At 30.5% G+C, this 72,089-nt stretch overlaps 2 protein-coding genes and 2 long non-coding RNA genes across 5 annotated transcripts in view; all 4 read left to right on the top strand.

Moving 5' to 3' along the window:
- Positions 1–1,193: 1,193 nt before the first annotated feature.
- LOC126847610 (uncharacterized) lies at positions 1,194–52,656 on the top strand. Its single transcript, XM_050587916.1, has 10 exons — positions 1,194–1,337; positions 9,688–9,754; positions 9,832–9,864; positions 45,951–46,007; positions 46,333–46,401; positions 47,126–47,155; positions 47,369–47,398; positions 47,481–47,519; positions 52,540–52,596; positions 52,643–52,656. The coding sequence occupies exons 2-10, from the start codon at positions 9,694–9,696 to the stop codon at positions 52,654–52,656; spliced, it is 390 nt and encodes a 129-aa protein (XP_050443873.1). The 5' UTR covers positions 1,194–1,337; positions 9,688–9,693.
- LOC126847626 (uncharacterized) lies at positions 10,369–13,598 on the top strand. Of its 2 annotated transcripts, XM_050587931.1 has the most exons (9): positions 10,369–10,414; positions 11,158–11,187; positions 11,401–11,430; positions 11,518–11,535; positions 11,756–11,794; positions 11,952–12,008; positions 12,305–12,334; positions 12,681–12,767; positions 13,091–13,598. In XM_050587931.1, the coding sequence occupies exons 1-9, from the start codon at positions 10,372–10,374 to the stop codon at positions 13,390–13,392; spliced, it is 636 nt and encodes a 211-aa protein (XP_050443888.1). In that variant the 5' UTR covers positions 10,369–10,371; the 3' UTR covers positions 13,393–13,598. The 2 variants fall into 2 exon arrangements, with proteins under 2 accessions (XP_050443888.1, XP_050443890.1); XM_050587933.1 differs by lacking the exon at positions 11,518–11,535.
- Positions 52,657–52,893: 237 nt separating the features above from the next.
- LOC126847632 (uncharacterized) lies at positions 52,894–54,180 on the top strand. The gene is made up of 3 exons (XR_007687114.1): positions 52,894–52,923; positions 53,270–53,356; positions 53,681–54,180. It is a non-coding gene; the product is annotated as an uncharacterized LOC126847632 (long non-coding RNA).
- Positions 54,181–59,128: 4,948 nt separating this feature from the next.
- LOC126847628 (uncharacterized) overlaps positions 59,129–72,089 on the top strand; it is a 25,669-nt gene continuing 12,708 nt past the window's right edge. Inside the window, exon 1 of the long non-coding RNA XR_007687109.1 lies at positions 59,129–59,241. This is a non-coding gene — a long non-coding RNA (uncharacterized LOC126847628). The remainder of the gene's footprint in view (positions 59,242–72,089) is intronic.

Below are 72,089 nucleotides of genomic sequence, written 5' to 3' on the forward strand. Positions count from 1 at the left end.
CCAATTGCATTGACTTAATTTTTTATTCGGGGGAGGGGTTGATCTCTATTTTTAAGATTGAAGAAGTGAAATTTTTTATATTTTACAGCCGCACCCCCATGCGTTAACTAGATGCAATTATTAGTGATTGATAAACTGGTTGATCAAGTAATTGCTGAAAATGTAAATAAATCAAAACCCTTCTCAACTCAGAGTAACCATCGTCGGAAAAAAAACTATTTATGAGAAATTATTATTTCAGAACTGAGTATCACTGGGTTCACTGATGTTATAACTGATTTGATATTATAGTAAAGTGTTTTTCACAATAACTGAATTTCTAGAATTTGGTCACACAAGTTGAGGAGGATTTCAGTTATTAGTAAATGAAGAAGTGCACCGTCTGGTGTTATATAATCTATGATTTAACAGGCGGAGCCTTAAACATAAGTGGTCAAGATCAAGGTTTTTGGGCATGCCTTTCTTACCGCAACGACTTCCTACTTTGTGCTACTCGCATAAGCAGGCAGACGTTTTGAATCTAATAGGCGAAAAACATTGGTGGGCAAAAGATGTGGCTTTGAAAATATATTTTGGAATATTTAATGACCCTTCGAATATACTTATTAATACCAGTATTCGAGTTATAGTAATAATTGAATTTTTGGGATTTATTTACAATTACGTTATTTTTAAATACTAAGAGTAGTTTAAACGCTCAATCAGGTTATCGTTTTATTGAAAATATACCAAATTTTCGTTAATTTGCAAAATATCAATTTTATTAGCTATAATTTGCAGCAAAAAAAATTATATTTTGTCTAAAATAGTTACATGTTTATATTGACGAAACATTAAACACACCCAATTTACGAATCTGAGTGGATACAATGTAATTAATCACATTCAAATTACAATGGCTTCTTTATAAAAAAAAAACTGTAATCTCCGTACAAATTTGATTCTATATTTTTCTTCTGGGTTAAAAAACATTTGAATCTGATATTTGTATTATTACGTGTTTTTTGTATGTTATCGTTTGCACAAATTGTTTTGTAAGTTTAAAATTGTGTACACAGACCTCCGCTGAGACCCCACCTTTACTATATCGTTACTCATACTACGATAGTATTAAGTAAATTTAATATTATTCTCTACTTGGTATTAAGCTTCAGAGTAATATTAATATGTTATTCATAACGAAAAATGACAAATGTTGCTTATGCTAACCAATTTGAATAAACAGTTTTGCAAAATACATCTAGATATTATTGTTTCGGTCGGCAATACATAAGCCATTTGATCAATCGTAAAAAAACCATTGAAGCAGCCAGTACAACTATCATTGCAATTATTTAGTAAGTAATATACGAAATTGTTTTTTTATATTTTCTAAATGTAGAATGTATTAAATGTTTCAAAATAATAATTTTAAATACAATTACTTAAAAAAAACACTTATAGACTATTTAAATGATATTTTTTAAAATTGTTTTAATATATTTTTTAACAAAGAACTTTGAATAATTTGTTATCTAGATAATTGTTTAGTATATTTTATTAGAATGATGCAAAACTCTTGTTATAACTACGCATTGCATAGTAAGCATAGTACGTATCAAAGCGTTTATGTGAAAGTGATTTTGTCCTAGTAAGCTTGTACAGTGGGGTCGAGGCATAATGTGACCAAAGCAATAGGTACGGAGAGGTTACAGGTCTACAGGAATTATTTTTTAACAAAAGTGACAGAACCACTTTCAAATAAACACTTTAAGCACTTTGATTTTAATTTTTAACAGTTATTATTAAAAAAAAAATGTTCGTATATTCTTGATGTTTGTTTATGTTAAATGTTTTTAATTTTAGTTGAAATAGCTTAAAAATTGCATTTAATTTATATTGAAATAATTAATTTACTGATTTTAAAATTGTGTACGACCGATACCTTGAAAATGTTGTGAAGAATTCGAATGTTTTTTTAAAAACTTAAATCGATGTATTCTTAAGGACACTACGTTTGAAGTAAAAAAATATGTTTTTGTACAAAAATAAATCTTATATGCGTTATAAAAGTTGAAAAAAAAATATCAAAATCGATACTTCTTTCCTATGGTAGTATTTATTTAAACTTTTTAGTCAAATTTACCTATAAAATGTGCCTTGATAAATTCTAGTTTAGAGGCCCCTTAAGTACTTTAAAAAACGTTATCAAAAACTTGTTATCGACCATTCAACATTTTTAGTACACCAGTCTCAATTTAAAAGTTATTGAAGTGCATGAGTAGTGTTATAAATGCCGGTTCTGGGCATCAAAGGGATGCCGCCAACAATTAAAAACCCATTTAAACTACAATGTATTTATATATGCATGCCGGTTCTGGGCATCACAGGGATGCCGCCGTCAATTAAAACCCATTATCACAACAATGTAGTCACATATGCATGGCGGTTCTAGGCATCAAAGGAAGCCGCGGGCAATTAAAAACCCATTAAAATTGCAATGTTATCACAGGTACTTGCCGCGGGCACTTAAAATTCCAATGTTATCACAGGTGCATGCCGCGGGCAATTAAAAACCTATTAAAATTCCAATGTTATCAATGGAAAGTGCTGACGTGTATAATTTTTTTGCAAAAATTGACATCACACGAGTGTACTTATGCTGCCGTCATATTGACTGCCGTCGTATCCTCGCGGTGACGTCAAATCGGAATATTATCATACTCTTATCCCACACAGATTTATGACCTAACCTAACGGGAAAAAAATGTTTTATGAGTAACCAAAAGGCAAACGTGTGACATGTTTATCATTGCTGCGCGCGTGTAATCTCTTCTATATGGTACACTCACATTCGTGTATGATAAGATTGTGTTATCTTTTTAATGGTTATAATATATTGGGTTTTTCATAAATTAAATTTTAGTTTAGTGTGAGTAGTGATTCAAGATGGACTTGTCAAAAAAAATCGATAAACAACTTGAAAGCCAACAGAAACAGCAGCAACAACAACACTCAGATTACTTAATCGACACTTCAGTGTATGATATCGATTCTCTACCTACATGCACATTGGACTGGACTCTAGAGATTTATTTTGGCCGAAAATTGTAATTGTCGGTGGAATCGATCAGATTGCTGTAAATATACAATTTTTACAACGATTATATGCAATTTATCCATACTTCTCATCACTATCCGGGAGCTTGGACGGTATAGTTATATTGCAAGATGAGCAAACTACCATGCGAGTAATAGAAGCATACACAAGGAAATCTTACATGGTGATTGAGACACAATCATTTATGAACCATACAACGGCTACAATGTGTCCAATCTGGAAAATAGGCATTTCGCTGACTCTCGAAATGGCAAAGCGGATGTATAAATTAAAGAATATAATATTTGATAACATATACCGAAAGTTGATACTTACAAGACCACGGATCGTACGAGAAATAAAAATGATAATGAAAAATGTTGTCAACAACATTGATAATGACAAACTGACAATGATACTGACAAACTGACAATGCCAAAAAATAAAATTAACGAGTGTATGATATGTTTTCATAAAATCATAAACACCGAGTATATGGAGAAATGTTTGGATTTCGCTTCAAGAATCATCTTTGTAAAAAACAGTCCTAGAATAAAGGTATTAATTTTTTGTAAACGATGAAAAATCTTACTTCTTATAATTTGCTAAATCTTATAATTTGTTTGCAGGGTAAATATTTCAACATATTTGCCGATTTGGATCTGATAAGATATTATTATTTAAACAAAGTATATATACAATTATAATTTCCTAACTTCTCCACTAAATGCATTGTACTCCATCTGACAGTCGTGTATAATAACACAGTACAATGAAGTGTTTTGTGGAAAAGCTTTGGCGCATTCAAAGTCTATACGTAAGTCAACCGTAGACGATTTAACAGTGTCATTCTGTTTCGAACAGTCAATGACTATGATTGGTCCAAGATTCTTGTAGTGGACACGGTCCAGTAAAGGTTGAGGATTGGTACGTCCATAGTATATTGTTTGAAAACGAGTGTACGCATTGTACATTGAAGTGTGTTTGTCAGCTTCAAAATCAGCATTGTAGTTTTCGTACGGGTACTCGTCAGAGTTCAAGTAAGCCTTGACATTGCGCAGTGTACAGTGATGAAAGTCCGATTGAGATAGTTTGGAATGTTCTTTGCCCAGTTCTATTAGCAAATACCGTGGTTTCTCAACGTTTGAAAACGTTCGTACCGACCATGTGTGATGAGTGGTTTGAGGTACCAAAGGATACACCGCAATGACCCAGTGTTGATATTCCAAAGGCAACCACCGCTTTCCGTCCAGAATACGCATTAGACCCAATTCTGTTTTCACATTGGGTTCAAAGTATTTCACGATTTATTTGATTTTAGTAATGTTCACTGTGGTCTGTTTGAGTAGGTCAACGTTTGCCGGGGTATTTACTTCAGTCTTCATGCTCTCATCCGGTTGTATCAACTCTATGGCTCCAATGTCCCGGCTCGATCGTATGAGCACAAGTGATTGTGTACAGTTGATCAGGACACGACGGAACCGTTCGAAAAAGCCCATGCAAGCCGATAGTGGATACTGTGCAAAAAACTCTGTCGTGTCCATCAGGTCTCGACTGGTCTGGTTGTCATTGATGTGTTTCCATCCGGCCGGTTGCATCCGTGTGATATCACTGGAAGTAAAAGAACAAAATCCTTTGATTGTAGTCACTACTCCGACGTTTTTAACCTTGTCAATCTCTTTGCCGTTAACTTCGTACCGGATCTCATCAAACAAATGCATGCACAAATGTACGGTCAATTGTTCGTTCTGTAGGTTGATCTTGTGTCCGTCTTGATCACGCAACTGGATGTTCAATGTGCTCAACTGCGATGTGTTTAGAGGATAGTATACCACATGTTTGGGACACTCTATGATACGGTAACCCGGAGCAACGTTAGGAAAGAATTCGTGCAACGTGTGTGACTGACGACCGCTGTGGAATAATCCTTCAATCACGTTGCAATCCACTCTTATACACGTCACACTGATAATCTTCATCAATGAGCTTCCAACACCCTCGGGTGGAATCCAAGCAATTCACCAATCGAGTCCCGAGGAGTGAAATCAACTGGATAATCACTGGTTATTTCACACCGCATGGTATTGTGATTACCAATTATTTGAAACGAATTCATTTCCTTTGGCCAATCGGTTGTGATAATCTTTTTGATGTCTTCAAATTCATACGATCCCGTGGGTATTGAAACCACATAAAGAGGTGAACTGCTTCCGGTGAAGATACAATCATTTTGGTACTGTTGTTGTTTCGACCATCGACAACAACATTCGGTTGAGGAGCAGCTTCCTGTTGCTACTGCAGATCATCGCCATCGGGGACCAGTGTACCAACGATAAACTTGTTGTTTCGCTCATCAACACTTGGTATAGTGTTCCACGTGTGCAAACTCAACAAACCAATTTCACAGTGGTCACTCACTTCCAGCGTAGGGTTGAATATACATTGCAATTCGGACCCCTCACCGCTTAACGTCACTGTTGTAACAATTATCGAGCGTGTTCAGCAGAAATCGCACGCACCAATGTCCACAATTAATCGTGTTGAACTTTTGATAACGACTGTAGTTGTAGTCAATCGTGCAGTCTATAAAATACTTTTGTACCTCCAGTGGTGGTGGTAAGTTTCCAAAACTATCGAAATAACTAACGTGTTGTCCTTGTTTCCGGTAAGCTACCCAATGTGAACCTAGATTGCGTTGCAAGTCAATATTAATGACACCCACTTCCGAGGTGTATGGAGTAAGCGGGAGCGTGTCTCTGCAATACACACAATATTCAATTTTATCACTTTTATTTATAATAATTCCTGTAGACCTGTGAACTCTCCGTTTCCTCATTGCTTGGATTACATTATGCCTATACTTTACTGTACTAGTCCTCTCGGATAAAATCACTTTCAAATAAACGCTTTGATGCTCATTTGTAAATACAGAACCTTAATTTAAAACTTTCTAACTTTGCTGGTTTATACTGTGCTTGGTTTGGACTGTACTGGCTTGAAAATACTAACTACCGATTTGCATCGAAGCGTTTTTTCGAAAGCGATTTTATCACTTTCAGATTTAAAAATTCCTGTAAACCTGTGACCTCCCCGTACCCACTATGCCCCGACCCAACTATGCTCCGTCCCCACTATGCACTGACCCCACTGTACTGGTTTTTTTACTTTATTATCAAGACGCTACTTTTGTGATCTATTATGAAAACGATTTATAAAATTGAATTTTTTCACTACATCTAAGTGTACAATTTGGAAAAAATATTTCAATATTTTAGCTTTGATGCAAAGCGAGAAGGTATTGGTTTTACTCTGATGTGGGCTTTTTTTTTCGCTGTATACACTGTAACTTTTTTAATACTTGACCAATTCCTTTGAATAGCAACTCTATAAATCGCAAATTTAATCTAGTTGGTACTTTGGGGGGGTAAAAGTTGAAAAAGTTTAATTCTTCACAGACGAAAGTTGAAAAAACAAAAAAAAACCGTACGAGTTTTTAAGTTAGAAATTATAACGGCTATAATTTCGAGAAAAAGAGTTGGATCGAGTTGAAATGTATAAGAAATAATTATTTGGTATGCCCGCACACGTTAGTTGTGTCAAACTTAAACTATACCCATTTCCCACCCCCCTAGGGGGGGTACAAGTTTTTTTGTTTTTCGGGGTTTTTAGCGGAAATTCTAAAACTTTTGGGTTGAAAATTTGCCAGTAGTTGGAACTCATATGTACCCATAACATATTAAACGGGAAAAAAATTCGGCACTACTGTTTTTTTTTTAATTGCCGGGAAACTGTGTTTTCGCAGATTTCGTATATTTTAACAAAAACTCCTAAAATCTTTAAAACAAATTGATCAAATCATTAAAACAATTTTATGTATATCTATGCAGAATGATACTATTAGGTTTTGTGCTCAAGTACCACTCTTGACTTAAAGTTTACACAAATTCAATTTTTTTTTTTAACTAAAAACCCGGTGTACCAGATGTGAGAAACGAACAGACACTAAAAACTATCAGTTGGTAACGTCTATCCGTGTTAGATTAGGTTAGGGCCCAATGATCGGTATCATAATATTGTGTTTATTACATGATATCATAGGCGACTAAATCGTGTAACTGATTATAGTAGACACTCGATTTATTGGGAAAAAAACCTATCCGTGTACTTATTTAAGATATTTAATGATTCTGATACGACAAAACCACTGTCGTTATCTCGTTATTTTATAGCCTGCGTTATATAACCTTACCGAAGGTCAACTATGAGTATATAAGGTCCAACTACCTGCAAATTATGAAGAGGACTGTTGTTTTTTGGATTCAGATTAAGTGTTGGTTTTTATGCAGTATACCGCCTCAAAATGTATTTTTTATTACACAATTTTTTTAAAGGAAAACTAATGTTTTGTATATTGTTATACTGTTATTCATTTAAAGAGATTCACGCTTGATTGTTTAAATTGTCTAATATTAGATAATCTGCTTTGTGCTAATTTTAAATTTTTAGTTTATCAACTTGTAGCTCTAATTTTGTATAAAATATTTCATTATTTTATTACTATGTACAGATGAAGATAAATTTTAATAATAATTAAGTCATAAATGATAATACTTTATTTTATGACTAGAACAAATCTCGTGAACATTTAACATTATGATACTGCTCTTATGCTATTATTAAAAAAACACAATTTTTAAAATCTCCATAAAAGGTTATTGTTAAATAACAGGCAACAGCAGACCGCTAGTGGCCATACACGTTAGTAATATTTAACTAATAAGTAATATATGTAGGTAAAATTTATTGTTTTCTCCATTACAGTACCAGTATACGATTTATTTTAATTTAAATGTAAGAAAATCGATTTTTCTTTAGAAAATAACAAGAAATTAATATACAGGATGGGGCAGTAAAACGGCGATTTTCTAATGTATTTAAATGGTAAAACCCGTTTCACTATCCCACCCTTTGCATTTTAAGGATCTATGAAAAGGTTTTTTTAGTTGCATTTTATTTTGTACATTGTCAATCTAGTAAAATAGAAGTATAATATAGCTTTGAAATAATATAATCTGTGAAGTATAAATAGTTTGTGTGAGATTGCTTCAATGGAAGTATATAATACATAAATATTAATTTTATTGAGAATAAGCGATTATAATTTAAACTATGGAGTACAAACGATTGAAACATGAATCGTCGACCATTCCAACAAAATATAACAAGACATTGTTATGTGTTATTTGGTCCACTAAGTTTTTGCAAAAAAAAAAAACCAGTACAGTGGGGCGGTGCATAGTGGGGACGGAACATAGTTGGGTCGGGGCATATTGGGGACGGGGAGGTCACAGGTTTACAGGAATTTTTAAATCTGAAAGTGATAAAATCACTTTCGAAAAAACGCTTCGATGCAAATCGGTAGTTAGTATTTTCAAGCCAGTACAGTCCAAACCAAGCACAGTTTTAACCAGCAAAGTTAGAAAGTCTTAAATGAAGGTTCTGTATTTACAAATGAGCATCAAAGCGTTTATTTGAAAGCGATTTTATTCAATTTTATCACTTTAATTTATAATAATTCTTGTAGACCTGTGACCTCTCCGTTTCCTCATTGCTTTGATTACATTATGCCAATACTCTACTGTACTAGTCCTCTTGGATAAAATCGCTTTCAAATAAACGCTTTGATGCTCATTTGTAAATACAGAACCTTCATTTAAGACTTTCTAACTTTGCTGGTTTATACTGTGCTTGGTTTGGACTGTACTGGCTTGAAAATACTAACTACCGATTTGCATCGAAGCGTTTTTTCGAAAGTGATTTTATCACTTTCAGATTTAAAAATTCCTGTAAACCTGTGACCTCCCCATCCCCAATATGCCCCGACCCAACTATGTTCCGTCCCCACTATGCACCGACCCCACTGTACTGTTTTTTTTTTATAACGGTAATAACTATATTTCTAAAGATATTTTTTAAAACGGGTATGACATTCTTTCTAAAATGTTTTCTTCTTTCCACTATAAACTCATGAATAGTTTCGCTTTCGATCCACTCGCGGTTGACTAAGAAAAATTATGCGTAAAAAATTGTTTTGCATGTTTTTAAGTTTTTAATTTTATTTTTGACGATTTTAAAACGGAAAGCTAAAAACAAATTTGTACACGTATATTAGACAGAAATTAAAACGCTCTAAAAATAAGATTTTATTATGCGTAGTCAAGTTTAGACGCTTGAAAATTAGGTGTATAATGTCACTTCGTAAAATCGAATGTAATAACGACATTAAGTATGTATACTAATTTTTCTAATTTCTATTTTGAATAGTGTAACCTAACTTTTTCATACAACGCAACTGAAATTGTTAACAGACCTGGTTTTTCTTTGTGTATCCTTAATATGGTGAAATAACTGTAATTTTGGCCAAATCAAGTACCTTTTGAGGTAGATTTTTACCTTCCTTTACATAACAATCCGTTTAACTGTCTAGGAAATATTTATCATATTGAAACTGCCTTGCAAAATCATACCTAACCTAACCTTCTCATATCAGCACAAAAGGCAACTATGACTAATATAAAATGTTTTTTTTTATTTATTATTATTCGCAGATAATAATGAAACTCTTCAGTTTATTAATATCTTTTCTATTCCTTGCGGGTGTTTTGGCAGATGATGGTAATTATTTTATTTTCACGGTTATCAACTTAAGGTAGTTCAAATTTTAAAAAATTTAATATTTCACTTTTTCACAGAGTCGGATTATATGGATAATGTTTTGAGTTCAAGTCAGTAATAATTTTATATTATAAACAAATGATTTTTAAGTTTTCAAAATCCACTGTTTTTATACAAATGTTTTAAATTATGTATCTCAGCTGCAGTCTTCAAAATTGTTTATTTTAAGAATGGCATAGATACTATAGATGGTAGACGTGGATTAAGTAAGATATTATATTTATAATAATATACTAATATAATATATAGAAGCTTTGTTACATCTATCTAACTGTCAAGTAAATAAAAATTTTAGTTTTTATTAATAGTTAAGAAAGGTGTACCAGATATGTAGAACAGTGTACAGAGCATAATAGTGTATTATAATTTTTACATTAGCGATTTTTAGTAATCTAATCAAAGGAGAAAAGTGATCTTAAATGGCTACTGCTCAAAGTCGGATTTAATATTATTCTAAACATTTGTATTGTACCTAATTTGATTTGATTTTATTATTTTAGTATAGCCTAAATCTTCATTTGTTTATTCTAGATGGTTTGGAGGTTGTTATTGAGGAAATGGTTGATGATATCAATAATCAATATACTTACGAGAATTTCTGTAATCATATTTTATAATAATAATACAAAACATCAAGGCAAGAGTAGAAAAGAATTATTTGAAAATCTTATAAAAAATGCATCTCACGTTTCTCTTTATGCAAATGACGAGTGTTATAATTATTATATTTTTCATCGAAATCTAAATAGTAGCTTTATGAAAAAATACTGCATCAACTCAGCCATTACATTTTATAAGGGTTCCCTAGTCTATTTAATTTCATATTTTTTTTCTACTTTGACCTTCGTCTTCTAATTTATAATTATTAGTGGTGGGCTATTCGAATAAAAAAAATTCGAATATTCGATGTGATTTTTCGAATATTAGAATATTTTATCATTTTCTTTGCAGGATTACTTAAATTAAAAAAAAAATAATTAAGAGACAACCAAGGTGTCCTTGATCTATTTTTAATATTTTTTTTACAAATAAATATAATTTTAACGAATTCATCTTTTGACAAAATAAATATTATTACTTATTACAAAAAATAAGATTTTAACAATTTATATAGATTTATAATAAATTACAAAAAAACATAAATTTGACAAAATATTCGAAAATCCGAATATTCGAATTATTTGAATTATTTTCATACGAATAGTATTATTCGGTTATTCGAATAATTCGAATAATAGAAAAATTCGATTCGAGGTCCCAGCTCTAATAATTATACATTGTAGTAATAATTTATCATAGCAAATCAAATTCAATATCATTAATTTATGTAATGTAAATTTCAGGCAAAATTAATTTTTTGATCGCTGTACCGGGTAATAGTTCTTGTTAAATTTTATGAAAATATTTCCAATATTTCATTCCTATTGGATTTTCTAAAGAGACTCATCGTATCAAATATACAGTGGAGCATATTTCTTTCGAGTTTTTAATAAACATGTTTTTTCTACTTCGAAATTTGTCTTCCTGATCATAATAGAATAGTAAATTAAATGAAATATCATTAATTTATGTGTTGTTCATTTCAGAAGCAAGAGATATTTTATCCCATGTAGCGGGTAATAATTTTCATTACACTTTACGGAAGCGATTCCACACAGTTGTTTGATATTCTTTATGCAAACAAGATTTTTGTTTAATTTCAGATCCGCAGCCATCGCAAAGTAAAAATCCCTTTTTATATTTATTATTTCTAAATACTTTGAGAATAATCTTATGTATATATTGACAAATATCAATATAAATGACATATCGGTTTCATTCATAAAAAATATGTAGGTACATTAAAATGTATTTTGTTTTAAAATTTAGAAGCCAATTATTTTCTCTATGTTATGCAACAGTTGTTTGATATTCTTTATGCAAACAAGATTTTTGTTTAAGTTTCAGGTCAAACAGATCTTCATTTAAATCAAACGCAAAGTAAAAACCACTTTTAATATTTCATATTTCATATTTACAAATACTTTGAGACTAATCATATGTACCTATTGACAAAATACCTATACCAATATGACACACGGTTTCAATCATAAAAAATAAGTAAGTATATTATAATATATTTTGTTTTAAATTTCAGAAGCCAATTTATTTCTCGATCATATGATACGATTCATAGGTGCAGCACTTATTGAAAGTAAATATAAAAAAAAAAGAGTAAATTATTTTTGTAGTTTTAAAGAAAAACTGGATTAATAACATCAAGTCACCAAGCTATACATTGTTAAGCTTTTAAGAATTATTCAAAGTAAAATTTAAACAGTTTATTTAAACATAGGTATATGATATAAATTTAAATTTTTACAATACCATTTTGCATTAATTAATATTGATTGAGTTAACCTAAGTTATAGAGTGAATGTTATGTATAAAATATATTAAGCGGGTTTTATATTCTGCATAATGATTTGATGTTTAATGTGTTTGTTACAGGATATAGAGTGGAATTAACTTACGCTACTAGTAATTACCATTTGTTTGATATTCATAAATAGTCTTAAAAGCTTGTTTTATAGTTAATAATTCACTCTCATTTAATTTATTTGATTTTCTATGTTAGATAACGATTTTAATAAGTTCAATTTTTTGTTGAGTGTGGTCACAGTGTTAATATGTAATAAATTCTTAGGGACTTCAATAGAAAGAATATATTTGTTGAGTTTTAACACTAACAAGTGGTTGTAAAATAAGTTATTTATTTCACAATGCTATGAAATGTAATGCAATAATTATGTATAAAGAGCGACTAATATATTTTTTGTTTTTATTATTTCTTCGTAACACGGTCATTTAATAACTATTTTTATAGGTTTTGGAACTTTGAAAGAAATTGCAAACGAGACAAGAAAATTTGTCGTTCCAACTTTAAGAAATGTAATTAGACGTCGTTTATTGGGTAAATATTTTAATGGAGTTGTATGGGTTTTGAACACTTATAATATATTTATATATATACATATGTTTTTTAAGTTATTTAAAAGGAACAAGTGTACAACTGATTTTAATTATTAACTATTAACCAGATCAATTTAAACTACTCACACGTACTTTCATTTTATACAAATATAATAGCAGTACAATACGGACACTATGCTTAGTGTATTATTTTTATATGACTTCGTATTAACAAATAAAATAGTTTTGTCCTGCACCATAAAGAAAAGTAGTAAACTAGTAAGTTTATATTAGCATAATAAAAAAAAATTTCAAATTTTTTAGGTGAACCTGTGGAGCGTGTAAATGATCAGGCCTCTTTACTACCAAATTGTCGTTTGCTAGGATTGTACTTGAGTACCCAATCTCCAGAATTATACATAAAAGAAGTTAGGATTGAGTCAACTAGCCGTACATGTATCTTTAAGGATAAAAATGACACCCAAATAAGATACAGGAAATTCGGTGCCACGTGGTCAAAAATAAACGCAGATGACCAACCAGGAGAATCACTCGAGGATTTGTTACAACGTGGACAGCCACAAAATCTACCCACACCTTCCGAATACACTATATTTGTTCCGTAAAATAATATTATTATTTTCCTTATTATTGTCACTTTTTCGTTATACCTAAAATATATACATATAATTAAGCTGACCGGGAAAAAACGGTTGGTGGATTTTTTCAATAACGTATTCCACATAATACATTTTTATGTACATAATATTGTACGCTAATTTCTGTTTTACGTCATGTCTACCAATAATTTTTGCAAAAATATAGTGGACCAAATAACACATGTCCTATGTCTTGTTATTTTACTATATTATGTGTAATAAAAATAATAATAATTGGATTAAGAAAATATATACTGTCTTTGTTATTATTAATATCTTTAAACTACATTAGTCATTTAATTCATTACAAATTTCAGTTTTAGATTCAATAAGAATACCACCTTTATTTGTAGTCTTATTTATTTTATTTTTATATTTGCTTGGTTTTCCTGTTATCACATTAAAAATACTTCAATTCTGTATACTGTTAGGTTTGGCTCGTTTTTTTTTTTTGTAGTAGTGTATTTTTATAAACAGCTCATGTTATCATTTCTCACGAAATGGCTGCCAATTTAGAGTTACTTCAATTAAATTTAGTCAATCCACAACAAGTAGAGTTCTGTTCAAATCAACTTTATATCAACTGTGACTTAATAGAATCCATATACAGTTAGTTATATTATGTTGACAAATTGTTTTTTTTATAAAATAATAAAAATTGATAAAGTAAACAACAAACTACGTCATAAAAGTTTGACTACGCAGTACAAGTTACCACCAAAATAAAAACTAGCGTTTTTGTAGACAAGATTTAGAAATAATATTTAAAAAAACCAGTACAGTGGGGTCGGGGCATAGTGGGGACGGAGCATAGTTGGGTCAGGGCATATTGGGGACGGGAGGTCACAGGTTTACAGGAATTTTTAAATCTGAAAGTGATAAAATCACTTTCGAAAAACGCTTCGATGCAAATCGGTAGTTAGTATTTTCAAGCCAGTACAGTCCAAACCAAGCACAGTATAAACCAGCAAAGTTAGAAAGTTTTAAATGAAGATTCTGTATTTACAAATGAGCATCAAAGCGTTAATTTGAAAGTGATTTTATCCGAGAGGACTAGTACAGTAGAGTATTGGCATAATGTAATCAAAGCAATGAGGAAACGGAGAGATCACAGGTCTACAAGAATTATTATAAATAAAAGTGATAAAATTGAATTAAATCGCTTTCAAATAAACGCTTTGATGCTCATTTGTAAATACAGAATCTTCATTTAAAACTTTCTAACTTTGCTGGTTTATACTGTGCTTGGTTTGGACTGTACTGGCTTGAAAATACTAACTACCGATTTGCATCGAAGCGTTTTTCGAAAGTGATTTTATCACTTTCAGATTTAAAAATTCCTGTAAACCTGTGACCTCCCCGTCCCCAATATGCCCTGACCCAACTATGCTCCGTCCCCACTATGCCCCGACCCCACTGTACTGGTTTTTTTTTTTTGCAAAAACTTAGTGGACCAAATAACACATATACAATGTCGTGTTATATTTTGTTGGAATGGTCGACGATTCATGTTTCAATCGTTTGTACTCCATAGTTTAAATTATAATCGCTTATTCTCAATAAAATTAATATTTATGTATTATATACTTCCATTAAAGCAATCTCACACAAACTATTTATACTTCACAGATTATATTATTTCAAAGCTATATTATACTTCTATTTTACTAGATTGACAATGTACAAAATAAAATGCAACTAAAAAAACCTTTTCATAGATCCTTAAAATGTAAAGGGTGGGATAGTGAAACGGGTTTTACCATTTAAATACATTAGAAAATCGCCGTTTTACTGCCTCATCCTGTATAATAATTTCTTGTTATTTTCAAAGAAAAATCGATTTTCTTACATTTAAATTAAAATAAATCGTATACTGGTACTGTGATGGAGAAAACAATAAATTTTACCTACATTTATTACTTATTAGTTAAATATTACTAACGTGTATAGCCACTAGCAGTCGGCTGTTGCCTGTTATTTAACAATAACCTTTTATGGAGATTTTAAAAATTGTGTTTTTTTAATAAAAGCATAGGAGCAGTATCATGATGTTAAATGTTCACGAGATTTGATCTAGTCATAAAATAAAGTATTATCATTTATGACTTAATTATTATTAAAATTTATCTTAATAGTAATAGTACATAGTAATAAAATAAAGAAATATTTTTTACAAAATTAGAGCTACAAGTTGATAAACTAAAAAAATAAAATTAGCACGAAGCAGATTATCTAATTTTAGACAATTTAAACAATCAAGCGTGAATCTCTTTAAATGAATAACAGTATAACAATATACAAAACATTAGTTTTCCTTTAAAAAAAATTGTGTAATAAAAAAACATTTTGAGGCGGTATACTGCATAAAAACCAACACTTATTCTGAATCCAAAAAACAACAGTCCTCTTCATTATTTGCAGGTAGTTAGACATTAAATACTCATAGTTAACCTTCGGTTATGTTATATACCGCAGGCTATAAAATAACGAGATAACGACAGTGGTTTTGTCCAATCAGAATCATTAAGTGTCTTAATAAGTACACGGACAGGTTTTTTTCCCAATAAATCGAGTGTCTACTATAATCAGTTACACGATTTAGTCGCCTGTGATATCATGTAATAAACACAATATTATGATACCGATCATTGGGCCCTAAACTAATCTAACACGGATAGACGTTACCAACTGAAAGTTTTTAGTGTGTGTTCGTTTCTCACATCTGGTACACTGGGTTTTAAGTTAAAAAAAAAAATTGAATTTGTGTAAACTTTAAGTCAAGAGTGGTACTTGAGCACAAAACCTAATAGTATCATTCTGCATAGATATACATAAAATTGTTTTAATGATTTGATCAATTTGTTTTAAAGATTTTAGGAGTTTTTGTTAAAATATACGCAATGTGCGAAAACACGGTTTTCCGGCAATTAAAAAAAAACTGTAGTGCCGAATTTTTCACCCGCTTAAAATGTTATGGATACATATGAGTTCCAACTACTGGCAAATTTTCAACCCAAAAGTTTTAAAATTATGGCTAAAAACCCCGAAAAACAAAAAAACTTGTACCCCCCCTAGGGGGGCGGAAAATGGGTATATTTTAAATTTGACAAAACTGACGTGCGCGGGCATACCAAATAAATATTTCTTATACATTTCAACTCGATCCGACTCTTTTTCTTGATACTATAGCCAGTAAAAGTTCTAACTTAAAAACTCGTACGGTTTTTTTTTTGTTTTTTCAACTTTCGTCTGTGAAGACTTAAACTTTTTTAACTTTTACCCCACCAAAGTACAAACTAGACAAGATTTGTGATTTATAGAGTTGCTATTCAAAGGAATTGGTCTAGTATTAAAAAAGTTACAGTGTATACAGCGAAAAAAAAAGCCCACATCAGAGTAAAACCAATACCTTCTCGCTTTGCATCGAAGCTAAAACATTTTTCTGGATTTTTGTGTAAAAGACATCAAAAGTGGTCAAATTATATGTTTTTGGGGTCGGTGATTACGAATTTGTTATCAGTTCTCAATTTTAATCATCCGGAAAGAACTTAAGTAAAAAAAAAAAAAAAATTGAATTTGTGTAAACTTTAAGTCAAAAGTGGTACTTAAGCACAAAACCTATTAGTATCATTCTGCATAGATATAAATAAAATTGTTTTAATGATTTGATCAATTTTTTTTAAAGATTTTAGGTGTTTTTGTTAAAATATACGCAATGTGCGAAAACACGGTTTTCCGGCAATTAAAAAAAAACTGTAGTGCCGAATTTTTCACCCGCTTAAAATGTTATGGATACATATGAGTTCCAACTACTGGCAAATTTTCAACCCAAAAGTTTTAAAATTATGGCTAAAAACCCCGAAAAACAAAAAAACTTGTACCCCCCCTAGGGGGGCGGGAAATGGGTATATTTTAAATTTGACAAAACTGACGTGCGCGGGCATACCAAATAAATATTTCTTATACATTTCAACTCGATCCGACTCTTTTTCTTGATACTATAGCCAGTAAAAGTTCTAACTTAAAAACTCGTACGGTTTTTTTTTTGTTTTTAGCTTCGATGCAAAGCGAGAAGGTATTGGTTTTACTCTGATGTGGGCTTTTTTTTTCGCTGTATACACTGTAACTTTTTTAATACTAGACCAATTCCTTTGAATAGCAACTCTATAAATCACAAATTTTGTCTAGTTTGTACTTTGGGGGGGTAAAAGTTGAAAAAGTTTAAGTCTTCATAGACGAAAGTTGAAAAAACAAAAAAAAAACCGTACGAGTTTTTAAGTTAGAACTTTTACTGGCTATAGTATCGAGAAAAAGAGTCGGATCGAGTTGAAATGTATAAGAAATATTTATTTGTTATGCCCGCGCACGTCAGTTTTGTCAAATTCAAAATATACCCATTTCCCGCCCCCCTATGGGGGGGTACAAGTTTTTTTGTTTTTCGGGGTTTTTAGCCGTAATTTTAAAACTTTTGGGTTGAAAATTTGCCAGTAGTTGGAACTCATATGTATCCATAACATATTAAGCGGGTGAAAAATTCGGCACTACAGTTTTTTTTTAATTGCCGGAAAACCGTGTTTTCGCACATTGCGTATATTTTAACAAAAACACCTAAAATCTTTAAAAAAAATTGATCAAATCATTAAAACAATTTTATTTATATCTATACAGAATGATACTATTAGGTTTTGTGCTCAAGTACCACTCTTGACTTAACGTTTACACAAATTCAATTTTTTTTTTTTTTTTACTTAAGTTTTTTCCAGATGATTAAAATTGAGAACTGATATTAAATTAGTAATCACCGACCCAAAAAACATATAATTTGACCACTTTTGATGTCTTTTACACAAAAATCCAGAAAAATGTTTTAGCTTCGATGCAAAGCGAGAAGGTATTGGTTTTACTCTGATGTGGGCTTTTTTTTTCGCTGTATACACTGTAACTTTTTTAATACTAGACCAATTCCTTTGAATAGCAACTCTATAAATCACAAATTTTGTCTAGTTTGTACTTTGGGGGGGGGGTTAAAAGTTGAAAAAGTTTAAGTCTTCATAGACGAAAGTTGAAAAAAACAAAAAAAAAACCGTACGAGTTTTTAAGTTAGAACTTTTACTGGCTATAGTATCGAGAAAAAGAGTCGGATCGAGTTGAAATGTATAAGAAATATTTATTTGTTATGCCCGCGCACGTCAGTTTTGTCAAATTCAAAATATACCCATTTCCCGCCCCCCTATGGGGGGGTACAAGTTTTTTTGTTTTTCGGGGTTTTTAGCCGTAATTTTAAAACTTTTGGGTTGAAAATTTGCCAGTAGTTGGAACTCATATGTATCCATAACATATTAAGCGGGTGAAAAATTCGGCACTACAGTTTTTTTTTAATTGCCGGAAAACCGTGTTTTCGCACATTGCGTATATTTTAACAAAAACACCTAAAATCTTTAAAAAAAATTGATCAAATCATTAAAACAATTTTATTTATATCTATACAGAATGATACTATTAGGTTTTGTGCTCAAGTACCACTCTTGACTTAAAGTTTACACAAAGTTTAAATTTTTTTTTTTTTTTACTTAAGTTCTTTCCGGATGATTAAAATTGAGAACTGATATTAAATTCGTAATCACCGATCCAAAAAACATATAATTTGACCACTTTTGATGTCTTTTACACAAAAATCCAGAAAAATGTTTTAGCTTCGATGCAAAGCGAGAAGGTATTGGTTTTACTCTGATGTGGGCTTTTTTTTTCGCTGTATACACTGTAACTTTTTTAATACTAGACCAATTCCTTTGAATAGCAACTCTATAAATCACAAATTTTGTCTAGTTTGTACTTTGGGGGGGTAAAAGTTGAAAAAGTTTAAGTCTTCATAGACGAAAGTTGAAAAAACAAAAAAAAAACCGTACGAGTTTTTAAGTTAGAACTTTTACTGGCTATAGTATCGAGAAAAAGAGTCGGATCGAGTTGAAATGTATAAGAAATATTTATTTGTTATGCCCGCGCACGTCAGTTTTGTCAAATTCAAAATATACCCATTTCCCGCCCCCCTAGGGGGGGTACAAGTTTTTTTGTTTTTCGGGGTTTTTAGCCGTAATTTTAAAACTTTTGGGTTGAAAATTTGCCAGTAGTTGGAACTCATATGTATCCATAACATATTAAGCGGGTGAAAAATTCGGCACTACAGTTTTTTTTTAATTGCCGGAAAACCGTGTTTTCGCACATTGCGTATATTTTAACAAAAACACCTAAAATCTTTAAAAAAAATTGATCAAATCATTAAAACAATTTTATTTATATCTATGCAGAATGATACTATTAGGTTTTGTGCTCAAGTACCACTCTTGACTTAAAGTTTACACAAATTTAATTTTTTTTTTTTTTTTTACTTAAGTTCTTTCCGGATGATTAAAATTGAGAACTGATATTAAATTCGTAATCACCGACCCAAAAAACATATAATTTGACCACTTTTGATGTCTTTTACACAAAAATCCAGAAAAATGTTTTAGCTTCGATGCAAAGCGAGAAGGTATTGGTTTTACTCTGATGTGGGCTTTTTTTTTCGCTGTATACACTGTAACTTTTTTAATACTAGACCAATTCCTTTGAATAGCAACTCTATAAATCACAAATTTTGTCTAGTTTGTACTTTGGGGGGGTAAAAGTTGAAAAAGTTTAAGTCTTCACAGACGAAAGTTGAAAAAACAAAAAAAAAACCGTACGAGTTTTTAAGTTAGCACTTTTACTGGCTATAGTATCGAGAAAAAGAGTCGGATCGAGTTGAAATGTATAAGAAATATTTATTTGTTATGCCCGCGCACGTCAGTTTTGTCAAATTCAAAATATACCCATTTCCTGCCCCCCTATGGGGGGGTACAAGTTTTTTTGTTTTTCGGGGTTTTTAGCCGTAATTTTAAAACTTTTGGGTTGAAAATTTGCCAGTAGTTGGAACTCATATGTATCCATAACATATTAAGCGGGTGAAAAATTCGGCACTACAGTTTTTTTTTAATTGCCGGAAAACCGTGTTTTCGCACATTGCGTATATTTTAACAAAAACACCTAAAATCTTTAAAAAAAATTGATCAAATCATTAAAACAATTTTATTTATATCTATACAGAATGATACTATTAGGTTTTGTGCTCAAGTACCACTCTTGACTTAAAGTTTACACAAATTCAATTTTTTTTTTTAACTAAAAACCCAGTGTACCAGATGTGAGAAACGAACAGACACTAAAAACTATCAGTTGGTAACGTCTATCCGTGTTAGATTAGTTTAGGGCCCAATGATCGGTATCATAATATTGTGTTTATTACATGATATCACAGGCGACTAAATCGTGTAACTGATTATAGTAGACACTCGATTTATTGTGAAAAAAACCTGGTCGTGTACTTATTAAGACACTTAATGATTCTGATACGACAAAACCACTGTCGTTATCTCGTTATTTTATAGCCTGCGTTATATAACCTTACCGAAGGTTAACTATGAGTATTTAATGTCCAACTACCTGCAAATAATGAAGAGGAGTGTTGTTTTTTGAATTCAGATTAAGTGTTGGTTTTTATGCAGTATACCGACTCAAAATGTTTTTTTTATTACACAATTTTTTTAAAGGAAAACTAATGTTTTGTATATTGTTATACTGTTATTCATTTAAAGAGATTCACGCTTGATTGTTTAAATTGTCTAATATTAGATAATCTGCTTCGTGCTAATTTTATTTTTTTAGTTTATCAACTTGTAGCTCTAATTTTGTAAAAAATATTTCATTATTTTATTACTATGTACTATTACTATTAAGATAAATTTTAATAATAATTAAGTCATAAATGATAATACTTTATTTTATGACTAGATCAAATCTTGTAAACATTTAACATCATGATACTGCTCCTATGCTATCATTAAAAAAACACAATTTTTAAAATCTCCATTAAAGTTTATTGTTAAATAACAGGCAACAGCCGACTGCTAGTGGCTATACACGTTAGTAATATTTAACTAATAAGTAATAAATGTAGGTAAAATTTATTGTTTTCTTCATCACAGTACCAGTATACGATTTATTTTAATTTAAATGTATGAAAATCGATTTTTCTTTAGAAAATAACAAGAAATTAATATACAGGATGAGGCAGTAAAACGGCGATTTTCTAATGTATTTAAATGGTAAAACCCGTTTCACTAACCCACCCTTTACATTTTAAGGATCTATGAAAAGGTTTTTTTTAGTTGCATTTTATTTTGTACATTGTCAACTATGGAGTACAAACGATTGAAACATGAATCGTCGACCATTCCAACAAAATATAACAAGACATTGTATTTGTGTTATTTGGTCCACTAAGTTTTTGCAAAAAAAAAAAAACCAGTACAGTGGGGTCGGTGCATAGTGGGGACGGAGCATAGTTGGGTCGGGGCATAGTGGTGACGGGGAGGTCACAGGTTTACAGGAATTTTTAAATCTGAAAGTGATAAAATCACTTTCGAAAAAACGCTTCGATGCAAATCGGTACTTAGTATTTTCAAGCCAGTACAGTCCAAACCAAGCACAGTATAAACCAGCAAAGTTAGAAAGTTTTAAATGAAGGTTCTGTATTTACAAATGAGCATCAAAGCGTTTATTTGAAAGCGATTTTATTCAATTTTATCACTTTTACTTATAATAATTCTTGTAGACCTGTGACCTCTCCGTTTCCTCATTGCTTTGATTACATTATGCCAATACTCTACTGTACTAGTCCTCTCGGATAAAATCACTTTTAAATTAACGCTTTGATGCTCATTTGTAAATACAGAACCTTCATTTAAAACTTTCTAACTTTGCTGGTTTATACTGTGCTTGGTTTGGACTGTACTGGCTTGAAAATACTAACTACCGATTTGCATCGAAGCGTTTTTTCGAAAGTGATTTTATCACTTTCAGATTTAAAAATTCCTGTAAACCTGTGACCTCCCCGTCACCACTATGCCCCGACCCAACTATGCTCCGTCCCCACTATGCACCGACCCCACTGTACTGGTTTTTTTCAACTTTCGTCTGTGAAGACTTAAACTTTTTTAACTTTTACCCCCCCCCAAAGTACAAACTAGACAAAATTTGTGATTTAAAGAGTTGCTATTCAAAGGAATTGGTCTAGTATTAAAAAAGTTACAGTGTATACAGCAAAAAAAAAAGCCCACATCAGAGTAAAACCAATACTTTCTCGCTTTGCATCGAAGCTAAAACATTTTTCTGGATTTTTGTGTAAAAGACATCAAAAGTGGTCAAATTATATGTTTTTGGGGTCGGTGATTACGAATTTGTTATCAGTTCTCAATTTTAATCATCCGGAAAGAACTTAAGTAAAAAAAAATTGAATTTGTGTAAACTTTAAGTCAAAAGTGGTACTTAAGCACAAAACCTATTAGTATCATTCTGCATAGATATAAATAAAATTGTTTTAATGATTTGATCAATTTTTTTTAAAGATTTTAGGTGTTTTTGTTAAAATATACGCAATGTGCGAAAACACGGTTTTCCGGCAATTAAAAAAAAACTGTAGTGCCGAATTTTTCACCCGCTTAAAATGTTATGGATACATATGAGTTCCAACTACTGGCAAATTTTCAACCCAAAAGTTTTAAAATTATGGCTAAAAACCCCGAAAAACAAAAAAACTTGTACCCCCCCTAGGGGGGCGGGAAATGGGTATATTTTAAATTTGACAAAACTGACGTGCGCGGGCATACCAAATAAATATTTCTTATACATTTCAACTCGATCCGACTCTTTTTCTTGATACTATAGCCAGTAAAAGTTCTAACTTAAAAACTCGTACGGTTTTTTTTTTGTTTTTTCAACTTTCGTCTGTGAAGACTTAAACTTTTTTAACTTTTACCCCCCCAAAGTACAAACTAGACAAGATTTGTGATTTATAGAGTTGCTATTCAAAGGAATTGGTCTAGTATTAAAAAAGTTACAGTGTATACAGCGAAAAAAAAAGCCCACATCAGAGTAAAACCAATACCTTCTCGCTTTGCATCGAAGCTAAAAATATACAAGAAACAAGCTGGTGGTGTCTTCAATTTGGTGAAAGAAAATGCTTTTGCTGCTCAAATTTTTGGGATGGTATGTGTATTCTTTTTGTTAAAAAAATAAATCAAAAATTACTTTTTTTGAACTTACGCCGATGATTTGTTTTGCAGGTACTCGTATTACCTTGTCTACCACCGCACAGGATTGAAAGAATTCTATCAATAGTTGATGGATTCAACGCTACGGCTCTCTATATGCTTCAAGATGAAGATATGGCCTACCAGCTCAATACTTTTATTTATGATTACCTGTGTCGATTCTGGTTTGTAGAAATTGGACCTGATAATATTTCTGTATTCAGGAGAGACATTAGGACAAATAATTATTTAGAAAGTTACCATTCAATGCTATTACAAATTATGAAGCGTCATCCTAAAGTATGGGAGTATATTGGTAAGTTCTTATGTAAGGTCTATTAAAAATATATTGCATTTTCATACAGTAGAATACATATTTTTAATCAATGGTAGAACTGATATTAATCTATTTAATCTTTTTTTAGATCAATTGAGGTTTTTAGAAAATCAAAGCGAGGTTGAATTTAAGCAACCTCAGAGTGAGTAATATCTTAGCATATGATTTAGTCTATGATTTATTTTAATGTACTATATTAAATTGCAGGCCCGTGTTGGTGTTTCAACAAGAACAAGGGAATCCAATACAAGAGCAATTGAAGAAATGACACATGACTATACAGAAGGACGGATTCAAAGATTCTTACGGAGAGCTGGTCATCAAGTCAATGGTATGTAACTCGCGAAATTGGCAATTAACTAGGTAATTTGTAATTTCTTAAAAAATTTATTATGATATGACATTTGTGCAATAGTGCTCGGGTATATCTGTTTTTATTTTTCTGAAGGGGAATTGTGCTGTAACCATACCAAATAAATATTAACCTACATACTTTGTACACACTTGGAAGACAGAGATTTATACTTAAAGACATAAAAGTTTATTAAATTTATGTAATGTAATGGAATGGCATTATGTATTTTCAAACTTTGTTTTTGTAAAAAAAATTTAAAAGTGTAATTATATTACTTGTGAACAATGCCAATTATTTATTAATATTTTGTAATGATTTATATTTTATAGGCCGACTTAGTTGAGTTTTACCATTCCAAATTGACTTCTACCATCACTTCAAGCTGGAGGAAATAGTTTCAAGTAAATGCACTTAACTATTGATCAAACCTGTTTAATTTCAATGATTATTTGTACCGTTATTCTTTTTACTGTTTTTTGAAATACATTACACTTTGTTTAATAATAATAAAAAACGGTTATTATTGGTTATTTAAGTTTTTGTCTGCTGTAGAACCTATTTATAAAATAACAATCTATGTCTGTGGTACACAACTGTAACAATATGACAAAACAAGTATTCCTATCTAAAACGCTACTATATAGTTTAAATTACACCATCTGCACGGAGTTAAGTACATATATTCACAGTCCATCATTATTGCTTTACACAATTTATGAATGTAACATAAATTAATAGCTAAATATTGACCCAATACATTTTTAGTTCATATTATTTTCTACCCATGTCTTATTTATTGATATTTAACAATTATGTGTGTGAAAATGAAAGTATTTAAATATTTTATAATAATTAGACAACAGAATTTTGACTTGCTTAAAAAAATAGCTGATTTATTGCATGAAACGTAAATTGTAGATTTATAATTAACCAGTGTATTGTTCTAAATTGTATTAAACATTTTGTAAAGACTGTTATTATAATACCTTTTACAAAAGTTAAATAAATAATAACAATATACCTCATGTGAGTGTAAGATTTACATAAAAAATTTGATTCGGGCGTGCCGAGGCGGAAAGAAAACTGGGTCCGGCAGATCGTTTCAAGGATATTACAATTGTTTTCAGTCGGTGCTGACCAAACTCTACATGATGTCGTCGAGGTTTACTTATATGACGGACGCTTTGAACTTTCTGTACACGTTAGGTCCACATCCGAGAGGTAAACATGGTGTAGTGATCGCCACCCAAAAACTTAGCGAGTACACTCTGAATTTAAGGCAGAGAACTTTGACGAAATTGTCTCAACGCAATATCGACGTGAACGCGGTCGATCACGAAATACAAATCATAACCGACTATATCAATATGTTATTAAGGACTAACATACATTGGTATACCGACCGGAATTGCAATATTTCCGCATACAGAGAATTGACTCCGTGGGGTTCAAACGAAGAATTCATGCACAAAAAGATCAACCGACTGATACCGCAAGAAATGACTATGGTGCAATATGTAGAAAACGAAATCGATGCTTATGTCGATGGCTTCTGGGTCAATTGGTTCGAAAATTTGGGATTCGCATATGACGTGGCGGGAAACGTTAAAATAACATGACAATATTGTGTTTATCCTAATAGTGTAGTTATTTTTTGTTTAAAATAATTATCTACTACATAACTTGATATCAAACAAAATGTGTCGACGTGGTATTTTTTTTACAATCCTACACATGTAATGCATGTATATTAAATACTGTCACACGATTTGGGAATTATTAATTAAGATTAACAGCTTGATACACAACTGGTGTTTGTAATTTAAACTAAAAATTGCAGCGATTTGCAAAGCTGCTTTTGATTGTTTTATCAAATTGACTTTACACGCATTTTAAGCTTAGATCCCATTCCCTATATTATCGTTCGAAATATTTTGTTTGATCATTATTGAAGTCCACTTCAAGTACAGTAATAATCAGTACAGATGAAGTTAGAATATTTGGGTCAAAGAAATTATTAAATCTGAATGTTAATTTATCACAAAGTATCCACAAATTCGTATGGAAGTTTTTGATCGGATAAAATCCTTCTTTTCTTATATTGATACTGCACTAATGACAATATTATTCAAATAAAATATTAAACCCGAAAAATATGTTCAATAGGTAATAATAATATCTAATCACATTCAGATTTGATAATTCATTTGGTCCAACTTTACGAGTATGGTATGCGTATAACGATACACATATGTTTATAAAAATTGCATTTTTTTCAAGACTTACAAATAGTATCATTTATCGTTTTTTGTATGTGTGGATTTTGTAAGATCCCATGATTACTTTTTATTTTTCTTGAACAAAATATTTCAATACCTATTTTACTGTACCTTTAACTCCCCGTTCCCCCGAACAACTTCATGAATGTTTTAAAATCCTTACATATGTGCATTGATTACAGATACAGATACTGACTATTAAGTATTATACTTAATAGTTTACTGATAGTTTACAGTAACTACATTACTGATTACTCTACTTTACTAAATGGAGTAATAGTTTTTAAAAAACACAGAAAAAACTAATAGCTGTAAAATGTCAACGAATTATTTTCAATTTCAGTTCCCCTTAAGTATCGTAAATTTATCTTTTGAACTTTTCGTGTTTGTTCATTTTATATAAACCGTTTTGGTGCCACATTGTGTTTTGTCGGCTGTACCTAATGTTTTCATTTTTTCAAATGTTTTTTATCTGGCTGATATAATATGCTAGGTATTATCTGGTATTGGCTGTATCATTTTTCATGTTTGTTAATTTATTTGAATGCTAACACCTTACTCTCTTCCAATAAGCCATTCGATATTTATCTTTGTAAAGTAGGTTTTGGTGAATTTGTCATCAGCGGACGACTTATAGTGTAATATCGTTTGTATTTTTTTTTAGATAAATTCAAATAGTTGTACATAATGTTAGAATGTATGCGACTGTTATCAGTACTATTGACGTGTGGTGTACTTACCTACATTTTTAAATATTCCCGCTTTTTGTTTGGTTAGTGATAACACCTCTGAGTAGATTTAATCTATTCTGTGATAACACTATCACACAACAATTTAAACTATTTTATTCTGCGACGACTGACGCCAAAAGTCATAACATTATTTTATCATTTAAAAAATTGTATTTCGTATTCTTAGTTCCTGTACAAAATCAAAGTCTACTTATTAAGATTGTTCATTAAAATAAAATTAATAGTTATTAATTATTATGATTCATCCTAGACTATTTCCTAAGTGTTGACCATTAAGTACCACCTACATCTGTTATTTATATTTGTAAACAATTACCTGGATTTTCTACATTATGAAAATAATATTTATATAATTAGTGCGTCGTCGAAATTGTGAAAATTATATTTTATGGTAAGCATGTTTAACTGTCCAAGTAGTGAATAAAATTTACTACACATACTGACATTACTTAATATACTATTATGATGCATTAGCAGGTCACTTGGGGTAAATAAATACCCTAACATAAGAAATATGGTTTTGTTAGTTTGGCTGACGATAGGTAGTGCTGACATTGATTTAGGTACTTTCTATTTATCTGTCGTTATTACATGCTGTTATGTTGTTTTTCCATTCTATTATTTAGTACATTTGATATCTCTGTTGAAAGTTTGCGTTAATGGGTACAGAAAATTATTACCTGCGCTATCAAAGCATCGAAATAATGACAATTTTATTCAGAGTCAGCGTAGCAAAAAAACAAAAAAAATATGCACTAATTGTACAAAATTAATATGCAGAGATCAAGGTAGAAGTATCGGGGCGGTGTGGCGCAGTGGACACCTCAGCTGCTGCATGGCACTCGAGGTTAAGCTGTGGCCGTTGCTGCTTGAACTCGGATAGGTGACCACCCGGATTTTTAGCGGCGACCCACATCATCAACCCCCGATATGCATGGCAGAAATGCCATGCACCCTCCGGCGACCGAACTGGCATAAAGTTAGCTATAGCCCTCCCGGTCAAATACGCCATTCGAATATATATATATATATTTAAGGTAGAAGTATACTCGGGTGTTTTTAATTAAATATAAAAATAAAAATGAAACTATATTTAGTATGAGAAAAACATCATATATAAAAATGAAGTTGTTTTTATATAAATGATTAACCATCAATTAATGAAAATACAGATTAAATATATTCTTGGTCAATGTTTACCCCACACGACGCAATAGGTACTTTGAACTTACCCACCTACTGAAATAAATTCTGTAAACCTCAATTGAGAATTGAACGAATGTTTCTCACGAAGATTTTGTGATCTATTGTATATGGTGCACTTACTATTATATTTTGGCTTTTAAAATACTTTTGAACAGTCAGTTTATTAGTTTTTATGTAGCTCAACATACATTTTGAATCAAGTATCAAAATGTCTATATTCTTGTCTAAATCTGAAAATATAATCTAGTCTGGACATCTAATGTGTATTTGCTGTAAGTTTTAAATTGTTTGGTTTCAGGTTCACCATGCAAACGTTTTTAGATTGTGAAGAAAATATTGTTGAAGAAAAACTCTGTCCCCTTTTATTTCCAATTAAACGGTATCAAATTCAATATGATTTTATGACCAATCTTTATACGGCGATTAAAAATAAAAAACATGAAATTTTCGATAGTCCTACTGACAATGTGAGTAATATTCATATTTAAGTGTAGTTTTTAATCTTTTTTTAAATTTTAATAATTTGAGTTTAACAGACTAATAAATACTTATAATTTAATAAAACAGTAAAATCATTGTTAATTAAAATTTTAATATTGCTTTCAGGTTAAGAGATTAAGTTTCATAATATTTTGTGCAGTGCGTCGGCTATATGGCGTTGGAGAAAGAGAATTGGGGTGACTAAAGATATTTTCTCATGTTGGAAAATAATCTATTCTTCGGTAATAATAGGGGAGTATTTCTTGGCGTTGAAAAATCTTTAACAACATTATATTATTATGATTGATACTTCTAATAGAACAATATTTCAATTGCAAAATTCCTAGTATATTACATTTTAATAGATTTTAAAAGATTTAAAATCTTTATGGCTATCGTAAAGCCTAACAAAACCATTATTAATTTATTTAATGTGCATAAATCTCAATTGCAAAGAGTAACACAACATACGTATTTTAATTAATTCATAGACAATAACATTTAATACTAATTTATCTATTTATTAATTTCTGACTAACAGTAAATGGATTTGATTCAATACTTGAAAATATGTACCAACAGTATTTGATGGTATCATTTGTATTTTTTCTCTATCATATGGTAATGAACAACTTGGGTACCAACGTTATGAAAAAAATAAAATTATAGATAGGCATTCAGAGGAAAAAATTCCTATCCGGAAAAGTAATTTCAAAGTTTATTTTAATATATTTATTGAATATGATTTATTTATTTTTTATTATTACAATATATGATTAGGTGTCTAGAAAATTTAAAACAACCAACAAGTGGATGAAGTATTCAAAAACTAGAAGAAATTTGTTTTCGTCGTCTGATATTAAATTAACAACAGTATTGACGTTCAATATCGGTGTCATTGGTAATCAGAATACTAAATATTTAAAAATACGACTTTATAACTAATAAATATGAATTTGTCAAAAAATTTTAGTTCTAATTGTCCGGGTATCAATGTATCATGTCAAGAGCGTTATGAGAAAATCGGGAGTTGTCCATGAAAGCTGTGAATCAATCGATTAGCTGATCTGTGTGTCATCAACAGGACTAAGGCTGCCTTGATTCCAAGTCATCATTAACAGAGAGATAACGTTAAAAATGGTTATTTTATGTAGCTCTAAACATTACGACAAAATGTTTACGGTTAGGTTAGGTAAATTTAAACCGTATAGTGATTAGCTGAACTGAACGTAGGATTCCCAAAAGTTTTAGATCAATTTTCTGAATTTTTCAATTGTATCTTTGGACTTGAAGTAGTCTTTGTAGGAAGCAACCAACAAAATTTACTTAATCCATCAATCAATGCAAAACGTATTTGTATGATTTAACGGAAGTGTCTAATGTGAACATGATAGGTATTTAGAGATTTCCTTATTGCGTGAGTCTGCTCATAACAACCAATTTTTTTTAGCATATTCATGGGAGAGTATGCTCTTTTCTTTAAATTTCAGTTAAATTTGTTAAGTAACAAATCGGTTAAAGGTTTACCAATCAAAGAAAAGCATTTTATACTATTTTTCTGAAATATCTAGTGAGGCCAAGAAAAATTTTAAATGTTCATTGACTTGACTTGTGATAATCTATTCAGAAACGTAAAACATTGTCTTTTTTCTGAACTAAGACTATTGGGCTTGCATAATTGGAACATTTTAGGCTTAATGATGTCTTCTCGTAACCATTTTTCTATTTATTCATCAACTTTAAGTGTTTCTGCTTGACATAAGCGTCGTGGTCTCCCATAAACTAACTCTTAGGTAGTTACCAATCACATATTATGATGACTTCATCGGGCACAATATGAACATTATTAGTGTATGACTATCCATCAGCTCACCAGAAACTACAACTTTTGTATAGAACCTGACTTCTCTTTGCCCATCCAGCAATGTTACATTCTTTTGAGTTATATTTCCAGACAATATGGATACAAAAGCCTTCGGATCAACATTTACATCACTGTCTGTATCAACTAAGGTATCTGTTTGTACGCTATGTAGACTAACTAGTTTCTTTATGTACTCGAATAATTGATTCACTTGTGCTTTAATATTGTGAAATGTCAGATTTTTGTCTTGTTTTTTATAAGTGTTTTAATTTTTGTTTGTAATAATATATCAAAATTCATTTTGAAGAGTTGGTCTTCTGGTTCTTGTTCTTAATTAAAATTTCATCATTCCACGACACGCAACACTTACACTAATTTAAATTGTTCTAAATATTACGTATTTGGTATCGTTATAATGTGTCATATGTTTTGATTTTTCATGTACCAGTATCAATATCTTTGTAAACTTGATGTTTAAACTAAATCGATTTTTTTTTTAAAACTTTTGAACATTTAAATGAATCTTTTTGCAACGTAGGAGGTATCATGTATCCAAGAGTTTGACATAATGCGTTATTTACACATTAACGTTTTATGCAACTTTTTCATGTAATGTAATTGAAATAATAAATAATTTCCTGTTTAACCCGATGTACTTAAGCTGAACACGTACCTACTGTTTGTGCCTACTGTTCAAAACAATTATTTAAATTTTTTGGTTTGTCAATTAAAAAAAAAAATCAATAAATACAAATTTATTTTTATACATATTATTATGACAATATTATTGTGAATCTTGTGTGTACAAACAAATTTATTTTGCACCTATATTTGGTTAGAAAAATATATCATATTGTATAATTATTTAATATTTTCTAAAATATTTGCATGTTGTATGAAAAAAAACTGATGTATTATGTAAATGATAATATTTACAAAACATGTTGGTAATATCTAAATTTGTTTACCTGTTTAAATGAAAGTTTGACATATCATTATTCTTTTAAAAAATATTAAATAGTGCTTAGGTATATTAATACCTACGTGTATATATATATTTGCTGGTTTTGTTGTTTAGTATCTTAAATACTAGCCACTTAACATCATTGCTTCTTATTTACATTTGTACATAGGAGGCATGTTAGTTTATATAAATTATAAAGATTTAATACTGAGACTATAGTACTTACATTAATATAATAATGTATAGTTAGTAGTAGTTTTTCGATTAGGTATATTGTTCCGTTTTAAATGATAACAAAGATAGATATTAAGAAAATGTAACCTTTTTTAAAGTGTATAAGTGCGTTTGTTAGCTGCTTTTAAATTTTAAATACGTACCTACCTATTAATGTTCAACAGTTTCGACCTCAAAATTAGTTTTGAAGCTTTTATGCTGTTTATTAAAGTTTCAAATTGAAAACTGTCTCAAGGTTTAACATTTCACTGTTGGTACCTACATAGAATTTTATAAGAAGTTTGTTATTTAGGTACTTGAGCATATTTTGAGAAATAAAAAATAAACAGGTGCAATTTGGAATTTATAGTAGTATATTATTTTTTTTTAACGAAAGGTACAATTATAATAGTGTATAGGTCGATTATATATAATATAGATTACAGATTACGATTATTTCACAAACCTTCGCCATTTAGGTTGATTGATTCTAACATATTTTTTACTCTTAGCAAACTTTATGTCCTAACAGAAACGCTGTGTGGTGGCCTTAGTGCGCGAATGTCTGTAAACGCATAATACGACCGGTAGATAGCGAGACACATACCGAAACAGGGTGTGCTAATACATATAATAATTTATACCTATAGTAAGTTATAAATAAAACATTATTGTCAAGCTGAATGATCTAAAAAATGGCCAAATGAAAAACCTAATTTTTATAAATTCTGCATGTTTAATTAGATTGTGACATAACTTAATGAGTAGCCTACTCATTAGGTTAATTAATTTTTAAGGTCTAATTAATTCGTGAACTATAAGTGTTATGTATTTGAACAAAACTGTCTAAAAAGAATAATTTATTGTCACTTAAATTCTGTCCGAAAAACAATTAAAACATATTTTTATGATGTTTTGAAAACATTTTGGGGGGTGTCCAATTTTTTTTTGTACTGCTCTTTCACTCTCAATTTAAGCACCCCCTCCCCTTCCTAATTCGATGCTGATCACTAAAAACTTAACTATGTTAGTAAATATGTATAATATAATATTTTGTATGATTATAAATTATTTTTACTCACAATATTTGATTACACATTTGTTTATATTCTATGTATTTTTCTTTTTATAACAAAACTAAATTAAATTCAATTATAAAATCAAACATTTTTTTTTTAATTCAGTTTTTGCAGTACATTGTCGGTCTCTGCGATTTGTCTATGTATTGTGGTTTCATTATAAGGAAAAATGTAATTATTTGTTGTATATTTAATACAAATTTGTCATGTGTAATAATTTTTTATTAGCCAGGGGTGTCCAGCACAGTAAACACCCCTTCCCCGACTCCCCCTCTTTTCTATGTTATTTTTCCAACACTTAAACCCAAATCTCCAACTCCAAAGCCTTATTTTCAATTATATTGTTCTAGGCCCGATTGAACAATCTGTTTTCATATAATCTGTGATAGTACGTTCAAAGATCTATTCTTAGTATTCATAAACGTAGCTATTGTCATAGAAATATCAATAAAATTAATAATATTTACAACAACTATCATTCGATAATCTTTTTCGATGTTTATAAAATGTCTATTTTCAATCATATAACTTTATGTAATTTGTTCAATGAAATAATTTTTTTATCTAAAAAAGTTTTAAACACAATCATTATTGTATTAAACCATCAACAATTTTATTTTAGCTGTACCTACAGGAAGTTATAAAAAATGATTCCTTTTTTGATATTATAATACTTCTTGATGAAGGAACAGGCTCGGAGACGATTTTTGTCTTTCCTTCAATAAGAGCGTAGATAATATTATAACCACCTACCTTTTAACACTTCTCTTTTTCTCTGTGTCGTTAACAGTAGCTGTGGATTTTTTCAGTGGTATATACTGTATGTGAAGTAGAAGAATATAAAAATTGAACGGAAAAGGTCTGCAAAAAGGGAACAACCTATGCGTACCAATTGCAGTGTGTATGTGGCAAAACGTTGGAGCTCAGAATTATCTCAGAACGCTGTTTGAGACTATTAGGCCCGGCTTATTGCACCGGCCTGATCCTCGGACTAATATTGTTTTTAATATATAAGAAATAGCTGTAGAGTAACATTCCAATCGCTCTACAATTTACGGGTATTGAAAAAAGTCTTGGATATTTATATGTTTTACGCCTTACTCTCAAATGGCATATCTATATGAATCCTGTAGTACACAATTTATTTTCTAAAGCACCCCCTTGTGCGCACATTGAACCGTTTGAAACCGAACATAAGGCATCACCATTTATTTATTATACTATATCTTATGCTCAGGCGATTTTTATTCCACCGTTTGAGCGTAAATAACACGGCAAGTAGGTTTATTTTTTTTCTCTGGCCGATGGTGAAGGGGTTACGCACGGGCGATCATGAGGGATGCTGTATTTATGTATTATACCGGCGCCAGGCAGCGGTCGAGTACAGCTCATTACCCGCATAGTGTGGCGATGATACACGGTCTATAAGCGGATACAACATATATTATAATACACATTACACGTCTTGTGTGTGTATGTAATATTGTGTATTATATTATATTATACTGTAATCTCCGTTATTGTGCGCAACGCGTGCCGACCGTATTTCTTCTCCTCCATTAGACCTAACAACCTTAAGCCACGCGACGCGACAGTTCCACCCGTTCTGTGTGCACGATAATAATTTTTTTCTATTACTCGTATTATCATTTTGGTGATTTATGGGATGACCCCCCCCCCCTCTTACAGCCAAACCTTTGACGACGTTTGCGCCAGTCGCCTTTGCCGTCCAAAAGCCGTCACGAGTAAGTCTGACACCCGCGAGTAAGTATATTATTTTGAGCGGACGGCGTTGGATTTCCGCTTGGCGAGAATCGCGCATATGATTTATGGTCACGCCGACTTTTGTCCGTTTCATCATATTAATATTTTACCGTAACGCTTCGCACTATATATAGGTATGCTAAAATGTAAACTATACAGGGTGATTCATTTGTTGTATTTTATTTTGTCCTCAGTTGTTAATTAGAGACCTTTTAGAGTGCGAAGTGGGACGTTAAAAAATATAAATATGGTCCAAATTGAAAAATGGCTGACTTACGGTCAAAAATATGTTTTTTGTTAAACAAACAAATGTTCTTATCAAAAATAACTACTTTTCCAGGAAAACATTTTCCGTAAAACCCGTAATTTGTAAATTAAGTCCTTTAGCTATTTTTAGTTTTGTTTTTTTTTTATTTTGATGCATATGGTAACCGTGTAATGCGTGGTAACGTTCCTAACCTAACCAATTGCACCTATGACTCATAGGCTATAAAAAATTTCACTTCTTCAATCTTAAAAATAGAGATCAACCCCTCCCCCGAATAAAAAATTAAGTCAATGCAATTGGGTATGTCTCTTTAACAAATTATTTTTCGACCAAAATTTCATCACACTTCTTCTCTTGAAGAGGGGTAACATTTTAGTATTTTAACCGTGTTTTTAGGATTTGTGATCTATAGTTTGTATTAAAAATTGGTCTAATATATACCCTATTACGAACTGCGAAATAATGTAAAAATACGACGACAGATTTTTTTCCTATCAAAGAACACCGGATTTTTGAACTTAAACTTTAAATTTATAATTTTATACATCCATGATAAATGTACTTATCAAGTGTACACCACTTTTATAATTTACGGCCTAATCGTTGATTCAATTCTAAAAAATATTTTGTTATTATGCTGATAAAACATTTATGGAATCAGTAGAAATAATATATTTATGAAATGAATTTACATTTTTATTGAATATAACATTATTTTTCGTTAAGCCTCTGATGTGAAACCCAAATTTCAATAACACTTGCCTCATAGCCTATGAGTCATAGGTGCGATTGGAGGTTTTTTTTTACTGTTTATACATTTTTTCAGTTGTTTTATAAAACGAATTTTTTTTGTTATTTTTTTTATATATTTGAACAAACAAGCATCCAAGGTAGAACTCTACTTTTCTTAAGATAAAGCAAATCCTTGTTTTGTTTTTGTTCTGATTTCAGACTTAATATTATAGTTGTTATTTATAATCAATATAAATTACACATGTAATATTTAGTAGTATGACTAAATTCCGACACAATTACTTTTCAGTTTTAGACGCATAGACTATCTCTTAAAAATGTATCTCTTATGTGTTTAATCCCACAATTTGTATTGCTATAAAATGCGCGGTTATTATGAAAACATGTTGTTAGCAAAGTTAATATGTTGTTTATTACAACGACTGTTGCGATGTAAATATATCCCAATACCTCTAAAGATCGTATACTTATAATTTTTAACGACTTATGAACAAAACTTGCAAATTTTTGGCTCTAAAAAGTAAAAAAAAAAAATTATAACGATTACTCTACAATTGGCTACAATTCCTATTAAAGACATTTTAACACTTAAGGACAAAATACCTAAATAGAGTTTACATTATAAAGAAAATAATACATATTCTAATATTTTGTATTAAAAAAAAAAAATTATAGCCTATAAAAATACACTTTTAATGCACACAATTCAAGTACGTAAGGGAAAAGTTTGGGTTCAACCAATAGCCCTCCTCACCAAGCATCCGCTATTGTCTCTACAGTCTAACGATTTATATAATATTTCAACTTAAAGTAAATGAAGGGATTTTGGTATAATATCCCCCCTTGTAAATGCCCTTGACGCAAGGTCCTTGTTTTTTATCATTCATATTATAACATGCATTTTGAATATTAGTTAAAATATCTGTGTTGTACGAAAACCAACGATATGTTTTCATAAAATTCAGTATTTTTCACAATGTATGTTGAAATGTAAACAAATAAATAATAACTGTTGGCATAAATGTAACACATTTTATAAATTGTATTCTGTTGTTTTGGATAAAAAAGTTTTTTGTATGAACTTATACTGTCATATAATATTATAAGGGAATCTAAATGCTTGAACACAATAAATATAAAATAGGTTATTAAAAATACCAGATATCCAATAGGGCTATAATTTAAATTAGAATACATCATTTCAAAGATTCGATTATTCAAATAGTTATAAAAATATATACATTTTGAATTAGATTGTAATTCCTACTTAAGTCGACGTTGAAGATTGTTAGTACTTAAAAATATTTTTTGTCCGATTCTACCCAGCCCGGACCGATCTAGCCAAATAAAATAAATGTTTATGGCTGGCTAAATGTTCGAAAATTAAATGTAAATACACTATTTACAAAGCCTTCTTCGTAAACAAATTGTATACATTTGTGTTAAAACCCGATCTCTACGAGGTACCATCTTTATTCCCGCAACTTGTTGTACACATTTTGATCATATTATCATATTGGCACCGAAAATCTTGAAGGGTTTAAAATCACTTGTAATTAAAAATCTGTGTTTATTATGATCCATTATTTTATTTTGCGTCCAGGGCATTTACAAGGGGGGATATTATACCAAAATCCCTTCATTTACTTAAAGTTGAAATATTATATAAATCGTTAGACTGTAGAGACAATAGCGGATGCTTGGTGAGGAGGGCTATTGGTTGAACCCAAACTTTTCCCTTACGTACTTGAATTGTGTGCATTAAAAGTGTATTTTTATAGGCTATAATTTTTTTTTTTTAATATAAAATATTAGAATATGTATTATTTTCTTTATAATGTAAACTCTATTTAGGTATTTTGTCCTTAAGTGTTAAAATGTCTTTAATAGGAATTGTAGCCAATTGTAGAGTAATCGTTATGATTTTTTTTTTTACTTTTTAGAGCCAAAAATTTGCAAATTATGTTCATAAGTCGTTAAAAATTATAAGAATACGATCTTTAGAGGTATTGTGATATATTTACAAAAAAAATTCGTTTTATAAAACAACTGAAAAAATGTATAAACAGTAAAAAAAAACCTCCAATCGCACCTATGACTCATAGGCTATGAGGCAAGTGTTATTGAAATTTGGGTTTCACATCAGAGGCTTAACGAAAAATAATGTTATATTTAATAAAAATGTAAATTCATTTCATAAATATATTATTTCTACTGATTCCATAAATGTTTTATCAGCATAATAACAAAATATTTTTTAGAATTGAATCAACGATTAGGCCGTAAATTATAAAAGTGGTGTACACTTGATAAGTATATTTATCATGGATGTATAAAATTATAAATTTAAAGTTTAAGTTCAAAAATCCGGTGTTCTTTGATAGGAAAAAAATCTGTCGTCGTATTTTTACATTATTTCGCAGTTCGTAATAGGGTATATATTAGACCAATTTTTAGTACAAACTATAGATCACAAATCCTAAAAACACGGTTAAAATACTAAAATGTTACCCCTCTTCAAGAGAAGAAGTGTGATGAAATTTTGGTCGAAAAATAATTTGTTAAAGAGGCATACCCAATTGCATTGACTTAATTTTTTATTCGGGGGAGGGGTTGATCTCTATTTTTAAGATTGAAGAAGTGAAATTTTTTATGTTTTACAGCCACTCCCCCATGCGCCAACTAGATGCAATTATTAGTGATTGATAAACTGATTGATCAAGTAATTGCTGAAAATGTAAATAAATCAAAACCCTTCTCAACTCAGAGTAACCATCGTCGGAAAAAAAACTATTTATGAGAAATTATTATTTCAGAACTGAGTATCACTGGGTTCACTGATGTTATAACTGATTTGATATTATAGTAAAGTGTTTTTCACAATAACTGAATTTCTAGAATTTGGTCACACAAGTTGAGGAGGATTTCAGTTATTAGTAAATGACGAAGTGCACCGTCTGGTGTTATATAATCTATGATTTAACAGGCGGAGCCTTAAACATAAGTGGTCAAGATCAAGGTTTTTGGGCATGCCTTTCTTACCGCAACGACTTCCTATTTTGTGCTACTCGCATAAGCAGGCAGACGTTTTGAATCTAATAGGCGAAAAACATTGGTGGGCAAAAGATGTGGCTTTGAAAATATATTTTGGAATATTTAATGACCCTTCGAATATACTTATTAATACCAGTATTCGAGTTATAGTAATAATTGAATTTTTGGGATTTATTTACAATTACGTTATTTTTAAATACTAAGAGTAGTTTAAACGCTCAATCAGGTTATCGTTTTATTGAAAATATACCAAATTTTCTTTAATTTGCAAAATATCAATTTTATTAGCTATAATTTGCAGCAAAAAAAATTATATTTTGTCTAAAATAGTTACATGTTTTTATTGACGAAACATTAAACACACCCAATTTACGAATCTGAGTGGATACAATGTAATTAATCACATTCAAATTACAATGGCTTCTTTATAAAAAAAAAACTGTAATCTCCATATAAATTTGATTCTATATTTTTCTTCTGGGTTAAAAAACATTTGAATCTGATATTTGTATTATTGCGTGTTTTTTGTATGTTATCGTTTGCGCAAATTGTTTTGTAAGTTTAAAATTGTGTACACAGACCTCCGCTGAGACCCCATCTTTACTATATCGTTACTCATACTACTATAGTATTAAGTAAATTTAATATTATTCTCTACTTGGTATTAAGCTTCAGAGTAATATTACTATAATATTCATAACGAAAATTGACAAATGTTGCTTATGTTAACCAATTTGCATAAACAGTTCTGCAAAATACATCTAGATATTATTGTTTCGGTCGGCAATACATAAGCCATTTGATCAATCGTAAAAAAACCATTGAAGCAGCCAGTACAACTATCATTGCAATTATTTAGTAAGTAATATACGAAATTGTTTTTTTATATTTTCTAAATGTAGAATGTATTAAATGTTTCAAAATAATAATTTTAAATACAATTACTTAAAAAAAACACTTATAGACTATTTAAATGATATTTTTTAAAATTGTTTTAATATATTTTTTAACAAAGAACTTTGAATAATTTGTTATCTAGATAATTGTTTAGTATATTTTATTAGAATGATGCAAAACTCTTGTTATAACTACGCATTGCATAGTAAGCATAGTACGTATCAAAGCGTTTATGTGAAAGTGATTTTGTCCTAGTAAGCTTGTACAGTGGGGTCGAGGCATAATGTGACCAAAGCAATAGGTACGGAGAGGTTACAGGTCTACAGGAATTATTTTTTAACAAAAGTTACAGAACCACTTTCAAATAAACACTTTAAGCACTTTGATTTTAATTTTTAACAGTTATTATTAAAAAAAAAATGTTCGTATATTCTTGATGTTTATTTATGTTAAATGTTTTTAATTTTAGTTGAAATAGCTTAAAAATTGCATTTAATTTATATTGAAATAATTAATTTACTGATTTTAAAATTGTGTACGACCGATACCTTGAAAATGTTGTGAAGAATTCGAATGTTTTTTTAAAAACTTAAATCGATGTATTCTTAAGGACACTACGTTTGAAGTAAAAAAATATGTTTTTGTACAAAAATAAATCTTATATGCGTTATAAAAGTTGAAAAAAAATATCAAAATCGATACTTCTTTCCTATGGTAGTATTTATTTAAACTTTTTAGTCAAATTTACCTATAAAATGTGCCTTGATAAATTCTAGTTTAGAGGCCCCGTAAGTACTTTAAAAAACGTTATCAAAAACTTGTTATCGACCATTCAACATTTTTAGTACACCAGTCTCAATTTAAAAGTTATTGAAGTGCATGAGTAGTGTTATAAATGCCGGTTCTGGGCATCAAAGGGATGCCGCCAACAATTAAAAACCCATTTAAACTACAATGTATTTATATATGCATGCCGGTTCTGGGCATCACAGGGATGCCGCCGTCAATTAAAACCCATTATCACAACAATGTAGTCACATATGCATGGCGGTTCTAGGCATCAAAGGAAGCCGCGGGCAATTAAAAACCCATTAAAATTCCAATGTTATCACAGGTGCATGCCGCGGGCAATTAAAAACCTATTAAAATTCCAATGTTATCAATGGAAAGTGCTGACGTGTATAATTTTTTTGCAAAAATTGACATCACACGAGTGTACTTATGCTGCCGTCATATTGACTGCCGTCGTATCCTCGCGGTGACGTCAAATCGGAATATTATCATACTCTTATCCCACACAGATTTATGACCTAACCTAACGGGAAAAAAATGTTTTATGAGTAACCAAAAGGCAAACGTGTGACATGTTTATCATTGCTGCGCGCGTGTAATCTCTTCTATATGGTACTCTCACATTCGTGTATGATAAGATTGTGTTATCTTTTTAATGGTTATAATATATTGGGTTTTTCATAAATTAAACTTTAGTTTAGTGTGAGTAGTGATTCAAGATGGACTTGTCAAAAAAAATCGATAAACAACTTGAAAGCCAACAGAAACAGCAGCAACAACAACACTCAGATTACTTAATCGACACTTCAGTGTATGATATCGATTCTCTAACACACTTGCACATTGGACTGGACTCTAGAGATTTATTTTGGCCGAAAATTGTAATTGTCGGTGGAATCGATCAGATTGCTGTAAATATACAATTTTTACAACGATTATATGCAATTTATCCATACTTCTCATCACTATCCGGGAGCTTGGACGGTATAGTTATATTGCAAGATGAGCAAACTACCATGCGAGTAATAGAAGCATACACAAGGAAATCTTACATGGTGATTGAGACACAATCATTTATGAACCATACAACGGCTACAATGTGTCCAATCTGGAAAATAGGCATTTCGCTGACTCTCGAAATGGCAAAGCGGATGTATAAATTAAAGAATAAAATATTTGATAACATATACCGAAAGTTGATACTTACAAGACCACGGATCGTACGAGAAATAAAAATGATAATGAAAAATGTTGTCAACAACATTGATAATGACAAACTGACAATGATACTGACAAACTGACAATGCCAAAAAATAAAATTAACGAGTGTATGATATGTTTTCATAAAATCATAAACACCGAGTATATGGAGAAATGTTTGGATTTCGCTTCAAGAATCATCTTTGTAAAAAACAGTCCTAGAATAAAGGTATTAATTTTTTGTAAACGATGAAAAATCTTACTTCTTATAATTTGCTAAATCTTATAATTTGTTTGCAGGGTAAATATTTCAACATATTTGCCGATTTGGATCTGATAAGATATTATTATTTAAACAAAGTATATATACAATTATAATTTCCTAACTTCTCCACTAAATGCATTGTACTCCATCTGACAGTCGTGTATAATAACACAGTACAATGAAGTGTTTTGTGGAAAAGCTTTGGCGCATTCAAAGTCTATACGTAAGTCAACCGTAGACGATTTAACAGTGTCATTCTGTTTCGAACAGTCAATGACTATGATTGGTCCAAGATTCTTGTAGTGGACACGGTCCAGTAAAGGTTGAGGATTGGTACGTCCATGGTATATTGTTTGAAAACGAGTGTACGCATTGTACATTGAAGTGTGTTTGTCAGCTTCAAAATCAGCATTGTAGTTTTCGTACGGGTACTCGTCAGAGTTCAAGTAAGCCTTGACATTGCGCAGTGTACAGTGATGAAAGTCCGATTGAGATAGTTTGGAATGTTCTTTGCCCAGTTCTATTAGCAAATACCGTGGTTTCTCAACGTTTGAAAACGTTCGTACCGACCATGTGTGATGAGTGGTTTGAGGTACCAAAGGATACACCGCAATGACCCAGTGTTGATATTCCAAAGGCAACCACCGCTTTCCGTCCAGAATACGCATTAGACCCAATTCTGTTTTCACATTGGGTTCAAAGTATTTCACGATTTATTTGATTTTAGTAATGTTCACTGTGGTCTGTTTGAGTAGGTCAACGTTTGCCGGGGTATTTACTTCAGTCTTCATGCTCTCATCCGGTTGTATCAACTCTATGGCTCCAATGTCCCGGCTCGATCGTATGAGCACAAGTGATTGTGTACAGTTGATCAGGACACGACGGAACCGTTCGAAAAAGCCCATGCAAGCCGATAGTGGATACTGTGCAAAAAACTCTGTCGTGTCCATCAGGTCTCGACTGGTCTGGTTGTCATTGATGTGTTTCCATCCGGCCGGTTGCATCCGTGTGATATCACTGGGAGTAAAAGAACAAAATCCTTTGATTGTAGTCACTACTCCGACGTTTTTAACCTTGTCAATCTCTTTGCCGTTAACTTCGTACCGGATCTCATCAAACAAATGCATGCACAAATGTACGGTCAATTGTTCGTTCTGTAGGTTGATCTTGTGTCCGTCTTGATCACGCAACTGGATGTTCAATGTGCTCAACTGCGATGTGTTTAGAGGATAGTATACCACATGTTTGGGACACTCTATGATACGGTAACCCGGAGCAACGTTAGGAAAGAATTCGTGCAACGTGTGTGACTGACGACCGCTGTGGAATGATCCTTCAATCACGTTGCAATCCACTCTTATACACGTCACACTGATAATCTTCATCGGTGAATCGGATATGTGTAATTTGTGAGCTTCCAACACCCTCGGGCGGAATCCAAGCAATTCACCAATCGAGTCCCGAGGAGTGAAATCAACTGGATAATCACTGGTTATTTCACACCGCATGGTATTGTGATTACCAATTATTTGAAACGAATTCATTTCCTTTGGCCAATCGGTTGTGATAATCTTTTTGATGTCTTCAAATTCATACGATCCCGTGGGTATTGAAACCACATAAAGAGGTGAACTGCTTCCCGGTGAAGATACAATCATTTTGGTACTGTTGTTGTTTCGACCATCGACAACAACATTCGGTTGAGGAGCAGCTTCCCGTTGCTACTGCAGATCATCGCCATCGGGGACCAGTGTACCAACGATAAACTTGTTGTTTCGCTCATCAACATTTGATATAGTGTTCCACGTGTGCAAACTCAACAAACCAATTTCACAGTGGTCACCCACTTCCAGCGGAGGGTTGAATATACATTGCAATTCGGACTCCTCACCGCTTAACGTCACTGTTGTAACAATTATCGAGCGTGTTCAGCAGAAATCGCAAGCACCATTGTCTACATTTGATCGTGTTGAACTTTTGATAACGACTGTAGTTGTAGTCAATCGTGCAGTCTTTAAAATACTTTTGTACCTCCAGTGGTGGTGGTAAGTTTCCAAAACTATCGAAATAACTAACGTGTTGTCCTTGTTTCCGGTAAGCTACCCAATGTGAACCTAGATTGCGTTCCAAGTCAATATTAATGACACCCACTTCCGAGGTGTATGGAGTAAGCGGGAGCGTGTCTCTGCAATACACACAATATTCAATTTTATCACTTTTATTTATAATTCCTGTAGACCAGTCAGTGAATAGTGGGGACGGAACATAGTTGGGTCGGGGCATATTGGGGACGGGGAGGTCACAGGTTTACAGGAATTTTTAAATCTGAAAGTGATAAAATCACTTTCGAAAAAACGCTTCGATGCAAATGGGTAGTTAGTATTTTCAAGCCAGTACAGTCCAAACCAAGCACAGTATAAACCAGCAAAGTTAGAAAGTCTTAAATGAAGGTTCTGTATTTACAAATGAGCATCAAAGCCTTTATTTGAAAGCGATTTTATTCAATTTTATCACTTTAATTAATAATAATTCTTGTAGACCTGTGACCTCTCCGTTTCCTCATTGCTTTGATTACATTATGCCGATACTCTACTGTACTAGTCCTCTTGGATAAAATCGCTTTCAAATAAACGCTTTGATGCTCATTTGTAAATACAGAACCTTCATTTAAGACTTTCTAACTTTGCTGGTTTATATTGTGCTTGGTTTGGACTGTACTGGCTTGAAAATACTAACTACCGATTTGCATCGAAGCGTTTTTTCGAAAGTGATTTTATCACTTTCAGATTTAAAAATTCCTGTAAATCTGTGACCTCCCCGTCCTCAATATGCCCCGACCCAACTATGTTCCGTCCCCACTATGCACCGACCCCACTGTACTGGTTTTTTTTTATAACGGTAATAACTATATTTCTAAAGATATTTTTTAAAACGGGTATGACATTCTTTCTAAAATGTTTTCTTCTTTCCACTATAAACTCATGAATAGTTTCGCTTTCGATCCACTCGAGGTTGACTAAGAAAAATTATGCGTAAAAAATTGTTTTGCATGTTTTTAAGTTTTTAATTTTATTTTTGACGATTTTAAAACGGAAAGCTAAAAACAAATTTGTACACGTATATTAGACAGAAATTAAAACGCTCTAAAAATAAGATTTTATTATGCGTAGTCAAGTTTAGACGCTGGAAAATTAGGTGTATAATGTCACTTCGTAAAATCGAATTTAATAACAACATTAAGTATGTATACTAATTTTTCTAATTTCTATTTTGAATAGTGTAACCTAATTATACAAACCTTTTTATACAATGCAACTGAAATTGTTAACAGACCTGTTTTTTCTTTGTGTATCCTTAATATGGTGAAATAACTGTAATTTTGGCCAAATCAAGTACCTTTCGAGGTAGATTTCTACCTTCCTTTACATAACAATCCGTTTAACTGTCTAGGAAATATTTATCATATTGAAACTACCTTGCAAAATCATACCTAACCTAACCTTCTCATATCAGCACAAAAGGCAACTATAACTAATATAAAATGTTTTTTTTATTTATTATTATTCGCAGATAATAATGAAACTCTTCAGTTTATTCATATCTTTTCTATTCCTTGCGAGTGTTTTGGCAAATGATGGTAATTATTTTATTTTCACGATTATCAACTTAAAGTAGTTAAAATTTGAAAAAAATTAATATTTCACTTTTTCACAGAGTCGGATTATATGGATAATGTTTTGAGTTCAAGTCAGTAATAATTTTATATTATAAACAAATGATTTTTAAGTTTTCAAAATCCACTGTTTTTATACAAATGTTTTAAATTATGTATCTCAGCTGCAGTCTTTAAAATGGTTTATTTTATGAATGACGTAGATGGTAGACATGGATTAAGTAAGATATTATATTTATAATAATATACTAATATAATATATAGAAGCTTTGTTACATATATCTAACTGTCAAGTAAATACAAATTTTAGTTTTTATTAATAGTTAAGAAAGGTGTATCAGATATGTAGAACAGTGTACAGAGCATAATAGTGTATTATAATTTATACATTAGCGATTTTTAGTAATCTAATCAAGGGAGAAAAGTGAACTTAAATGGCTACTGCTCAAAGTCGGGTTTAATATTATTCTAAACATTTGTATTGTACCTAATTTGATTTGACTTTATTATTTTAGTATAGCCTAAATCTTCATTTGTTTATTTTAGATGGTTTGGAGGCTGTTATTGAAAAAATGGTTGATGATATCAATAATCAATATACTTACGAGAATTTCTGTAATCATTTTTATAATAATAATACAAAACATCAAGGCAAGAGTAGAAAAGAATTATTTGAAAATCTTATAAAAACTGCATCTCACGTTTCTCTTTATGCAAATGACGAGTGTTATAATTATTATATTTTTCATCGAAATCTAAATAGTAACTGTATGAAAAAAAACTGCATCAACTCAGCCATTACATTTCATAAGGGTTCCCTAGTCTATTTAATATCATTTTATTTCTACTTTGACCTTCGTCTTCTAGTTTATAATTATTAGTGGTGGGCTATTCGAATAAAACAAATTCGATGTGATTTTTCGAATATTAGAATATTTTATAATTTTCTTTGCAGGATTAATTAGATTAAAAAAAAAATAATTAAGAGACAACCAAGGTGTCCTTGATCTATTTTTAATAATTTTTGAACAAAATAAATATAATTATAACGAAATCATCTTTTGACAAAATAAATATTATTACTTATTACAAAAAATACGATTTTAACAATTTATATAGATTTATAATAAATTACAAAAAAACATATATTTGACAAAATGTTCGAAAATCCGAATATTCGAATTATTTGAATTATTTTCATACGAATAGTATTATTCGATTATTCGAATAATAGAAAAATTCGATTCGAGGTCTCAGCTCTAATAATTATACAATGTAGTAATAATTTATCATTGCAAATCATATTCAATATCATTAATTTATGTAATGTAAATTTCAGGCAAAATTAATTTTTTGATCGCTGTACCGGGTAATAGTTCTTGTTAAATTTTATGAAAATATTTCCAATATTTCATTCCTATTGGATTTTCTAAAGAGACTCATAGTATTAAATATACAGTGGATCATATTTCTTTCGATTTTTTAATAAACATGTTTTTTCTACTTCGAAATTTGTCTTACTGATCATAATAGAATAGTAAATTAAATGAAATATCATTAATTTATGTGTTGTTCATTTCAGAAGCAAGAGATATTTTATCCCATGTAGCGGGTAATAATTTCCATTACACTTTACGGAAGCGTTTCCACACAGTTGTTTGATATTCTTTATGCAAACAAGTTTTTTGTTTTAGTTTCAGGTCAAACAGATCTTCATTTAAATCAAACGCAAAGTAAAAACCACTTTTAATATTTCATATTTCATATTTACAAATACTTTGAGACTAATCATATGTACCTATTGACAAAATACCTATACCAATATGGTACACGGTATCAATCATAAAAAATATGTATTGCGATATACGCCTGTATATCTTGGTGGAAGTTAGTATTTAAGTAGAAAATAAAACACAACAATAATATGTTTGAACACAATACTATTAAACATAAAAACACACAATATAGAGAATAATATATATACAACGTACGTTACAATTATAACAGCAGCCATAATAGAATGGTAAATCCAACACCTTAATACTATGTCTTATATATATGATATAATCTAGGTTACAGACGTAATTGGTCCTTGTATAAAACAACTTTTAAATATTACTCAATGATTTCTTCAGTGTACACATATAATACCATACAAGGTTATATAATATTTATTACTTATATTCCATGACCCAAATAAACAATATTAATTATATTCAATACACCCCCTTAATTAATATTCCCTTAAATTAACTTATTCTACTGTGATATCTTCTGTATTCCGATGCTTGATCGAATCATCCCAAATCTGTCCTTTGGAAGTGCTTTTGTGAAGATATCTGCCAACATTTCTTCTGTGTTTATGTATTGAACTTCGAATTGACCTTCTTCATATTTTTCACGAATGAAATGATATCGTACATCGATGTGCTTGGTTTTTCGATGAAACTCCGGATTTTTAACTAAACGAATGGTACTTTGATTATCAATGAATAATATAGGTTTATCATACATATTATTATTAGTGAGTTCTCGTAAAAAACTTTTAAACCAAATTAGTCCTTTCGTAATGTCCGACGCTGCAATGAACTCCGCTTCCGTACTGCTAAGAGAGACCGTTGCTTGACGTTGAGCTTGCCAAGAGATTGTAGATGAACCCAACATGAATAGATGTCCCGAAGTTGATCTCCTTGTTTCTAAATCTCCAGCATAATCAGAATCTGTAAATATTCTTAAATCTAAATTATTATCAGATTTATACACCAATCCATAATCAATTGTATGTTTAACGTAACGTATAATGCGTTTGACCATCGACCAATGAGCATTAGTTGGTTTTGTCAAAAATCGTGATGCAAAATTAACTGCAAATGCCAAATCTGGTCTTGTTAATTGTGACAGGAATAATAAACTTCCCACTGCTTCTCGATACGGTACTTGACCTTCTTTTAGTACTATCGAATCCGTGTGAACATCCAATGTCGGTGATTTATCAATGGGTATTGAGATATCCTTTGCATCTAACATGTTAAATCGTTTAATAATATTTCTAAAATAATTAGTTTGATTAATAAATAATGATCCATCATCTAATTTCTCAATTCCCATTCCTAGAAAATAATCTAAGTTACCATGTTTAACTTCAAATTCTTTTTCTAATTTAGACAATAATACCTGTATTTTTGTTTTATTGACTGACGCAATAAGACCATCATCAACAAAAATAGCTAAAATCAATTTTTCATTATTATCATGATTAGTGAAAACACACGAATCATATTTACTTTGATTTAAATTGAATTGCAAAAGGAAATTCTTAAACCGTGTATTCCAACACCGTGGAGATTGTTTTAATCCATATAATGACTTACGTAATTTGCAGACCCGTCCTTAATTGTCGTCATATCCGATCGGTTGTTCCATATACAGTTCGTCTTCTAACATACCATATAGAAATGCTGTACGAATATCAAATTGGCATAATTCCAATTTCTGAGCCGCACTAATGGCTAAAATTGTTCTAATAGATTGAAATCTAACTACAGGTGAAAATGTTTCGTTATAATTTATCCCATGTATCTGTCGAGAACCGTTAACAACTAATCGAGCCTAAAATCGATCAACCTGCCCGTTACCATTGTACTTGATTTTGTAAACCCATGAATTATTTAATACTTGCTTTCCTTCTGGAATTGGCACCAACGTCCAGGTGTCATTAGTATGCAATGAATTTAACTCGTCGTCCATGGCTAAAATCCAATCATTTTTATTCTGACAGCTCACAGCTTCTTTATAGTTAATTGGTTCTGTAATACACGACGTAATACATGCATATCTGACGGGTTTACGCAATTGACCTCGATCGCGAAGATTGTAACTTGGTAGTTCTGTTGGCGTGACTTCTAGTTGTTTTTCTGGTTGTACCTCTACCGCCTGAGGTGTTTCCTCGTCGACATTATAATCTTGACTTACACTTTCGCTAAATGTTAATTCATTAGTATTTATTTCTTTTTTAAACACAACATCTCTATAATCTCTTATAGTTTTAGTTTTTGGACAATAAGCCCTATACCCACGTTTATCTAAAGAATACCCGACAAAAATACACAATTTACTTTTAGCGTCCCATTTTCGTCTCTTGGCCTTTGGAATATGAACATACATTTCTGTTCCAAATACCCTTAAATGCCTTATATCTGGTTCTTTGTTAAAATAAAGCTCATATGGACTTTTACCTTCAACAGTACTCTTACCAGTAAGATTGAGTACATACACTGATGTATTAACTGCTTCTGCCCAAAATGATAAGTCCATCTTCTTTGAATGAAGTAATGTTCGTGCTGCTTCCACAATAGTTCTCATTTCACGTTCCGCTCCAGAATTTTGCTCTGGTGTGTACGCTATTGTTTTTTCATGTCGAATGCCATATTTCTGTAAAATACTTGTTACTTCTTTAGAAACAAACTCTAAACCATTATCACTTCTTAAAGCTTTTACTTTATTCCCAGAATCATTTTTAACAGATCTTATAAATAACTCTAATTTATTTTTGACCTCATTTTTATTTTTCAAGTAAAAGACCGTCCGATAATGTGTATAATCATCCTTGAACAATAAAAAATATTGGGACCCGCCCCGAGACCTATTTACCATTGGTCCGCATAAATCTGCATAAATTAACTCTCCGGTTTTACCCGATGTAGTCGAACGACTCTTAAATGGCTTTCTCGTTTGCTTCCCAATAACACAGTCACCGCAAAAGAACTGGTTCCAATCACCGCTTACATTTATATTATGTTTTAGCAAACAAGATTTTACGTACTGTTTACATTGATGCCCTAGTCGTTCATGCCAAAGTTGAATGGAATCCGCGATTGCCGCATTCACTTCCATTTGTCCGTTACCTTGCTCGGTCAATGTCATGTCGTCGGCTATTTGCTGTACAATCTCAATGTTCATATTGTATAACCCGTTTTTGCGTTCACCAGTGCAAACGACCTTATTGTTTTTCAAAAAAATACATTTTTTACTGTCTGATTCCATTTTCAAACCTTTATCTAATGCTTTGCCCGTACTAAATAAATTATACTTTAAATTTGGTACATATAACACATTAGACAAATAATTTGTATTCATGTTATTTCCCACATAACATATTATGTCTATATTACCCGAACCTTCTGCCTGTAAATTTGTACCATCGCCAATCCTTATTTCCACTGGCGACCTGAATTTTTTATAGTTCACAAACCACTCTCTGTAGCTTGTCATGTGTTCAGTAGCTCCTGAATCCAAATACCATTGATTCTCTTTGCGATCAGTAACCAAAGATTCACTATAGAACGCTTGACCTGTTAAACTTGTACTTGGCAAATCTGATTTCGCCTCACCCTGATCCTTCTGGTACTTCTGATACTTCCTGCAGTCTTTTTTGAGATGACCTAGTTTCTTGCACCAAAAACAGGGACCTATCTTTTTAGTATTATTATTACTAAAATTACGTTCATTACCAACATTACCACCATTCTTCTTAAAAAATTTCTTTTGAAATCTTTTGACAGTCAAAGCATTGGATTCCTCTGCTTCAACTTCTGAACCTCCTTGAGACATTCTCGATTCTTCTATTAACAACCGAGATGTAAGTTCATTTAAATTTTTACTTGCTTGAGGTACACTGTCCCATGCACTGTAAAAATGTTTATAAGATGGCGGTAAAGTCATAAGAATTTTAGTTAGCAACATATTGTCAGAGATTTTCTCTCCCGATAGAGCGAGTTGGTTTTGAAGATTCTGTAGTTTACTGATATGCGTCGACATGTCATCTGTAGGCTCTTTTACATACCTGAAAAATTTATTTTGTAATAAATGTATACCTGCTTTAGATTTTTGCTCGTGGATACTTAATAATTTGTTCCACATATCATATGCTGTACTACAATTTAGCAAATATTGTAACGGTCCATTTTCCAATGACGTGACGATTAATCTTTGACATTTACTATCAGCCCTTGACCACGCTATTCGTTCTAACTGAAACCTTTTCTTGGCATCCTCTTCTTTCTCGGAGGTTGCTATTGTATATACTGGCTTTTTATAATCTCCTGTAATTATACCGCTTATCTCAAATGAATTAATTATTACCTTCATTTGAAATTTACAAAGTGTCCAGCCTTCCGAGTTACTCAGCTTTGTAATCTTCAGTGACTCGTCCATAGTCAAAAGATAACGTACTTAAAAATAGTACTTACTGAACAATTGGAATAAGTGAATTTTAACTACATAAAATACTTAGTCTTCTGATGCTTCACTGTTGTGCCTGAGACTATGTGTCTGGGCCCATAACCTATTGCGATATACGCCTGTATATCTTGGTGGAAGTTAGTATTTAAGTAGAAAATAAAACACAACAATAATATGTTTGAACACAATACTATTAAACATAAAAACACACAATATAGAGAATAATATATATACAACGTACGTTACAATTATAACAGCAGCCATAATAGAATGGTAAATCCAACACCTTAATACTATGTCTTATATATATGATATAATCTAGGTTACAGACGTAATTGGTCCTTGTATAAAACAACTTTTAAATATTACTCAATGATTTCTTCAGTGTACACATATAATACCATACAAGGTTATATAATATTTATTACTTACATTCCATGACCCAAATAAACAATATTAATTATATTCAATAATATGTAAGTATATTATAATATATTTTGTTTTAAATTTCAGAAGCCAATTTATTTCTCGATCATATGATACGATTCATAGGCGCAGCACTTTTAGAAAGTAAATATAAAAAAAAAAAGAGTAAATTATTTTTGTAGTTTTAAAGAAAAACTGGATTAATAACATCAAGTCACCAAGCTATACATTGTTAAGCTTTTAAGAATTATTCGAAGTAAAATTTAAACAGTTTATTTAAACATAGGTATATGATATAAATTTAAATTTATACAATACCATTTGGCAATAATTAATATTGATTGAATTAACCTCAGTTATAGAGTGAATGTTATGTATAAAATATATTAAGCGGGTTTTATATTCTGCATAATGATTTGATGTTTAATGTGTTTGTTACAGAAAATAGAGTGAAATTAACATATGCTACTAGTAATTACCATTTGTTTGATATTCATAAATAGTCTTAAAAGCTTGTTTTAGAGTTAATAATTCACTCTCATTTAATTTATTTGATTTTCTATGTCAGATAACGATTTTAATAAGTTCAACTTTTTGTTGAGTGTGGTCACAGTGTTAATATGTAATAAATTCTTAGGGACTTCAATAGAAAGAATATATTTGTTGAGTTTTAACACTAACAAGTGGTTGTAAAAAAAGTTATTTATTTCACAATGCTATGAAATGTAATGCAATAATTATGTATAAAGAGCGACTAATATATTTTTTGTTTTTATTATTTCTTCGCAACACGGTCATTTAATGACTATTTTTATAGGTATTGGAACTTTGAAAGAAGTTGCAAACGAGACAAGAAAATTTGTCGTTCCAGCTTTAAGAAATGTAATGAGACGTCGTTTATTGGGTAAATATTTTAATAAAGTTGTATGGGTTTTGAACACTAATAATATATTTATATATATATACATACGTTTTTTAAGTTATTTAAAAGGAACAAGTATACAACTGATTTTAATTATTAACTATTAACCAAATCAATTTAAACTACTAACACGTACTTTCATTTTATACAAATATCATAGCAGTACAATACGGACACTATGCTTAGTGTATTATTTTTATATGACTTCGTATTAACAAATAAAATAGTTTTGTCCTGCACCATAAAGAAAAGTAGTAAACTATTAAGTTTATATTAGCATAATAAAATAAATTTCAAATTTTTTAGGTGAATCTGTGGAGCGTGTAAATGATCAGGCCTCTTTACTACCAAATTGTCGTTTGCTAGGATTGTACTTGAGTAGCCAATCTCCAGAATTATACATAAAAGAAGTTAGGATTGAGTCAACTAGCCGTACATGTATCTTTAAGGATAAAAATGACACCCAAATAAGATACAGGAAAATCGGTGCCACATGGTCAAAAATAAACGCAGATGACCAACCAGGAGAATCACTCAAGGAACTGTTACAACGTGGACATCCACAAAATCTACCCACATTTCCCGTTAATTCTGATATAAAAGTATCATTTTCATAAAATAATATTATTATTAACCTTATCATTGTCACTTTTTCGTTATATCTAAAATATATACATATAATTAAGCTGACCGGGAAAAAACGGTTGGTGGATTTTTTCAATAACGTATTCCACATAATACATTTTTATGTACATAATATTGTACGCTAATTTCTGTTTTACGTCATGTCTACCAATAATTTTTGCAAAAATATATTGGACCAAATAACACATGTCCTATGTCTTGTTATTTTACTATATTATGTGTAATAAAAATAATAATAATTGGATTAAGAAAATATATACTGTCTTTGTTATTATTAATATCTTTAAACTACATTAGTCATTTAATTCATTACAAATTTCAGTTTTAGATTCAATAAGAATACTACCTTTATTTGTAATCTTATTTATTTTATTTTTATATTTACTTGGTTTTCCTGTGATCTCATTAATAATACTTCAATTCTGTGTACTGTTAGGTTTGGCTCGTATTATTATTATTTTTTTTTTTTGGTAGTGTATTTTTATAAACAGCTCATGTTATCATTTCTCACGAAATGGCTGCCAATTTAGTGTTGCTTCAATTAAATTTAGTCAATCCGCAACAAGTAGAGTTCTGTTCAAATCAACTTTATATTAACTGTGACTTAATAGAATCCATATCCAGTTAATTATATTATGTTGACAAATTGTTTTTTTTATAAAATAATAAAAATTGATAAAGTAAACAACAAACTACGTCATAAAAGTTTGACTACGCAGTACAAGTTACAATCAAAATAAAAACTAGCGTTTTTGTAGACAAGATTTAGAAATAATATTAAAAAAAATATACAAGAAACAAGCTGGTGGTGTCTTCAATTTGGTGAAAGAAAATGCTTTTGCTGCTCAAATTTTTGGGATGGTATGTGTATTCTTTTTGTTAAAAAAATAAATCAAAAATTACTTTTTTTGAACTTACGCCGATGATTTGTTTTGCAGGTACTCGTATTACCTTATCTACCACCGCACAGGATTGAAAGAATTCTATGAATGGTTGATGGATTCAACGCTATGGCTCTCTATATGCTCCAAGATGAAGATATGGCCTACCAGTTCAATACTTTTATTTATGATTACCTGTATCGATTCTGGTTTGTAGAAATTGGACCTGATAATATTTCTGTATTCAGGAGAGACATTAGGACAAATAATTATTTAGAAAGTTACCATTCAATGCTATTGCAAATTTTGAAGCCTCATCCTAAAGTATAGGAGTATATTGGTAAGTTCTTATGTAAGGTCTATTAAAAATATATTACATTTTCATACAGTAGAATACATATTTTTAATCAATGGTAGAACTGATATTAATCTATTTAATCTATTTATAGATCAATTGAGGTTTTTAGGAAATCAAAGCGAGGTTGAATTTAAGCAACCTCAGAGTGAGTAATATCTTAATCATATGATTTAGTCTATGATTTATTTTAATGTGCTATATTAAATTGCAGATCCGTGTTGGTGTTTCAACAAGAACAAGGGAATCCAATACAAGAGCAATTGAAGAAATGACACATGACTATACAGAAGGACAGATTCAAAGATTCTTACGGAGAGCTGGTCATCAAGTCAATGGGTATGTAACTCGCGAAATTGGCAATTAACTAGGTAATTTGTAATTTCTTAAAAAATTTATTATGATATGACATTTGTGCAATAGTGCTCGGGTATATCTGTTTTTATTTTTCTGAGGGGAATTGTGCTGTAACCATACCAAATAAATATTAACCTACATACTTTGTACACACTTGGAAGACAGAGATTTATACTTAAAGACATAAAAGTTTATTAAATTTATGTAATGTAATGGAATGGCATTATGTATTTTCAAACTTTGTTTTTGTAAAAAAAATTTAAAAGTGTAATTATATTACTTGTGAACAATGCCAATTATTTATTAATATTTTGTAATGATTTATATTTTATAGGCCGACTTAGTTGAGTTTTACCATTCCAAATTGACTTCTACCATCACTTCAAGCTGGAGGAAATAGTTTCAAGTAAATGCACTTAACTATTGATCAAACCTGTTTAATTTCAATGATTATTTGTACCGTTATTCTTTTTACTGTTTTTTGAAATACATTACACTTTGTTTAATAATAATAAAAAACTGTTATTATTGGTTATTTAAGTTTTTGTCTGCTGTAGAACCTATTTATAAAATAACAATCTGTGTCTGTGGTACACAACTGTAACAATATGACAAAACAATTATTCCTATCTAAAACGCTACTATATAGTTTAAATTACACCATCTGCACGGAGTTAAGTACATATATTCACAGTCCATCATTATTGCTTTACACAATTTATGAATGTAACATAAATTAATAGCTAAATATTGACCCAATACATTTTTAGTTCATATTATTTTCTACCCATGTCTTATTTATTGATATTTGATAATTATGTGTGTGCAAATGAAAGTATTTAAATATTATATAATAATTAGACAATAGAATTTTGACTTGCTTAAAAAAATAGCTGATTTATTGTATGAAACGTAAATTGTAGATTTATAATTACCCAGTGTATTGTTCTAAATTGTATTAAACATTTTGTAAAGACTGTTATTATAATACCTTTTACAAAAGTTAAATATATAATAACAATATACCTCATGCGAGTGTAAGATTTACATAAATAATTTGATTCGGGCGTGCCGAGAAGGAAAGAAAACTGGGTCCGGCAGATCGTTTCAAGGATATTACGATTGTTTTCAGTCGGTGCTGACCAAACTCTAAATGATGTCGTCAAAGTTTACTTATATGACGGACGCTTTGGACTTTCTATACACGCTAGGTCCACATCCGAGAGGTAAACATGGTGTAGTAATCGCCACCCAAAAACTTAGCGAGTACACTCTGAATTTAAGGCAGAGAACTTTGACGAAATTGTCTCAACGCAATATCGACGTGAACGCGGTCGATCACGAAATAAAAATCATACCGACTATATCAATATGTTATTAAGGACTAACATACATTGGTATACCGACCGGAATTGCAATATTTCCGCATACAGAGAATTGACTCCGTGGGGTTCAAACGAAGAATTCATGCACAAAAAGATCAACCGACTGATCCCAAGAAATGACTATGGTGCAATATGTAGAAAACGAAATCGATGCTTATGTCGATGGCTTCTGGGTCAATTGGTTCGAAAATTTGGGATTCGCATATGACGTGGCGGGAAACGTTAAAATAACATAACAATATTGTGTTTATCCTAATAGTGTAGTTATTTTTTGTTTAAAATAATTATCTACTATATAACTTGATACCAAACGAAATGTGTCGATGTGGTATTTTTTTTACAATCCTACAAATGTAATGCACGTATATTAAATACTGTCACACGATTTGGGAATTATTAATTAAGATTAACAGCTTGATACACAACTGGTGTTTGTAATTTAAGCTAAAAATTGCAGCGATTTGCTAAGCTGCTTTTGATTGTTTTATCAACTTGACTTTACACGCATTTTAAGCTTAAATCCCATTCCCTACATTATCTTTCGAAATATTTTGTTGGATCGTTATTAAAGTCCATTTCAAGTACAGTATTAATCAGTACAGAAGAAGTTAGCATATTTGGGTCAAAGAAATTATTAAATCTGAATGTTAATTTGTCACAAAGTATCCACAAATTCGTATGGAATTTTTTGATCGGATAAAATCCTTCTTTTCTTATATTGATACTGCACTAATGACAATATTATTCAAATAAAATATTAAACCCGAAAAATATGTTCATTAGGTAATAATAATATCTAATCACATTCAGATTTAATAATTCATTTGGTCCAACTTTACGAGTATGGTATGCGTATAACGATACACATATGTTTATAAGAATTGTATTTTTTTCAAGACTTACAAATAGTATCATTTATCGTTTTTTGTATTTGTGGATTTTGTAAGACCCCATCATTACTTTTTATTTATTTTTCTTGTGCAATATTTCAATACCTATTTTACTGTACCTTTAACTCCCCGTTCCCCCAAACAACTTCATGAATGTTTTAATATCCTTACATATGTGCATTGATTACAGATACAGATACTGACTATTAAGTACTATACTTAATAGTTTACTACATTACTATATTTTACTAAATGGAGTAATAGTTTTTAAAAAACACAGAAAAAACTAATAGCTGTAAAATGTCAACGAATCATTTTCAATTTCCGTTCACCTTAAGTATCGTAAATTTATCTTTTGAACTTTTCGTGTTTGTTCATTTTATATAAACCGTTTTGGTGCCACAAGTTTTTTGTTGGCTGTAATATGTTTTCATTTTTTCAAATGTTTTTTATCTGGCTGATATAATAATATAATAGGTATTATCTGGTATTGGCTGTAACATTTTTCATGTTTGCTAATTTATTTGAATGCTAACGCCTTACTCTCTCCCAATAAGCCATTCGATATGTATCTTTGTAAAGTAGGTTTTGGTGAATTTGTCATCAGGGGACGACTTATAGTGTGATATCGTTTGTATTTTTTTTTTAGATAAATTCAAATAGTTGTACATAATGTTAGAATGTATGCGACTGTTATCAGTACTATTGACGTGTGGTGTGCATATATTGTTTGTAAAAACAAGGCGCATAATATTAAATAGGTTGGTACATATTATTCCAAATGAATAAACAATAAAAAAAATAACTTTTCCATTTTCCATAATTCGCCGTACACGTAATTATATAATAAAAAATGTTGAAGACAGTATCCATAATATTTTATCGTTTTTAGTTTTAAGTTTAATCTATTTTGCCGAAAAACTTTTAAAAACTTGTAGTGCATGTACTTACCTACATTTTTAAATATTCCCGTTTTTTGTTTGGTTAGTGATAACACCTCTGAGTAGATTTAATCTATTCTGTGATAACACTATCACACAACAATTTAAACTATTTTATTCTGCGACGACTGACGCCAAAAGTCAAAACATTGTTTTATCATTTAAAAAATTGTATTTCGTATTCTTAGTTCCTGTACAAAATCAAAGTCTACTTATTAAGATTGTTCATTAAAATAAAATTAATAGTTATTAATTATTACAATTCATCCTAGACTATTTCCTAAGTGTTGATCATTAAGTACCACCTACATCTGTTATTTATATTTGTAAACAATTACCTGGATTTTCTACATTATGAAAATAATATTTATATAATTAGTGCGTCGTCGAAATTGTGAAAATTATATTTTATGGTAAGCATGTTTAACTGTCCAAGTAGTGAATAAAATTTACTACACATACTGACATTACTTAATATACTATTATGATGCATTAGCAGGTCACTTGGGGTAAATAAATACCCCAACATAAGAAATATGGTTTTGTTAGTTTGGCTGACGATAGGTAGTGTTGACATTGATTTAGGTATTTTCTATTTATCTGTCGTTATTACATGCTGTTATGTTGTTTTGCCATTTTATTATTTAGTACATTTGATATCTCTGTTGAAAGTTTGCGTGAATGGGTACAGAAAATTATTACTTGCGCTATCAAAGCATCGAAATAATGACAATTTTATTCAGAGTCAGCGTAGCAGAAAAACAAAAAAAATATGCACTAATTGTACAAAATTAATATGCAGAGATCAAGGTAGAAGTATCGGGGCGGTGTGGCGCAGTGGACACCTCAGCTGCTGCATGGTACTCGAGGTTAAGCTGTGGCCGTTGCTGCTTGAACTCGGATGGGTGACCACCCGGATTTTTAGCGGCGACCCACAATGCCATGCACCCTCCGGCGACCGAACTGGCATAAAGTTAGCTATAGCCCTCCCGGTCAAATACGCCATTCGAATATATATATATATTTAAGTTAGAAGTATACTCGGGTTTTTTTAATTAAATATAAAAATAAAAATGAAACTATATTTAGTATGAGAAAAACATAATATATAAAAATGAAGTTGTTTTTATATAAATGATTAACCATCAATTGATGAAAATACAGATTAAATATATTCTTGGTCAATTTTTACCGCACGCGACGCAATAGGTACTTTGAACTTACCCACCTACTGAAATAAATTCTGTAAACCTCAATTGAGAATTGAACGAATGTTTCTCACGAAGATTTTGTGATCTATTGTATATGGTGCACTTACTATTATATTTTGGCTTTTTAAATACTTTTGAACAGTTTATTAGTTTTTATGTAGCTCAACATAAATTTTGAATCAAGTATCAAAATGTCAATATTCTTGTCTAAATCTGAAAATATAATCTAATCTGGACATCTAATGTGTATTTGCTGTAAGTTTTAAATTGTTTGGTTTCAGGTTCACCATGCTAACGTTTTTAGATTGTAAAGAAAATATTGTTGAAGAAAAACTCTGTCCCCTTTTATTTCCAATTAAACAGTATCAAATTCAATATGATTTTATGACCAATCTTTATCCGGCGATTAAAAATAAAAAACATGCAATTTTCGATAGTCCTACTGACAATGTGAGTAAAATTCATATTTAAGTGTAGTTTTTAATCTTTTTTTAAATTTTAATAATTTGAGTTTAACAGACTAATAAATACTTATAATTTAATAAAACAGTAAAATCATTGTTAATTAAAATTTTAATATTGCTTTCAGGTTTTCTCTATCATATGGTAATGAACAACTTGGGTACCAACGTTATGAAAAAAATAAAATCATAGATAGGCATTCAGAGGAAAAAATTCCTATCCGGAAAAGTAAATTCAATGTTTATTTTAATATATTTATTGAATATGATTTATTTATTTTTTATTATTACAATATATGATTAGGTGTCTAGAAAATTTAAAACAACCAACAAGTGGATGAAGTATTCAAAAACTAGAAGAAATTTGTTTTTGTCGTCTGATATTAAATTAACAACAGTATTGACGTTCAATATCGGTGTCATTGGTAATAATAATACTAAATATTTAGAAATACGACTTTATAACTAATAAATATGAATTTGTCGAAAAATTTTAGGTCTAATTGTCCGGGTATCAATGTATCATGTTAAGAGCGTTATGAGAAAATCGGGAGTTGTCCATGAAAGCTGTGAATCAATCGATTAGTTGATCTGTGCGTCATCAACAGGACTAAAGCTGCCTTGATTCCAAGTCATCGTTAACAGAGAGATAACGTTAAATACGGTTATTTTATGTAGCTCTAAACATTACTACAAAATGTTTACGGTTAGGTTAGGTAAATTTAAACCGTATAGTGATTAGCTGAACTGAACGTAGGATTCCCAAAAGTTTTAGATCAATTTTCTGAATTTTTCAATTGTATCTCTGGACTTGAAGTAGTCTTTGTAGGAAGCAACCAACAAAATTTACTTAATCCATCAATCAATGCAAAACGTATTTGTATGATGTAACGGAAGTGTCTAATGTGAACATGATAGGTATTTAGAGATTTCCTTATTGCGTGAGTCTGTTCATAACAACCAATTTTTTTTAGCATATTCATGAGAGAGTATGCTCTTTTCTTCAAATTTCAGTTAAATTTGTTAAGTAACAAATCGGTTAAAGGTTTACCAATCAAAGAAAAGCATTTTATACTATTTTTCTGATATATCTAGTAAGGCCAAGAAAAATTTTAAATGTTCATTGACTTGACTTGTGATAATTTATTCAGAAACGTAAAACATTGTCTTTTTTCTGAACTAAGACTATTGGGCTTGCATAATTGGAACATTTTAGGCTTAATGATGTCTTCTCGTAACCATTTTTCTATTTATTCATCAACTTTAAGTGTTTCTGCTTAACATAAGCGTCGTGGTCTCCGATAAACTAACTCTTAGGTAGTTACCAATCACATATTATGATGACTTCATCGGGCACAATATGAACATTATTAGTGTATGACTATCCATCAGCTCGCCAGAAACTACAACTTTTGTATAGAACCTGACTTCTCTTTGCCCATCCAGCAATGTTACATTCTTTTGAGTTATATTTCCAGACAATATGGATACAAAAGCCTTCGGATCAACATTTACATCACTGTCTGTATCAACTAAGGTATCTGTTTGTACGCTGTGTAGACTAACTAGTTTCTTTATGGACTCGAATAATTGATTCACTTGTGCTTTAATATTGTGAAATGTCAGATTTTTGTTTTGATTTTATAAGTGTTTTAATTTTTGTTTGTAATAATATATCAAAATTCATTTTGAAGAGTTGGTCTTCTGGTTCTTGTTCTTAATTAAAATTTCATCATCCCACGACACGCAACTCTTACACTAATTTAAATTGTTCTAAATATTACGTATTAGGTATCGTTATAATGTGTCATATGTTTTGATTTTTTATGTACCAGTATCAATATCTTTGTAAACTTGATGTTTAAACTAAAGCGTTTTTTTTTAAACTTTTGAACATTTAAATGAATCTTTTTGCAACGTAGGAGGTATCATGTATCCAAGAGTTTGACATAATGCGTTATTTACACATTAACGTTTTATGCAACTTTTTCATGTAATGTAATTGAAATAATAAATAATTTCCTGTTTAACCCGATGTACTTAAGCTGAACACGTACCTACTGTTTGTGCCTACTGTTCAAAACAATTATTTAAATTTTTTGGTTTGTCAATTAAAAAAAAAAAATCAATAAATACAAATTTATTTTTATACATATTATTATGACAATATTATTGTGAATCTTGTGTGTACAAACAAATTTATTTTGCACCTATGTTTGGTTAGAAAAATATATCATATTATATAATTATTTAATATTTTCTAAAATATTTGCATGTTTGAAAAAAAAACCTGATGTATTATGTAAATGATAATATTTACAAAACATGTTGGTAATATCTAAATTTGTTTACCTGTTTAAATGAAAGTTTGACATATCATTATTCTTATAAAAAATATTAAATAGTGCTTAGGTATATTAATACCTACGTGTATATATATATTTGCTGGTTTTGTTGTTTAGTATCTTAAATACTAGCCACTTAACATCATTGCTTCTTATTTACATTTGTACATAGGAGGCATGTTAGTTTATATAAATTATAAAGATTTAATACTGAGACTATAGTACTTACATTAATATAATATTGTATAGTTAGTAGTAGTTTTTCGATTAGGTATATTGTTCCGTTTTAAATGATAACAAAGATAGATATTAAGAAAATGTAACCTTTTTTAAAGTGTATAAGTGCGTTTGTTAGCTGCTTTTAAATTTTAAATACGTACCTACCTATTAATGTTCAACAGTTTCGACCTCAAAATTAGTTTTGAAGCTTTTATGCTGTTTATTAAAGTTTCAAATTAAAAACTGTCTCAAGGTTTAACATTTCACTGTTGGTACCTACATAGAATTTTATAAGAAGTTTGTTATTTAGGTACTTGAGCATATTTTGAGTAATAAAAAATAGACAGGTGCAATTTGGAATTTATAGTAGTATATTAATTTTTTTTAACGAAAGGTACAATTATAATAGTGTATAGGTCGATTATATATAATATAGATTAAAGATTACGATTTTTTGACAAACCTTCGCCATTTAGGTTGATTGATTCTAACATATTTTATTACTCTTAGCAAACTTTATGTCCTAACAGAAACGCTGTGTGGTGGCCTTAGTGCGCGAATGTCTGTAAACGCATAATACGACCGGTAGATAGCGAGACACATACCGAAACAGGGTGTGCTAATACATATAATAATTTATACCTATAGTAAGTTATAAATAAAACATTATTGTCAAGCTGAATGATCTAAAAAATGGCCAAATGAAAAACCTAATTTTTATAAATTCTGCATGTTTAATTAGATTGTGACATAACTTAATGAGTAGCCTACTCATTAGGTTAATTAATTTTTAAGGTCTAATTAATTCGTGAACTATAAGTGTTATGTATTTGAACAAAACTGTCTAAAAAGAATAATTTATTGTCACTTAAATTCTGTCCGAAAAACAATTAAAACATATTTTTATGATGTTTTGAAAACATTTTGGGGGGTGTCCAATTTTTTTTTGTACTGCTCTTTCACTCTCAATTTAAGCACCCCCTCCCCTTCCTAATTCGATGCTGATCACTAAAAACTTAACTATGTTAGTAAATATGTATAATATAATATTTTGTATGATTATAAATTATTTTTACTCACAATATTTGATTACACATTTGTTTATATTCTATGTATTTTTCTTTTTATAACAAAACTAAATTAAATTCAATTATAAAATCAAACATTTTTTTTTTAATTCAGTTTTTGCAGTACATTGTCGGTCTCTGCGATTTGTCTATGTATTGTGGTTTCATTATAAGGAAAAATGTAATTATTTGTTGTATATTTAATACAAATTTGTCATGTGTAATAATTTTTTATTAGCCAGGGGGTGTCCAGCACAGTAAACACCCTTCCCCGACTCCCCCTCTTTTCTATGTTATTTTTCCAACACTTAAACCCAAATCTCCAACTCCAAAGCCTTATTTTCAATTATATTGTTCTAGGCCCGATTGAACAATCTGTTTTCATATAATCTGTGATAGTACGTTCAAAGATCTATTCTTAGTATTCATAAACGTAGCTATTGTCATAGAAATATCAATAAAATTAATAATATTTACAACAACTATCATTCGATAATCTTTTTCGATGTTTATAAAATGTCTATTTTCAATCATATAACTTTATGTAATTTGTTCAATGAAATAATTTTTTTATCTAAAAAAGTTTTAAACACAATCATTATTGTATTAAACCATCAACAATTTTATTTTAGCTGTACCTACAGGAAGTTATAAAAAATGATTCCTTTTTTGATATTATAATACTTCTTGATGAAGGAACAGGCTCGGAGACGATTTTTGTCTTTCCTTCAATAAGGGCGTAGATAATATTATAACCACCTACCTTTTAACACTTCTCTTTTTCTCTGTGTCGTTAACAGTAGCTGTGAATTTTTTCAGTGGTATATACTGTATGTGAAGTAGAAGAATATAAAATTTGAACGGAAAAGGTCTGCAAAAAGGAAACAACTTATGCGTACCTATTGCAGTGTGTATGTGGCAAAACGTTGGAGCTCAGAATTGTCTCGGAACGCTGTTTGAGACTATTAGGCCCGGCTTATTGCACCGGCCTGATCCTCGGACTAATATTGTTTTTAATATATAAGAAATAGCTGTAGAGTAACATTCCAATCGCTCTACAATTTACGGGTATTGAAAAAAGTCTTGGATATTTATATGTTTTACGCCTTACTCTCAAATGGCATATCTATATGAATCCTGTAGTACACAATTTATTTTCTAAAGCACCCCCTTGTGCGCACATTGAACCGTTTGAAACCGAACATAAGGCATCACCATTTATTTATTATACTATATCTTATGCTCAGGCGATTTTTATTCCACCGTTTGAGCGTAAATAACACGGCAATCAGGTTTATTTTTTTTTCTCTGGCCGATGGTGTAGGGGTTACGCACGGGCGATCATGAGGGATGCTGTATTTATGTATTATACCGGCGCCAGGCAGCGGTCTGTCCTGCGGTCGAGTACAGCTCATTACCCGCATAGTGTGGCGATGATACACGGTCTATAAGCGGATACAACATATATTATAATACACATTACACGTCTTGTGTGTGTATGTAATATTGTGTATTATATTATATTATACTGTAATCTCCGTTATTGTGCGCAACGCGTGCCGACCGTATTTCTTCGCCTCCATTAGACCTAACAACCTTAAGCCACGCGACGCGACGGTTCCACCCGTTCTGTGTGCACGATAATAATTTTTTTCTATTACTCGTATTATCATTTTGGTGATTTATGGGATGACCCCCCCCCTTCTGTCAGCCAAACCTTTGACGACATTTACGCCGGTCGCCGCCGCCGCCGTTGCCGTCCAAAAGCCGTCACGAGTAAGTCTGACACCCGCGAGTAAGTATATTATTTTGAGCGGACGGCGTTGGATTTCCGCTTGGCGAGAATCGCGCACATGATTTATGGTCACGCCGACTTTTGTCCGTTTCATCATATTAATATTTTACCGTAACGCTTCGCACTATATATAGGTATGCTAAAATGTAAACTATACAGGGTGATTCATTTGATGTATTTTATTTTGTCCTCAGTTGTTAATTAGAGACCTTTTAGAGTGCGAAGTGGGACGTTAAAAAATATAAATATGGTCCAAATTGAAAAATGGCTGACTTACGGTCAAAAATATGTTTTTTGTTAAACAAACAAATGTTCTTATCAAAAATAACTACTTTTCCAGGAAAACATTTTCCGTAAAACCCGTAATTTGTAAATTAAGTCCTTTAGCTATTTTTAGTTTTGTTGTTTTTTATTTTGATGCATATGGTAACCGTGTAATGCGTGGTAACGTTCCTAACCTAACCAATTGCACCTATGACTCATAGGCTATAAAAAATTTCACTTCTTCAATCTTAAAAATAGAGATCAACCCCTCCCCCGAATAAAAAATTAAGTCAATGCAATTGGGTATGCCTCTTTAACAAATTATTTTTCGACCAAAATTTCATCACACTTCTTCTCTTGAAGAGGGGTAACATTTTAGTATTTTAACCGTGTTTTTAGGATTTGTGATCTATAGTTTGTACTAAAAATTGGTCTAATATATACCCTATTACGAACTGCGAAATAATGTAAAAATACGACGACAGATTTTTTTCCTATCAAAGAACACCGGATTTTTGAACTTAAACTTTAAATTTATAATTTTATACATCCATGATAAATATACTTATCAAGTGTACACCACTTTTATAATTTACGGCCTAATCGTTGATTCAATTCTAAAAAATATTTTGTTATTATGCTGATAAAACATTTATGGAATCAGTAGAAATAATATATTTATGAAATGAATTTACATTTTTATTAAATATAACATTATTTTTCGTTAAGCCTCTGATGTGAAACCCAAATTTCAATAACACTTGCCTCATAGCCTATGAGTCATAGGTGCGATTGGAGGTTTTTTTTTACTGTTTATACATTTTTTCAGTTGTTTTATAAAACGAATTTTTTTTGTAAATATATCACAATACCTCTAAAGATCGTATTCTTATAATTTTTAACGACTTATGAACATAATTTGCAAATTTTTGGCTCTAAAAAGTAAAAAAAAAAATCATAACGATTACTCTACAATTGGCTACAATTCCTATTAAAGACATTTTAACACTTAAGGACAAAATACCTAAATAGAGTTTACATTATAAAGAAAATAATACATATTCTAATATTTTATATTAAAAAAAAAAAATTATAGCCTATAAAAATACACTTTTAATGCACACAATTCAAGTACGTAAGGGAAAAGTTTGGGTTCAACCAATAGCCCTCCTCACCAAGCATCCGCTATTGTCTTTACAGTCTAACGATTTATATAATATTTCAACTTTAAGTAAATGAAGGGATTTTGGTATAATATCCCCCCTTGTAAATGCCCTGGACGCAAAATAAAATAATGGATCATAATAAACACAGATTTTTAATTACAAGTGATTTTAAACCCTTCAAGATTTTCGGTGCCAATATGATAATATGATCAAAATGTGTACAACAAGTTGCGGGAATAAAGATGGTACCTCGTAGAGATCGGGTTTTAACACAAATGTATACAATTTGTTTACGAAGAAGGCTTTGTAAATAGTGTATTTACATTTAATTTTCGAACATTTAGCCAGCCATAAACATTTATTTTATTTGGCTAGATCGGTCCGGGCTGGGTAGAATCGGACAAAAAATATTTTTAAGTACTAACAATCTTCAACGTCGACTTAAGTAGGAATTACAATCTAATTCAAAATGTATATATTTTTATAACTATTTGAATAATCGAATCTTTGAAATGATGTATTCTAATTTAAATTATAGCCCTATTGGATATCTGGTATTTTTAATAACCTATTTTATATTTATTGTGTTCAAGCATTTAGATTCCCTTATAATATTATATGACAGTATAAGTTCATACAAAAAACTTTTTTATCCAAAACAACAGAATACAATTTATAAAATGTGTTACATTTATGCCAACAGTTATTATTTATTTGTTTACATTTCAACATACATTGTGAAAAATACTGAATTTTATGAAAACATATCGTTGGTTTTCGTACAACACAGATATTTTAACTAATATTCAAAATGCATGTTATAATATGAATGATAAAAAACAAGGACCTTGCGTCCAGGGCATTTACAAGGGGGGATATTATACCAAAATCCCTTCATTTACTTTAAGTTGAAATATTATATAAATCGTTAGACTGTAGAGACAAGAGCGGATGCTTGGTGAGGAGGGCTATTGGTTGAACCCAAACTTTTCCCTTACGTACTTGAATTGTGTGCATTAAAAGTGTATTTTTATAGGCTATAATTTTTTTTTTTTAATACAAAATATTAGAATATGTATTATTTTCTTTATAATGTAAACTCTATTTAGGTATTTTGTCCTTAAGTGTTAAAATGTCTTTAATAGGAATTGTAGCCAATTGTAGAGTAATCGTTATGATTTTTTTTTTTACTTTTTAGAGCCAAAAATTTGCAAGTTTTGTTCATAAGTCGTTAAAAATTATAAGTATACGATCTTTAGAGGTATTGTGATATATTTACAAAAAAAATTCGTTTTATAAAACAACTGAAAAAATGTATAAACAGTAAAAAAAAACCTCCAATCGCACCTATGACTCATAGGCTATGAGGCAAGTGTTATTGAAATTTGGGTTTCACATCAGAGACTTAACGAAAAATAATGTTATATTCAATAAAAATGTAAATTCATTTCATAAATATATTATTTCTACTGATTCCATAAATGTTTTATCAGCATAATAACAAAATATTTTTTAGAATTGAATCAACGATTAGGCCGTAAATTATAAAAGTGGTGTACACTTGATAAGTATATTTATCATGGATGTATAAAATTATAAATTTAAAGTTTAAGTTCAAAAATCCGGTGTTCTTTGATAGGAAAAAAATCTGTCGTCGTATTTTTACATTATTTCGCAGTTCGTAATAGGGTATATATTAGACCAATTTTTAGTACAAACTATAGATCACAAATCCTAAAAACACGGTTAAAATACTAAAATGTTACCCCTCTTCAAGAGAAGAAGTGTGATGAAATTTTGGTCGAAAAATAATTTGTTAAAGAGGCATACCCAATTGCATTGACTTAATTTTTTATTCGGGGGAGGGGTTGATCTCTATTTTTAAGATTGAAGAAGTGAAATTTTTTATTATTTACAGCCACACCCCCATGCGTTAACTAGATGCAATTATTAGTGATTGATAAACTGGTTGATCAAGTAATTGCTGAAAATGTAAATAAATCAAAACCCTTCTCAACGCAGAGTAACCATCGTCGGAAAAAAACTATTTATGAGAAATTATTATTTCAGAACTGAGTATCACTGGGTTCACTGATGTTATAACTGATTTGATATTATAGTAAAGTGTTTTTCACAATAACTGAATTTCTAGAATTTGGTCACACAAGTTGAGGGGGGTTTCAGTTATTAGTAAATGACGAAATGCACCGTCTGGTTTTATATAATCTATGGTTTAACAGGCGGAGCCTTAAACATAAGTGGTCAAGATCAAGGTTTTTGGGCATGCCTTTCTTACCGCAACGACTTCCTATTTTGTGCTACTCGCATAAGCAGACAGACGTTTTGAATCTAATAGGCGAAAAACATTGGTGGGCAAAAGATGTAGCTTTGAAAATATATTTTGGAATATTTAATGATCCTTCGAATTTACTTATTAATACCAGTATTCGAGCTATAGTAATAATAATTGAATTCTATTTTGGGATTTATTTACAATTACGTTATTTTTAAATACTAAGAGTAGTTTAAACGCTCAATCAGGTTATCGTTTTATTGCAAATATACCAAATTTTCTTTAATTTGCAAAATATCAATTTTATTAGCTATAATTTGCAGCAAAAAAAAATCATATTTTGTCTAAAATAGTTACATGTTTATATTGACGAAACATTAACACACCCAATTTACGAATCTGAGTGGATACAATGTAATTAATCACATTCAAATTACAATGGCTTCTTTATAAAAAAAAAACTGTAATCTCCGTACAAATTTGATTCTATATTTTTATTCTGGGTTAAAAAACAGTCGAATCTGATATTTGTATTGTTGCGTGTTTTTTGTATGTTATCGTTTGCACAAATTGTTTTGTAAGTTTAAAATTGTGTACACAGACCTCCGCTGAGACCCCATCTTTACTATATCGTTACTCATACTACTATAGTATTAAGTAAATTTAATATTATTCTCTACTTGGTATTAAGCTTCAGAGTAATATTACTATAATATTCATAACGAAAATTGACAAATGTTGCTTATGTTAACCAATTTGCATAAACAGTTCTGCAAAATACATCTAGATATTATTGTTTCGGTCGGCAATACATAAGCCATTTGATCAATCGTAAAAAAACCATTGAAGCAGCCAGTACAACTATTTTTGCAATTATTTGGTAAGTAATATACGAAACTGTTTTTTTATATTTTCTAAATGTAGAATGTATTAAATGTTACAAAATAATAATTTTAAATACAATTACTTAAAAAAAACACTTATAGACTATTTAAATGATATTTTTTAAAATTATTTTAATATATTTTTTAACAAAGAACTTTGAATAATTTGTTATCTAGGTAATTATTTAGTATATTTTATTAGAATGATGCAAAACTCTTGTTATAACTACGCATTGCATAGTAAGCATAGTACTTATCAAAGCGTTTATGTGAAAGTGATTTTGTCCTAGTAAGCTTGTACAGTGGGGTCGAGGCATAATGTGACCAAAGCAATAGGTACGGAGAGGTTACAGGTCTACAGGAATTATTTTTTAACAAAAGTGACAGAACCACTTTCAAATAAACACTATAAGCACTTTGATTTGTTTTTGTACAAAAATAAATCTTATATGCGTTATAAAAGTTGAAAAAAAAATATCAAAACAGATACTTCTTTCCTATGGTAATATTTATTTAAACATTTTAGTCAAAAATTACCTATACAATGCGCCTTGATAAATTCTAGTTTTGAGGCCTCTTAAGTACTTTAAAAAACGTTATCAAAAACTTGTTATCGACCATTCAACATTTTTAGTACACCAGTCTCAATTTAAAAGTTATTGAAGTGCATGAGTAGTGTTATAAATGCCGGTTCTGGGCATCAAAGGGATGCCGCCAACAATTAAAAACCCATTAAAACTACAATGTATTTATATATGCATGCCGGTTCTGGGCATCACAGGGATGCCGCCAGCCGGTTCTAGGCATCAAAGATGCCGCCGCACAGTGTTTTCAATCTTATCGTAGCCGGCCAAAAATAGAATTTTACTATAATCTGATATTATTTTTAAGTATAAGTATCGTACAGTTCATAAGTTTTAGAAAGCTAAATTACCACTCGCTAACGTTTTATCGACTTTTATACTACACGTATACTGCATAACTATGTCACAAAAATGTAGAAATCGTTCATTTCTTCTTTGGAAATACTCATTGGACGTTGTGAGATTATTGACCATACTAGAATTTTATTTTTATTTTTCAAAAAATGGAGATCAATATAATTGGTAAGTATTGACTAAAATTACGATTTTGAGCGACGCGGTGCAGATATTAGTATTATTTATGAAAGGGTAATTATTTATATTATGTAAAACGCAGTATTAAAACCTATGTTTCTTAAATCAAATAGCATGGCAAAAAAAAAATTAGGGATTATTAGAGGTTGTTACTTAATATGGTCATGTTCTAAATTTTCTCCTCTATAAAATCGATTAAATTAGAAATGCCGCATCTCGCTGCTTTTTTGCTAATTTTTAATTAAAATTTGCAATTAAACTCTTAATTGCAGAACACTTTGAATTTAAACAACTCATTTTAACTACATTTTAACAACTCACTTTTTTTTTATCTTCGATGTTTCTTTTTTTTTTTTATTAAATATAATAGTAATAATATTTAATTCAAATTATTATAACTTTCACAGTAAAAATATTGCATTCTATGCATTATGTTAA

The sequence above is a fragment of the Adelges cooleyi genome, unplaced genomic scaffold (assembly GCF_023614345.1).
Source record: "Adelges cooleyi isolate 19-005CV unplaced genomic scaffold, UGA_ACOO_1.1 ACOO_flye_CR_arks_rails_tigmint_CR_PRNA_11, whole genome shotgun sequence".
Taxonomy (NCBI): Eukaryota; Metazoa; Arthropoda; class Insecta; order Hemiptera; family Adelgidae; genus Adelges; species Adelges cooleyi.

Coding starts and splice junctions, on each gene's coding strand:
- LOC126847610 (XM_050587916.1), top strand. CDS start 9,694: ATGAAACTCTTCAGTTTATTAATATCTTTTCTATTCCTTGCGGGTGTT. Junction 46,402..47,125: donor ATATACTTACGAGAATTTCT/GTAATCATTTTT, acceptor TGTAAATTTCAG/GCAAAATTAATTTTTTGATC. Junction 47,399..47,480: donor TATTTTATCCCATGTAGCGG/GTAATAATTTCC, acceptor TTTTTGTTTTAG/TTTCAGGTCAAACAGATCTT.
- LOC126847626 (XM_050587931.1), top strand. CDS start 10,372: ATGGTTGATGATATCAATAATCAATATACTTACGAGAATTTCT. Junction 11,188..11,400: donor TTTTTTGATCGCTGTACCGG/GTAATAGTTCTT, acceptor TGTTCATTTCAG/AAGCAAGAGATATTTTATCC. Junction 12,768..13,090: donor AATTAGACGTCGTTTATTGG/GTAAATATTTTA, acceptor CAAATTTTTTAG/GTGAACCTGTGGAGCGTGTA.